This window comes from Pipistrellus kuhlii, unplaced genomic scaffold (genome assembly GCF_014108245.1).
Source record: "Pipistrellus kuhlii isolate mPipKuh1 unplaced genomic scaffold, mPipKuh1.p scaffold_m20_p_2, whole genome shotgun sequence".
Taxonomy (NCBI): Eukaryota; Metazoa; Chordata; class Mammalia; order Chiroptera; family Vespertilionidae; genus Pipistrellus; species Pipistrellus kuhlii.
Window position 1 is genome coordinate 156,837,017 of NW_023425515.1, and position 72,089 is coordinate 156,909,105.

The window sequence follows — 72,089 nt, forward strand, 5'->3', positions numbered from 1 at the left end:
GCTTGGTCTCTCTCCATCTTATCCAGTCTTTTCCTCCTCCCATTCTCCTAGAGGGAATCTTAATATTCTTATAAAAGCAATCTCCCCCAATGAACTCGGACTTTCTTGCCCCTGGACCTTTTTTTAGGCTATACCCTCTTCATTCAATACACCCCTGATTCTGTCATCTTTGCACAACCTTAGCTGATCTTCCCTCCTTTCCCTTCACCGAGTGATACGGGGTAGCTCTTCTCCCTGATGGATCTATATATCCCTATAATAACACTTCTTACATGCCATAGTGTAATTTTGTCTCCTACATTAGACCGGAGATCCTTGAGAACAGATATCCTATCCTATCCTATTTAATTACCTCCTTCCTCAGCATAAAGTTTACTTATCAAATATTTGTTAAATGAGTAAAAGAAATTTAACTCACTCAATGAGAATTAAGATGCCAATTACTACAAATGCTTTCATGAATTAATTTCTGTTTAGTTGAGGATTTACTAATAAAAATAGGGTATTTGACTCATTTACTTCATGGACAAATTTTTAGGACACAGTATGACATAGTGAAAGACAGTGGACTTTGGATCAGAGAGACCCAAGTCTACTAATTTTTTTTTTAATTTTTATTTATTTATTTATTTTTTAATTTTTTAAATTAAGTTATTATCTTTGTACATATACCATTGCCCCCCTCCTCCCATACATGCCCTCCCTCCTCATTATATGATGTCATTAGATTTGAAAGAATTATTCTAATCACTAGCATAAGATTAAATGAGATAATAGACTTGAAAAAAAAAACTACAGTGGTATGTACAAATGTCAGCACTTTTTATAATGGTCCATAAAGAAAAATTAATGAATTAATATGCTAAATGATTGTCACCAACATAGGAGATGACTCCATATATATATTATGAAGATATTATTTCTCAGTTACACTCCCCCTACATACACACACACACACACACACACACACACCACACACACACACACACACACATTTCAGCACTCTATTTTGAGAGAATGAGCTGGGACTCTTCGAACCAAATGCTGCCTTTGCCAGCAGCGCCCTTTTAGGCTCTGCTAATAGGGGGTGCTAGAGAGAGGGATGGCAAGGCTGGCAGAGGAAGAACAAACTTGCTCTTTCCTGTTTGCTTCCTGTTCTTGTCAATGTCACTTTGCCTTGCTTCTTCACCCTAGAAGCAGCAGTTCCTTCCAGGGGGCAGTTTTCCATGCTTGGGGAAATCAGCTTCATTGCATCCCCCAGGGATACCAGCACCAGCTACTGGCACTCTCTCCTGAGAGGTCTGGCTGCAGCACCACAGAGGGCCTCTTCTGAACTCTGAGACCCTAGTACCAACTGAGCAACACCCATGTTTCAGTCTTCCAGGCCTCTTCTCCAATTTCTACATTTTTATAATTCCAACCTCTCCCTTAATCCACTGGCTCTAGAGATGGAAGCAGCTTCCTGCAATTGTTATCTCCCATTACTCCTTTTGCTATATTAATATTTTAACATGAAGTTAGCAATTCTTTATATTTAATTCTCTTTGCTAAAATAACTGGTGTATTTTCTGTCTCCTAATTGTATCCTGAATCCATATACTCACTGACATATTCCATTAGCTTAGGAGGAAAAAAAAATAGAGAACTTGTGTAGGAAAGAGCTAAGGAAACTCTGGTTGCCCTTTATGAAGGCTCCTTGAAAAACTCTAGAGTGTTTCTGTGGTGAGCAACTTCTGAGATGGCCCCACTGACCCCTACATTCTGGTATTTATGATGGAATCAATAGGATGCCACTTCTAAGATTAGGTTATAAAAAAGGCTATGCCTTCCATCTTGTATGCTTTCTCTTAAATTGTTTACTTTGTGGGGAGCTAGTTGTCATGTGGTTAGGCAGCCCCACATGGCAGGGAACCAAGGTCTGCAAACACATGAGTGAGCTTAGAAGCAGTTTGCCCTCCTACCCTCAGTCTAGCCCTCAGATGTTACTACTGCAGCTTCACCTGATCATGTGACTACAAACCCAGAAAAGACCTTTAGCCAGAGGGATCCAGCTAAACCACACCCAGATTCCTGACCTACAGAATTGAAAAGTAAATGTGCATTATTTTGAACCAGTAAGTTTTGGGGCAACTTGTTACATAGCAATAGATGACTAATAAAGTTCCTTTTATTGAGAATCTACGGTAGGACAAAAGAAGTTTTTTTTCTAACTTTTTTTTTTTATCAGGTGAATATGGAAAACTGGACTAAGAATCAGCAATTATACATAATTTCATTCAATTGAATATTCAATTAGTTCCTACTATTTTATTTTCTCTAAACCTTGGTGTGTGTGTGTGTGTGTGTGTGTGTGTGTGTGTGTGTGTGTGAAAGTGTACTAGTGGAGAGGGAACTGGTACAAAGATAATTGAACTACATATTTCTAAAAAACCTTCTGGCTCTAATTTACCCCTGGGTGTATCCAATAAATGGGCTGGATAAGTAAATAAAAAAACTCATGTAAAAAAACTCTCAGTCTCATTTTTTAAGAAGCTTTTGAGGTAATTGAGACCACAAGACATGGATAAAATTTAGTAACCTAGGGAGACCAGAACTAATCAGGATTCTTGTTTGCAAACAGCAAATTTGTCAGGGTAAGTTAAGGTCTTTAACAGCATGCACAAACTATCAGTGCTTTAACCTTATCAAAGTGCATTTCTTGGCATATGGAGGGGGACTCTGCTCTATGTTCTCATTCAAGAACCAGGAGCTCAGGACTTTAGATTGTGAGGGAATGATGCCTAGATGCAGAGTCACCTGGAGATCACTGCCATTGCCGAGCACTAGTCATAGATGCAAAATGTAGCATGTTGTCTTTCACTTTGGAGGAACTATCCAGCATGCCCTAAGTTACTAGATAACTAAAGACTTCACTGACATGGCAGCCCCATGAATCTCTCTAGGGTTGATCTCCCACCCTCTGGAGTACGTGAGTCTGACCAAGGCCTCCAGTGTGCTAGCCACTGTCTGTTCCTCTTATCCAGTCAATAAGACATGACCCAGGAAGGACCAGCACTCTGTTCTCCATTTTGCTCAGGCTATACTACAACAGAGGCCAGATAAGTTAGCACAATCCTCAGAAAATGAATATTATTATCTGTCCCATGTGGATACAAATAATTTCTCATCTTTTTAAGCAGAAATGGGGAAGAATGCATTCAACACAACAACACTGGCATACTATATCCCTGAAGCTCTAGCAATCTGTTCTAGCAGGGTTCCCACATCTGGCATAGCTGCTGCTACCAGGGCTGCTACTGAGTTATGTTTGTAGTGGTCTTCATTCTCTAAAATCTATCGTCTTCCTGCAGGGACTAGACTGGTGAATTATATGGGGCTGCCACTCCTGCCATTTTTTAAGTGTCTAATGGGGAGACTAATCCCCTACTTCCCCCAGGTATGATTGTTTTTGATTTACTGTCTTGGCTGGGGTGGTGAACAGTTTCAGAGTTTGTCTCTTTGTCTTTCCTGCCATGATAGCCCTTGCCCCACAATCCAAGAATCTAATGTGGAATTATTCCAATTGTTAAATATATAAATTCCAATTATACACTCTTGAACTAAGAAAATTACCACTGGGTGGGTCCCTGGGCTCAGTAGGCTTACTACGAGTCAGACTTTAGCCAGGATTTTATTTATTACCTGTTTCCTGTACGCAGCACTGGCTGCACAATTCACAGAGCCCAGCACAAAATGAAAATGCAGAGTCCCTATACAGAAAGCAAGCAGAGAGTGCCATTAATGGTACATATAAAGATCTTTCTTTTTTTCTTTCTGTTGTCTCTCAATTTGTCATGGTGTTTTTGTTCCCTATGTCATGTAAGTAAATAAACCTTTAAAAAATTGAAATTATTAGCGTTCATTTTTACCATGCTAGCTTTAAATACAAATATTAAAGTATTCAACTTTAATGCACAGTCACTCAAATTACACATTTATATTTCAAGGCTTGTCCCTAATGGTGCCTCAAGATGGCCACAAGAAGCAAATATAAGCCCTATTCAGGAAGGTTGGAAGGAGGACACCCCCTCTCAGGTGTCCCCCTGCCCCAGGCCTAGAACCAGCAGATAGAGCACTCCTAGGCATGAAGAGATATATTTGCAGAGTAAGTGCAAGCTGGCCTTGCAAAGCAGGAAGCACATTTTCTCGCTCTGGGGTTCCCTTTCTCACAACCACTGTGTTAATGTGCCTTATCCTGACCAGGAGGCAGTGTGAGAGGAAGTTGAGCTAGGCACCCTAACTTCCCAGTGCCTGCCATCCCAGCCTATGAAAGACAGGCAACCTCCAAGGATCTTTCAACCTCTGTCCTAGGACATGCTTGGAACTCAGGCCAAATGTGAGTAAGAAGCCTGACTCTGGCAAGACACAGCCTCTGGCCCATCACTCACCAGCACGAGACAGTAACACGTGCTCCCATGCCTTATCCAAGATGCTATATGATGCTTGGGTCTGATCCTCCCTCTGCCAAGGCCCAGGTCATTCCCAGGGTGGAGGTCAGGAGTGATTGCAGGACACACAGAGGGAGGTTGGGTGGCTCTAGCAGGGGTCTTCAAACTACGGCCCGCGGGCCACATGCGGCCCGCAGAGGAGTCTGAGCTGGCCCGCCAGGTTTTTTGGGCAGTGAGCGCAGCCGAGGTGTTACAGTAGGAATTAGTAGTTCATATAGTCCGGCCCTCCAGCTCTCTGAGGGACCGTGATCTGGCCCCCACTTTAAAAAGTTTGAGGACGCCTGCTCTAGAGGGTGAACAAGCAGGGAAGCAAGTGGTAAAGAACTTGTGGGAGTTGGAGGTCATGCTGACGTTCACTGTCTCATTGTTCGTCACTTATAAAAGAAATTTAAAGATAAAATTATTAAGAGTTAAAAGATAACAGATGTCTCTGAAGTGTAACCTCTGGATTAAATATCCTGACTATATGTTCACTATATACCCTTGCAGTGTATTTTCCTGCTTAGAGCAATGTAACATCTCAGGGTATGGACAAAATAAACCAACAGATTTACAGAGCTCACTGAATAGATACCAAAGCATGTTAAAACAAATGGGAGATGATAATGATACTCAGATATGACAAAAATAATGAAGGTGAAGCAAAAATGACTAAAATCTTGGAAATATTGACCAACCCTTAGATTCCTACCATGGATGGTAGATATTATTATTATTATTATATATCACTATATTAAAACCTGAGAGAGTTATATTTTGGAAAAAATATTTAATTTTATGAAACAACCAGATTTCCTCCTTTCTCTTTGCCTTCATATGAACAGAAGCAAGCAGAAGATAGAGCTGAGAATGTTGGTGTCAGAAAGAGGTCTGGACCTGTATGTGCTCAACATATTCAATGTGTGCATGGATGGGTCGCTGGATCAGCTGAGCACTGGAAGGGAAGGCTACACCCATGACTGTGTGTAAGTGTGTCTGGTGGAGAGCTGGGGAAACACCAATCCATTCAGGTAGGTTTCTCCATGATCATTATCTGTGTGTCAACATAACAATGAATATTTACACAGGGCTTTGCAACTTAGAAAGCTTTTTCTCACAATGCTTTGTCTCACTTAATCCTCAGAGCCCTATAAAGCATGTAGTATTTTTGTCTCCATTTTTCAGATGAAGAAATATATGACTCAGAGATTAAGTGAGCTTTCTAAGCTGTACATAGTCATTCATCATGGAGCCCAAATTGGCACCCTGTTCTCCTGTTTCCCAGAGTCCCTACGTGCCACCACTAGTTCATGCGGAGGAGTCAGACGGGACTAGGACACGCTCCCAAAGAGCATTTGTCTACAAGGACTCCTTGAGAACAGTTGGCACTGCTAAGAACTCTAAGAAGACAGAGAAAATGTACACAGTATGACCTTTACCCTGGAAGAGTTTACACTCTTAAATGTTTTTGGAACAATTTTAGAGTTATAGAAAAGTTGCCAAGATGGCACAAAGATTTCTATATTCTAGTACTTTTCACCCAGTTTCCCCTGGTGTGGATATCTTACATCACCATGGTATGTTTGTCAACCCTAAGACATTAACTTTGGTACATAACTATGAACTAGACTGCAGGTGTTATTTGGATTTCCTCAGTTTGCCCACCGATGTCATTGCCTCTGTTCCAGGACCCAATCTACATGACCACATTGTGGTCACTTATCCTGGCTTCTTAATCACCCCCAACCTCTGACAGTTTCTCTGTCTTTCTTTGTCTTTCATAACCTTGATCTTGACACTGATTGGATATTTTGTGGAACGTCCTTCAGTTTGTGTTGATCTGATGTTTCTCTTGTGGTCAGACAGAAGCTATGGCTTTTGCAGAAGAATACAGAGATGGTTTGCCAGAACAATGCGTGCATCTTTTCAACAGGACTTGTCACTGGTAATGTTAACCTTAAGCACTTGGTTAAGGTGGTGTCTTACAGGTGTCTCAACTGGGAAGCTGCTCTTTTTCCTTTCTGTAGTCTAGTCATTAGAAGTGAGTGAGTCACTAAGTCTTATCCACTCTCAAGGGCAGGAAATTAAGTTTTGCCTCTGGAGAAAGGAGTATCAAGGAATTCGGGACATATGTTAAAATCACCGCAGTAATTAGTACATATGCAGGGGGAAGACAATTTGAGGCTACGCAAGTATTTTGTTTATCCTTAATTTCAGCATTCATCTGTGGATCTTGCCTGAGGCAATTATTACTAAGCGCTCTAATGCTGATTTTCTATCTCCTTCCTGCCTTTTTATATTTATTATTGGAAATGTTCTGTCAGGCAAATGGACTCATCTCCATCCCCTTATTTATTTATTATCCAATCAATCATTTATTTATGTCAATATGGACTCATAGGTATTTATTATAATCCAATGCAAGTGTTATTTATTTTGTTGTAATTGTCATTTATTGTGTTGCTCAAACTGTTCTAACCTTGGCCATTGCTGTTGGTTTTTATGCTCTTTTATTTATTTATTTATTTTAATATATTTTATTGATTTTTTACAGAGAGGAAGGGAGAGAGACAGAGAGCCAGAAACGTCGATGACAGAGAAACATCGACCAGCCACCTCCTGTACACCCCCTACCGGGGATGTGCCTGCAACCAATGTACATGCTCTTGACTGGAATTGAAACTGGACCTTTCAGTCTGCAGACCGATGCTCTACCACTGAGCCAAACCGGTTTCGGCAATGCTCTTTTATTTTGTCATCCCTCGTTCTTTTCTTTTCTTTTCTTTTCTTTTTTTTTCTTTTCTTTTCTTTTCTTTTCTTTTCTTTTCTTTTCTTTCTTTCTTTCTTTCTTTCTTTCTTTCTTTCTTTTTTTTTAACTCTTGCGGGTTTTTTCCTTGTGTTTTTTTATTGTTTTTTTTTTTAATGTTTTTGTTTTGTTTTGTTTTGTTTTTCTTCTCCTGAAGCTATATGTGATACTCCAGGCTCATCTTGTATTTCTCCAAGGAATCCTGGTTTCTTTTATTGGAAAATGGTGTTTAGAATCAGAGACCTGAGCACTGAAGTTGTATTATAGTTATTGGAGTGTCTTTGCTTCTAGGCCTTCTCTGTGAAGAGTGTCTACTCACCTACACATACATCTTCTCTACCTATGTGTATCTTCATCGAAGTAAATGGGAGCTTTTGCTGATGTCTCCAACTCCAACCCAGATTCATAGGCATCATTCTAGCATCCTGCTTATGCTTCCTGGTTATTTTTTTTTTCCAACAGTGAGCAGAACCTGATTCTACAACCTGTGGGTGATGAACTGTCTCTGAGTGAGAGAAATACAAAACAGAATAGGAAACCAGAGAACCCATCTGTGGGACTACAGGCAACTCTTATGTAAGACAGATTTACCCAAATTGAAGAATCTTTGAGGGATGTTAAATGTGTATAGGGGAAAATATCCATATTTAATTAAAAACTTTTTTATTTATATCATCCTGTGTGCCCTGCTTCTCCATTATCTCCCATACCAGAACAGCTCCCATAAACAGCAGGGTCTTCTTTATATGCCCTGATTAGCATCCCATCTGGTCAACCCTATCATTTTACAGGTGAGAGTACATGAAGGTCAGAGATGTGAAAATCTCACCAAAGTCAAACAACATGTCAGCAGCAGAGCCAGAGAAGGGCTCAGGTCTCCCAACTCGCAGGCCAGTGCTTTTTACAAGCAGCAGAACCTGAGAGGAGAGGGGGACATCCACTGAGGATGTGGAGTGCAGACCTCCTGGCTGCCAGGACAAGGTCTCCAGCTGCCATGAGAGAGATGGACACTCTATACTTCTGTGGGAGGCACTAAGTTGATTACCATTATCTCCTTAAACATAGTAACTCTGCAAAGCAGGTATTACTATGTCCATTTGGCAGATTAGCAAAACAAAAATGCAGAAGCTCATAAAACGGCCCAAGGCCACAGGCAGGTCTGGGGTCCAAGCCTGTCTCTGGGCTCCTGACTCCCAGTCCAGCTGCCTCCATCCTCCCTCAAGGAGGAGGGGTGTGTCTCCATCCTTGCTGGGGGATAAACAATGGCCTGAAAAGGGCTAATTATGACAGTATCCAGAGATGCCTTTCAAAGTTGCCACAGAGGTAGGAAGCTGTGCAAGCCTGCACCACATGCTGTGCCCTCAATCTTTCTCCCCCAGACACACTCACTCACACATTCACACACAAACACTCACACTCACACACACACACACACTCACACTCACACACACACACACACACACACACACACACCCACTACCCTCCTTTCCTATTGTGACTCTACCCCTCTGGTTGGCTCTGTATCCTTAGCAGGCCATTGAAGAAAATCAATCTTTAAAAAATTTTTTTAAATCTTCAATTAGAGTAGACATACAATATTATATTAATTTCAGGTGCACAACATAGTGATTCGACCTTTATATTTCTTAGGAAGTGATCACCCAAATAGCCTAGCACCCGCCTGACATCATACCTGGGTATTACAGTGTTATTGACTATATTCCCTGTGTGGTACTTTATATCCCCGGGACTACTTTTCTAACTGGCAATCTATACTTCTCAATCCCTTTCAACTTTTTTATCCATCTCCCATCTGGTGACCATTAACTCATTCTCGGCATCAATGAGTTTGTTTCTGTTTGGTCTGTTCACTTCCTTTGTGTTTTCGATTCCACATAGAAGTGAAGTGACATGGTACTGGAGGCACTGCAGCATCATGAGCAGAGCACGGGCTTCGGAGTCACAAAGGTCTAAGCTCTGATTCCAGAATTGTCCTTCCTGCCGCCGCCAAGGGAGCTGTGTGCCTGGGACACATTACTCAGCCTCATGAATGGGTAGTAATACCTGACTTGTGTTAGTGGAGTCAATAGAAACTATACCTTGAATTTCTCTGCTTCTTTATTTCCTCCTCTCCTTCTCTGAAACCAAACCATTGGTATTTTAGCTGGAATTATGCAGGAAATTCCTAACTGGCCTTCTTGTCCCCTTTCTTGTTCCTTTTCAGAATTGCCATGTTATACCCAGGAATAATCTTTTACAAATGTGTCTGATCAACTCAGGGCTCCTGCAACTCCCCCAATATTATCATCAACAAATAAACCCCAACGTTTTGTTACTGTTGCTGTTGCACTTAGAACAAAATCCACATCCTTCTCATGTAAGGGCCCACCTGCCACCCCCTCCCCCCCAATACATACACCCCTACTCTGCAGCCCCCTCCCTCTGTCATTGCCTCCTAAGCAGAGCATCTGCTCTGCCTGGGGCCCTTCTCACTGCTGTTCAGCTGCCTGAGACTCCCCTGCCCCTCATTCCCCCCCTGGCTGACACCTACTCATTCTTTAGGTCTCAACTTACCTTCCTAAGAGAGGCCTTCCCTGGATGCTCTGTTAAGTCCTACCCACCTCTTTCATGTTTCATACCACCCTTTTCCCTAGGAGCCCTATTTACAATCCAGCATTTGATTGTATGATTCCTTGTTTAATATTTTTCTCCTCCCACCGGTGGAGAGCAAAGGATCTGTGTTTCTTTTACTTCTTTTTGTCTATCTCTGGGGTCACAGTGCCCGGGACATAATAGGTGCTCAAGAAGTACACTGTGTGTGAAGAAATGAAGGAGGAAGGGTCACATGTACAGCACAGGCAGGTCACATGGGAGACCATGAGCAGGTCTCTGCAGCTGTGTTCCCTGTTCCCCTCCTGGTGAAGGCAGCCAGAGCACAGTGCTCAGGAGTCTCCTTCCCCCACCCAATACCCCCTCTAAGAGGCCCCACCCTGACCCTGTGAAGTTGGCTGAGTGCAATGCCCCCGGGCTCTGGAAACCATTAGGCAGGGCCCACCGCAAACCCTGCCACCCCGGAGAGCAGGAGTGGCCTTAGGGAGTGGACCAGGCTGCTGGGAGCAGGCACCTGGGTGCTCCTCAGACTAAAACCCTCCCTGTCCCTTCTTCTCCCATGCAGAACGCAGTTCTGCCCTGGCCAATGCCAATTGAGCTGCTGCTTGTTTTAAGTGCTGCTAGGCAACGGGCCTGTTTTTGCTTATTTACCTCCCCTGGGGCATTGCACAACACTTTGTAATAAGCCCTGCTCTCTCTGTGCACATCTGGTTTGGATTTAGCCTGTCAGAGTCCCCTCTGCAAGGAAAGCTGGTGCTTTCCCAGCAGTCACCATGGAGGACCCCCGCGGCTCCTTCTGCCCAGGGCCCCTCAGTGTGGGACCAGCTGATGCCACTTAGCCACCCAGCCCCGATCTCCTCTCCACCCTGAGCCTCCCACTCCTTTTTCAGCAGTGCACACACCAGAGCCTGAAGGTGGGGGAACTCTGAGAAGGAAAAGGCTGGTGAGGGCTCAGGAATATTAGAGTGAGAAGGGTGTTTAGAGAGAGTAAAGTTTGAGCCCCAAACCCCAACCCAAGGAGACACGGAGACAGGGAGAAAGTCCAGGTTCCTTGACATCGCTCTTCCTCCTCCTGGAGCCTTTCCACCAAGAAGACCAGGGGTGAAGTGGGCTACGTGTTTTGAAATAAATAGTAGTTTATGTCTCTCCCAATCATACTTAAAAATTTCTGGTGGAGTTTCTATAAAAGATCAATAGAGAATCAGAGATTTGGTAGATGACATTGTAGAGAGAGAGAGAATGAAAGTTTCTGATTTCTTTCCCCACCTGCTGAGAATGTACTGGCCAAAGCAGGGCAGGGGCAGGGGCAGGTGAAGGACATAGGTTGGGACAAATACAGAGGGCCTCTCTTTGCTCTCCATCCCTCTCCTTCTCCCCCCAGCCCCCACCCCCACCCGTGTTTTGTTCTGACACCACATTCAGAGTAAAACCCAAGGTTCTGACAATGGCTTACAAGGCTCTCTGACCTCATCATCCCCTCCCCACCCTTGCACATTCAGCCTCAGTGATTTGTGCCAAGAAAGAGGAAGAAGGCTTCCTTGGTATGAAAGCCACCAGCAGCTGGGTAGAGCGTGGCGAACAGAGCGGGACTGGGTTCCACGCCCACTCTCTGTAGGCTAAGCTCCACTGGGCAGGGAACAAAATGCTCCAACTGCACAAAACACACATTTTTCTCTATAGCACACATCTAGCCCTGTCATATGGTGATGACATTGCTTGCTTACCATCAGTCTTTTTCTGCTAAATCTAAGTTTCTTGAGGGCAGTCTTTGTGCCATTCATTGTTACATTTTTCAAAAATATATTTTTATTGATTTCAGAGAGAAAGGGAACAGGAGAGAAAGATAGAAAATTCAATGATGAGAGAGAACCATTGATCAGCTACTTCCTGCAGATCAAGGGTGGAGCCTGCTCTCTGGGCATGTGCCCTGACCAGAAATCGAACCATGACCTCCTGAGCCACTGTGGCAGGGCCATTGTTATGTTTTTGTACTTAAAATAACTTTGCACAGGTTGAGCTCAATAAGAATTTGTTAAGTGAATGAATGAATGAACAAATGCTTCTCCTTCCAGCTTGATTACATGGTGGCATATCCTTATATTTACCTCTCACCTACAACATAAAGCACTGATCTATCCTTTCAAATGTGAGTCTATGGTGAGTATTCTGTCCAGCGTTCAGTGATCCTGTCCTCTCAAACTGCTGGTGCTGGTGCTGTCCCTCTACTTAGATTCTAGGTCCTAGAGAGTTCCTCCCCACCCAGCTCTGCATCTCCCTGTGGGGTCTGACATGATAACTTTAGTGCTGGGTTGGATCTCTGGTGGTGTCTGTATCCCTCTCTGTGGTTTGCCGTAATGGTGATGATTACTTTTCAGGCTGCTCCCAATCGATTAATCAATAAGGGATAAGAGGGCCAGCTGTGTAGCAACTGAGCAGCAATCAATGATATCAGGCCTCTAAGGTCTTCTATGGATTCTCTTCAGGTTGACTTTGTTGGTTATGGACCTCTTATTGTACAAGAGTGCAGAGTAACACACAACACAGAGTTCTTCGTTTGTTTTTTCTCCTCAAGCCTTCGTCTTTTCCCAATGGTGAATGGTAATACCATCTATTCAGTTACTTAAGACAAAAATCCATGACTTAATTGTTGATTCAAATCAGGACTATCTTTCCCCATACCCAAGCCATTGGCAAGTCCAATCAGTTCTATCCCTGTGGCATATCTGACACCATCCTCTTCTCTTCACCTCCATTGCTCCACCCTGGTCCAGATCCCTGGAGTTCTTAGCTGCACTACTTATAATACAATGTAAATGACTTGCAAGTAGAATGCACTTTTGCATCATATTATAAGTAGTACAGACTACTCTCCTGAGGGCTTTACATTCTAGTCAGCATGTGAAATGTACTCACCAAGGTTTACTCAACTGCGGGAAGTGGGCAGACTACAGATGACTTGATATCTCCCAAGGAGATAGGCTTTGGTCTGCATGCTTGCAGTGCTGAGGGGGATAGAACAATGGGAATAGCAGGGACATTTAGAAATACAAAGCTGTGGCCTTGAACATGTCATGGATCAGCTCTGAGTCTTTATCTCCACATCGGTAAAATGAGGTCAGATTTCATGATCCTGAAGTAATTTTTACTTCCAGATACTCTGATCCTATCCATCTTTCCATATTGTTGATCATAAGAAGCTGTGCTAGATGGTGAAGACAGCAATGACCCAACTCAAATTGATGAATTATTTTTTTAACCTCATGTAACATTCCCAGGTTACATGATTTATACTCAACCTACATATCCAAAAAGGATTTGTATAGTTTGAGTTTCAGATCTACTTTTCCAAACAAGTTCTTACTTGCTTCATTTATTCAGGGAGAAGAATAACTGTTCCCATCTAGACTGCTGCATCAGAATGGACCCTTATGACTGCAAATCACAGAAACCTAACCTAATTCAACTATAACAATGTGAGAAATGTTCTGGCAGTTCATGAGATTCAAGGAGGCTGAATAACCAAGGTGCTGGGGAGACAGCAAGAAAGCAGGGCCACAGGTGATGCTGGAATCAGAAACTCAAATCCCACTGGTATTTATCTCCCCCCCCACCCCCCCGCCCCAGATTTTCTCTGCTTCTATCAGTGGCTGGTTGCATGCCTCTCTCTCTGCCATCTAGCTCTTCCCACACAGCCCCAGCAGAGTGTGTATCACATTCTGCCTTAGCTTACCTATTTGTTTGTTCCCTTGCTTGCTTTTTGTCTCTTCCAGTACAATTAAGTTCATTGGGAAAAAAAGGATCTTATTCATTTGTTAGTTTCTAAGCCCCTTGCACAGTGCCTGAAAAATAGAAGATTCACAATAAACACCAACTGAATAAATGAACGACAGGAAATATAGCCATCAATTACTTCAGAGTTTAATACCCAATAACTTCAGTTACCGGAGAAAGACTAGCAAAGTTCTCTAGGACTCCACTAAAAAATTTTTTTATTCAGGGAAGGGACTTGTTGGTCCAGCTAGTCCATATGCTTACCCTTGGATCAAACAACAGGAGTCACTGATCATAATGATGTCTCAGCACCCATGTGGATTGGGGGAGGAGAAGCTTTTAGAAAAAGACTATGGGAAGAAATCCTACAGATGCTGACACCTTCACAGAGTCGCTGTGGAGATCCAACAAGACACTGAGGAGCAGGGTGCTTTGACAAGTTATTATGAAGTTGCCATTTCTGTACATCAAAGTTGGTCAAATATTGGCAATTTTGTATGTTTTAACTTACTATAAAAGTGTTAAAAGCATTACCTGAATGTGAGATATAATTAATTTGATTATACATCAGCAAAATTCAATAAAATACCATGTTTTTAAGATGAAAAGTAAAGTCTATTCCCTTTTAAAATGAGAGTAGCTAAAAGGATTTACTATGCTAACTTTATAAGGAACAGTGCCAAGGGCTCTACATGGATGATCTCATTATTTCTTCCCACACTACTATGAGGTAGATACTGTAATGATCCCCATTCTACAGAGAAAGAAACTGAGGTTCAGTGAGGTTAGAGTATATGCTTCAAATGACACAGTTCAAAAAGTGGCAGAACCAGGATTAGAACCTAGGTTTCTGCGATTTAAGGTTATTTGTTACTCCATTGGGGAAGAGGTTGAAGGTTCAGCTTGTCCATGAGAGCTAACCCACTGCTACTAGGAGGAATGACTCTTTCTGTTGTCCATGAATCCACAGACTTAGGTACATTCTACTTCCAAGTCATCTGCATCGTATTATAAGTAGTAAAGACTACTCGACTGAGGGCTTTACATTCTAGCCAACATATGAAATGTACTCACCAAGGTTTATTGAACTGTGTAAGTGGGCAGGCAAAAGGTGATTTGATATCTCTTAGGGTGATAGGCTTTGGTCTGCATGTTTGCAGTGATGAGGAGGATAGAACAATGGAAACAACAGGGACAATGACAAATACAGAGTGAGCATGTGCCAAGAGCCTGTTGTCTAGGAAATACATGTCCACTTTATGGTATATAGCTTTTATATTACCTTGCGAGGTAAGTGCTGGTGGTATCTCCAGGTCTTACTGCTTGAGAGCAGCAGAATATATTGTTTCCAGAGATTTAACCATCTCCTCTGTGATATCAGATCTGGGCCATGAAAATGTGTTTGCTCCAAGTAGGGTCACACAGAGCTTTGAACCTACACACTGTTCTCAGCCAGAATTTCACAGAATTCCATCCTGGGCAGACCCCCAATTTCTCTCACTGCAAACCCCACCCACACTCCAGAGCCCTACAACTCTGTCAAACAAATGTTTAACTTGATTTGGTACGTGAATTTGAGTCTGAGCCATGGAATTTCAGAGTTGTGCCTGCAAGTCTGGAATTTAAATATTAGCCTTCCTGACCTGGAGAGCTTTGATCTCCCAAGTTTACACTCACAAGTATTGATAACATAGCTCAAATCACAAGCAAGAGCACCAGGTCTGCAGCCCGTGGCTGCCAAGTGTATGCATGAGTACATAGATCTCTGCTGAGATCAAAATGGGCTTAGGTTACGCAAGTGCTTATCTGATGGTGGGGGAGCCCTGCACTCGGGACAGAGAGACAGAGTGCACGTTCAGGCAGCCAGTCCTGCTTGCTTCATCCCACAGGACAGAAAGCAAGAGTGAACTGTAGCTGAACTCGTGCAGAGCCAGGCCCTTGCGTTATGGCACCATCCTCCTTACTTTCTTAGAATCTGCCTTTGTGTCAGGGTATCATGGCTGCCACAGTCAGCTACCATTTTCCAAACATTGGTCTTGAACCAGGTACCTTAGGTGTTTGTATAATATTAATATTATTTATAATATGGACTACTTAAACATGCTAGGCACTGTTGTATGAGTTTTACATTTATAGCATTTCATCCACAAGACATTCATATAAAGCTGGGACTACTATTACCTTCACTTTTCAGATCAGGAAGCTGGGGCAGATTTAATGAGTGAGAAACACACTGCAAGTGGATGGCAGAGCTACGATTTGAAGAGAGGAAGCACCTCTTTCTGACCTCCCAGGAGAGCTGGGGAGGCAGGTGTGGTAATTTTACAAAAGAAGGGAAAGAAGATTAAATGTCTTGCCCCAAGTCATCCACCTTTTAAGAACAGAACCAAAATGTAAACCCAGGTCAGTTTCTCGGTTTAAAAGAAGTGAGAGGTCTGGAAGCCTCTGTCCAGCTATAATCTCCACGAGTGGAAGGCACTGTCCAGATGCTATACTAATGTAATTGTAAAGAGGTGTGTTTTTTCTATTCCAGCTCCCATCCTATTATTCTGTCACCTACTTTATTGTCGGGAATACAGACAAAAGTACTCTTCAATGATGAAGAAAAAATAACCCTTCAAAATAATCCGTAGAAGCTAATAAATGCCCCCAACATAAGTAAGTGCTTCTGTGATGGGGCCCTGCTTACAGATGTCATCTCCTTCTTCTAAGCTCAATTCAGGCTCTTCTCTTGTCCTCCCAACCTCTTGGCACCTCAAGTTGTTCATTTCCCCAAAAATGTTTGCTTCTGATCCTGCCCATGTCTCCTAAGCCCTTCCTTTTCTCCCATCTCCCCATGGTAGTAAACAGCAGCAAAAAATAAAACACAAATGATCACAGAGATCTACCCATTCCCCTCCAGTGTGCTTCCTGGTGTCAGGCTCATGCACTTCCCCTTTTGGAAATTCATTTCTTCCCTAGGTCACAGCCTCCCACATATTCTCAGAACACAGAGCTCCTTTTCACCCTCCGACCTTTCCTTTCCTTCTCTTTCTCTTGTTGGTCAAAAGCATCCTGCCCCTTTGCAGTCTCACCCAGAGTCCTCTTCACAACCTCCCTCCACAAAAAAAAGAAACCGAATCCAATCTCTCCCCAAGACACAGTGACCTCACTCTGGGCCTCCTCTGCTCCAAGCATGCCCTGAAGGGAGACAAAGGTGTTATGTGGGGGTAGGACCAGGCCCAGTAGTGCCCACAGGTCTTCTCTATCTTCCTCTTACTTGAGGATGTGCCTCTGCCTATTCAGACCCTCAGTCCTGCCTCTCCAGGACTGCTGCAATAGGCTCCCTAGGAGTCCTCTGGCTTCTAGACCCCTTCTCCCTTCCTTCCTCAAATCATTCACCACCTTGTGGTCAAAGACACTGTCTAGAATGCAAACGCACCTGTGTCACTGCCCTGCTTAAAGGGTGGATTCACAGTGCCAGAGGGATATAGTTCCCTATCTAATTCTCCATGATCCAGTCCCTGACTCTCTACCCAATCTCATTTCCAACCACTCGGACTCTCATTCCCAATGCCGATGCTGTACCAAAGTATTTGGAGTATTCCAAGCCCTCTGGACAATGAGAGTGCACAGCCCTTCCCTATTCAGCAAGCCTTTCCCAGCTCTCCTTTCTAGAAAACACCTGAACACTCTTCCCATCTGTGCAGAAGGTCTTTCTTTCCCCTCTGGACCACACTCCACCTTTCCCATTTGCAATTGGGAGCTTCAGGAGGAGACCAGAGGGAGAGCGGGAATTGTCTTTCTCAGATCCCTCCTTGCAAGATCACTGGAGCTGGCCCTATCATCATCCTTCACTGCTCTTCCTGAGGTGTGCAGCTCTGTAATACTCTCCTGGTGGGAGAAGCTCAGCAGCTACTACCTTCTATGTTCTCCCCTGTGATTCTTCTATACATGTACCTTTGCAATAAGCCTCCTCTAAGTATTTCCCGAGAGCTACTCCCTTCTATGTTCTCCCCTGTGATTCTTCTATACATGTACCTTTGCAATAAGCCTCCTCTAAGTATTTCCCGAGAGCCACCTGTAGGCTGTTTAGACCCTGACTGATACACATTCACCTAGCACAAACCTCAGGGGGCCCTTTGCAGGCATCTTCGTGTTAACTCATATGCTGCCTGTTTTCTTTGTTCTGCCCACCAGACTGCTGAATTTCACTCTGTTTTATAGGGATTCAGTGTTCCCACCCACCTTTGGTGAGCAGCTACTGGATGTTGAGCCACAACCTAGGCACTGCAGACTCAGAGGTGACCTTGAAGATCTCTCACTTAAGCACAGGAGATAAGACTTAGGTCCTGTTTGTGGCAGTCAGCTCATGATCAAATTCCTGCTCACTTGACTAGCTGTGTGACTCAGACGAGGTACTCTCTTTGAGTCTCAGTTTCCTCAGCTGTAGAAGGAAAAACAGCTACTAACTGAGAAAGTGATTGTGAGGACTAAGGTAGTGACATCGAACCTGGCACCCCTTCTAGGCACTCAATAAGTATCCATGATTATTGTTATTACAGCAGGTGCTCAGTGTACATTAAATAAATGGATGACTGAATTATCTCATTTCATCTCCATAGAAATCCTCTCTTCTCCCTTCCCCACCATGTATGTTCCAAATAGACAGGAAGGAATTCCTTTTCCCATTCCACAGATGAGGAAAGAGGGAGTGGATGAATGAATAAACAAACAATGTCTCACCCACTTAGCCTGCACTGGGTCTCCACCTCCTCCCAGTGGCCACAGCTAGGCTGTCTGTGTGGAGAGGTGGAGCCCTGAGCCCTGGAGAAGTGATCCCAGCTTTCTCTGCTGCTCCCAGCCCAGAAGGACTGGTGCCAAGAGCTCACAGGGACTCGCTCTAACACCATCTGGGTGCAGGTGTTCCTGGAGTTTGTAAACACTGGGCTGCTGGCTCTGCCCCTGAAATCCGGCTTCCCAGAACCAGGGCCCAGTTCCTGTTCAGCTGCTGCTCTTTCTGTAAGGCCTTTGCAAGCCCCGCTGCCCCTTCTGGTAAATGCAGAGCCGGTGGGGACGTTCCACTTTCACATTTGCTATCACACCCACACTAAGCTTTCTCACTGTGGAGGGGAAATTTCCTTGCTCAGGAGGCCTGACCTCCAGCCTGCTTCTTCACTCCTCCATTTTTCAGGACATACCCAGTTTCCCAAGAAAGCTCAGGTCCCTTCAAGATCTAAACTTGAACCTGTCCCATAAATAAGAGAGAATTATTATCTGCTCAGCCCTTGCTACAGGCCCACACTGTACTCAAGTGTGCATTAGGGCACTCTGGTGCATCCCTCCCCAAGCCCGTGCATGGTGGGCAGCACCCATACTATAGACAAGGGTGCTGAGACTCCAGGCAATGAAATGGCTAGTGTTGGAATGTTCCCATGGGAAATCTACACCTTTGAGCTTTAGAAACAGTTGAGAATCGCCACCGAATGGAACTCCCAAAACAGAATTTGTCTTTGATTCTTCTGTACCAGGTGCATAGCTTTATTGCTTTGCTTCCCGTAATCTGAGTGTTTATTTGTGTTCATATCTCTCCCTACTACTTGACTGACTCTCCTCAAGGACAGAGAAGGTGACTCACTCATGTCCCTCCTGGCCTTCCCTACCCCCAGCACACAATCTCAGGAAGGAGTTGTTGCAGAGTTAAAGCAGGCCAGCATGAAGAATTCATGAGGGAAGATGAGGGATGAGGCCAGAGGAAAAAGCAAGGCCAGATTATGCAGGACTCTGTAGGCCATAGTGAGGAGCCTGGATTCAATTCCAAGGGCAAAAGGAGGCTACCAAAGGCTTTTGAGTAGGGCCCTTATATTATAGAAAGGAAATTCTGTCTGAAGTGTGGAGAATAGATTGAAAAGTGACAGGCAAGAAAGCCCAAGGAGGAGCTGTCTCAGTAGAACAGGCAAGAGACGGGGGAGTCTCTCTAGCTCAGTGCTCCACAGACTTAAATGGGCATAAGAATCACCTGGAAGGCATGTTACAGCTCAGCTTGCTGGCCCCACTCTCTGAATTTCTGATACAATAGGACTGGGGTGGGGCCTGAGAATTTGTATTTCTAGCAAAGTCCCAGATTATGTAGATGCTACCACCCCCTGAAGTCCACTGTCTTTAGGAAAAGAGAGGAGGTAAAGGATGACTAAGACAGCATTATCCTAAAAGAATTTTCATTTCACATGAGCACAATGTGACCAGTACAATTCTAGAGAGGTGGATGCATCTCCATGGTGCCAGCCAAGGGAGAGACATCTCTCTAGTGTGGGGATGGAGGAGAGCTTTGTGGAAGAAGGAACTCTTGAGTTGAGTTACAATAGTTATGTAGGAGTCAACCAGATGAGGGAGGGAGTTCAGTGGAAAGAAAAGGAAGAAGCTATTTAAAGCAGAAGGCACAGCTTTAATGGGTGACGGGTTTGAAGGAGAGGTGTCTTACTTAGGTTTTATTTTAGAAGAATCTTTTTATGGCTTTAAACAATGCTTTTAAGTAAGGGTCACAGAGTACAGAGAGGCTAACCTGGGTTCAATAGTCTGGGTGAGAGGTAATAAGTGGCATGGGTTAGCAGCCATTGTCACACCAATACACAAGTGTTAGATTGGTAAATGTCAAGATCAGATGTGCTTTTTAGCAAGGCTACTCTGCTCAGCTGAAAAAGCAATGGTCGAGAGCTGAGCTCAGAGACTGTCTTTGCATGGCTTCAATCTAAGGCTAATGGGTAATGCAAACCAGCTAAACAAGGAGGAACCATCTCCACCCATACCCCACCTACTGGTCATCAGTCAGTTGAGGCCAAGATACCCAAGCATTTCAGGGCTGGAAGCCACGGATGTGAAGGAAGGCATGACTCTCATGAGCTGGGGAAAGGCCATAAGGGCAAAGTGGGCTAGTGAGTTTTTGATACAGAGCAAGATGTCATTTTGTCCAAAGGTTTTGCAATAACCCTAGGAAGCAGACAGAGCTAAGATGATTATCTTCATCATGCAGATGGGAAACTAAAGGCCAGAAAATGTAAGGACTTGTTAAAAGACCTGTAGCAAATACCAGGGCTACAAAACTGAGAATAGAACCCCAAGAACACTGGGCTCATGTAAGCAACTTGCCTTAGGCTGACCCTGATGCAAAATTTGCCATGGTCATTCATACTGGCCTTAAAATCCTATAATTCCTGTAAAAGGCTCCTGACCATTAGCTCAATTCCTCTGTGTTCTTTTTTTATATCTGCCTTTTCATCCCAAGATCTGATCCCCAACCACTGAGAGGCTTGGAACCAGCCATCTGGCCTTTCTACCTTGAGTTTTTTCTTCATTGGTAAAACCAGAGGATTGCTGAAGTATTCCTGAAGTCTTTTTCTTCTCTGCAAAGGCTGCCAAGACCCAAAATTCTGCTCCAGCTTTGAGGTGACAACATGATTCTCACCAGCCCACTCCTTTTATATGTGGTTATTGGGGAATCATCATAAAAAGAATAATGATAATAAGTAACATTTGTTTCTTCTCATGGGCCAAGCATTGATCTAAACACTTTCAAGCCTTAAAACAACTTTATAGAGCAATTACTATTATTGTCCCCATTTCATAGATGAGAAAATGAGAAACACACAGAGGAGTTGTATTACTTAATATAAGGTTAACAAGCTGTGGAACCAGTGTTAAAACACAAGCAATTGCCTCAGGGTTCATGCTCCTGGTCCCCAAGAACAAATAGTGAGGGGTTAAGAGTACAGAGAAGGTATGGGAACTGGCAAGTGAACTCTCGGTGATGGGAGGCTCACTATCCATCAGGAACATGTTCTATCATCATCCTCATTTTGCAAGTTGTGCTGTGTCACACTTCTCCCATCACCTGCAGGGGGACACACTTATAAAAAGTTACCTAGTGACCTGTGAAAGGATTTGCCAGATTAGCAAATAAAAATAGAGAACACCTGATTAAATTTGAATCTTAAGTTCACAATAAATCATTTGTGTGTGTGTGTGTGTGTGTGTGTGTGTGTGTGTGTGTGTGGTGTAAGTATTTCCCATGCAGCATTTGGTACATGCTTATAGCAAGAAAGTTTTCATTGTTTATCTGAAATTCAAATTTAACTGGGCATCCTGAGTTTTAGTTGGCAAACCTACTTCCAGTACAACAAAATAAAGACAAGTGATGGGGATTTCCATTGAGAAGACTGCATGGGCATTACTATTGTTTTGTTCACTGGTCTAGAAGGTTGACATGATGGACTCAATGAAATCGTTTTCAAGGGAAGAGGGATGACCTCTCCTCCTTCATCTCAGTTGTAAAGTCTTTTTGGGGTTTCCAAAGTCACCTGTGAAGGAACCTGGAACAGCCCTCTGACCTGAAGTAGAACTCCCCAAAATGATCTGGAATGGGTCTTGCTCCCTCGCTGCTCATGTCCCCTGGCTTGTTTTCTAATGCCCTTACAATTGAGAAGGTACCTCCCTCTGCCTCTACTCCCCAGGGGATACCCAGAGCCCTTCTAGAACATCAGGGTCTTCAAATACTAATTACTGCTCCTCTCAGCACCTTAGTAACTGCTGTGATAGAGAAACATTAGGAAAAACATGTAGTAGCTTCTCAGTAAATGTAACCCTTTTGCTTCCCCCTTCTCCTTTCACAATCAGGAGTCAAAGTGGGTCATTTTCTTGGATTTTTTCTAACACTGAACATTATGGAGTCCTGGGGGAAGGCAACCAATCCCCAAGTATTGTCTGGCCTTAACACATGTTGAGAATTCCCCAAAATCCCTCCCCTCCAGGAAATTGGTTTTGAAATATAAATATGTGGGCTTTCTCCACATCACAGACATCTGTGCTGAGGCTTGCTTGCTTGCTTATGGCTGGGTTCCAGAAAGACCCCTTGGCTTGACCAAGCTCCCATCGCCAAGCCACAACCTGACCCAGTGCTTCTCCCACCACTCCCCCACCGTGTCCCACCATGCCCTGTGTGGAGTGGTTTCTATCAACAGAGCATGCTTCAGCTCATTGGGAAACTGGCCTCTCACATGCTTTCAATCTGCTTTGTCTTCCTTGATCTCCAAGATGTCCCAGACCAAATCTCATTTAGATGAAATGCATTTGGGTGGGTGTAACCTGCCTGCTTCAGCAGAAAGATTAGAGCAGCCGCCCAGAGCATAGCTGAGACATGCACAAAATGCAGATAAACACCCCGAAGCAAAGAAGAATTTTTAAAAGTGTATTGTATTAAGGTTCTTAAATATATAACTGTATAGGCATCCTGACTAGGTGCCAGGCAAACACCATAGTACTGTACTTCCTCAAGGAGGAGAATTCATTTAAAAAGGATTTAGGATAGAACAAAAGCAAACCCTTCTTGGGAATATAGCTTTCTAGGTTGTTCCTGCTTTACCTTCCTAAGGTACAGTAATTCTCACTGTGGGACTATGAATGGCGGATCCTGGGTTTTATTCTGAATACTTTATTTTAAAAAAAAATTATATATATATCTCCCAACTAATAAATAGGTACTATGCAAATTAACCATCACTCTGTCACAAAGATAGAGGCGCCCATAGCCACAAGATGATGTTGTCCACTTCTCTCAGCCCTGCAGGAGTCCCCCAGTCCTGGAAGAGGGACAGCTGCTGAGAGTGAGCAGTGTGATAAGCCTATCAGAATGCTTGCTTTGTCCCTGCGGTGATAAGGCAAGCGTTTCACCCCAGCTGCGGAGGGCCTCTGGGCAGTGGAGAGCCTCTGGGCAACGGGCGCTGAACGGCCAGTCCCCACAGAGAGCTACTGGCACACGGATATATATTTCAGAGAGGAAGGGAGAGGGAGAGAGAGATAGAAACATTAATGATGAGAGAAAATCATTGATCAGCTGCCTCCTGAATACCCCACACTGGGGATTGAGCCCACAACCCAGGCAAATTCCCTAACTGGGAATCAAACCATGGCCTCCTGGTTCATAGGTTGATGCTCAACTAATGAGCCACACCAGCTGGGACTGAGTACTTTCATAACAGAAGCTGCTAAACTGACTTTATTAGCCATGTATGTCACTGGCTTTGTCACCTGGAGCCAGAATATCCTCATAATCATTATCTTTATCATCCTACTGTCAAGAGTCACTGATAATTTATTTTGTGCCAAGAATGATGCTAAATATTCTATAGGATTTATCTGACTTAATTTCATAATCATCTCTTATGAGAGGTAGAATTTTTTAATTAAGATTTTATTTTCTTAGAGTAGTTTAAAGTTTACAGCAGAATTGTGGGGAAGATACAGAGATGATTCCTATACTCCTGTCCCCACACATGCATAGTCTCACCCATTATCTACATCCCCCACCAGAGTGGTACATTTGTTATAATTGTAAACCCACATTGACACAGCACAATTACTCAAACTCCATTGTTTATCTTTGATGTCTTCTGGGCAGCATTTTATGAGTTTGGACAAATGCATAATGATCCATCATTATATTATATACATGTGTTTGTTTGTTTTTTGCTGTCTTAAAAGTTCTTTGTGCTCCACCTATTCACTTCCCAACCCTTGGCAACCACTGTTTGTTTTTTACTATCTTTATAGTTTTGCCTTTTCCAGATGTCATGTAGTTGGAATCATACAATAAGTAGCCTTTCATATTGGTTTCTTTCACTTAGTATGAATTTAAGGCTCTGCCATGTCTTTGCATGACTTGATAGCTCCTTTTGTTTTTTGTTTTTGTTTGTTTTTGTTTTTGTTTTGTTTGTTTGTTTTTTTAGAGATGAGCACCAGTCCATTATCTAGATGTACCACAGTTTATCCAGTCACCTACTACTAAGGACATCTTAGTTGCATCTTGGCAACTTTGAATAAAACTACTATAAATTTCCATATTCAGGTCTTTGTTTGAAAATAGTTGTCCTCTCATTTGGGTAAATACCAAGGGGTGACATTGCTGGATCAAATGGTAAGAGAATGTCTGGTTTTTTTGTTTTTTTTTCTAATACGTATTTTAATTGATTTCAGAGAGGAAGGGAGAAACATCAATGATGAGAGATTATCATTGATTGGCGGCCTCCTGCACACTCACTACCAGGAACTGAGCCCACAACCCAGGCATGGTTCTTGACCTGGAATCAAATTGTGACCTCCAGGTTCACCGATTGACACTCAACCATTGAGCCACACTGGCTGGGCAAGAGTGTGTTTGGTTTTGTTAGAAACCACAAAACTGTCTTCCAAAGTAGCACTCTCACCAGCAATGAATGAGAGTTCCTGTTAGTCCACATCCTTGTCAACATTTGTTGTTGTTCGTGTTAGGATTTTGGTCATTCTGAGAGGTGTGTACTGATATAGCACTGTGGTTTTAAATTGCTTTTCCCTGATGACATGTAACATGGAACATCTTTTAATAGGCTTATTTGCTATCTGTATACCTTTCTTGGTGAGATGTTTGTCAAGATCTTGGCATATTGTTTAGTGAGGTTGTTTTAAGAGTCTTTGTACACTTTAGATAATAGCCCTTTACCAAATGTACCTTTTGCAAATATTTTCTCCCAACCTGTGGCTATCTTCTAATTCTTTTGGTATTGTCTTGCACAGAGCAGAAGTTGTTAATTTTAATGAATCAAACTTAGTAATTCTTTTGTAGATAGGGTATTTTGTTGAGGAGTTGTACATCTATGTTTAGGAGATATATTGGCTTATAGTTTTCTTGTAATGCTTTTGTCTGTTTTTTGACATAAAGGTAATGCTGGCCTCATGGAAATGAGTTAGTAAGTATCCCCTTTGCTTCTATCTTCTGAAAGAGACTGTAGAGAATTGGTATCATTTCTTTAACATGTTTGGTGGAATTCACCTGTGTACCCATCTGGAAACTTTCTGTTTTGGAAGGTTATTAATTATTGATTCAATTTCTTTAACATAATTGGTCTATTTTCTGGGGACTTTACACAGTTGGATTTTAGATGAGCAAGTATAAAAACAGACTGACCTGTTTGGGGACTGTTGCAGTTACCACAGTAGGAGATAATGGTGGCTGGAACCAAGGAAATAGGTATGTTGCAAAGTGTAAGATGCACTAGAATTCTAGATGCTTTTTGAAAGTGGAGCCCAGTGTATTTGTTAAAGGATCAGGTTTGGGGCATTACAGAGTATACCTCAGTCTTTTTATCTATAAACCAGGGATAATATTTGCATTGCACAGTTGTGGAATATAAATTTTCTCTCTTAGCAGCATGGTGCTGTGGTTGGCAGTGACCACAGGACCGTTAATTGTGGTAGATTATTCAAGGACTGGGTGGGGAGTAGAGATGATAAATTTCAATTACCTGTGGGAATCCTAAAGGGAGCAGTCCCACTGCAAAGGTATAGCACACAATTTAGGAAAAAGGCTCCAGATATAGTTTGGGATGAAAGTTCGGGAGATGTCACTGGATAGATGGCAGATGAACCCACTGGCGCAAGTCAGAAGAGAGTCCTTTCCCATTCCCATAGCATTAGTCATGGGACTGATATATTCCTTAAAGAGAAAAATCATAAAATTATTAAAGGTAGAATGAAAAACATGGTATCCTATGAAATAAGAAAATAATTGTTCCAGAATATTAGGCTAAGGGAAGCTGGGGAAACAGCCCACATGTAGGTAAGAGTTTTCTGGAAGTATAGGATAAAGAGAAACTGAGCAGCTATCTGGTTATTGCTCATCAAGAAAAAGAAGCAGTGCAGGCAACATGGGTGTAAATCAAGAGGCCTGGGTCCTCCTCCAGGCTTTTTCCTTACATGATGTTACCTGCTGCTTGGACATTAACCAAGTAATTGCAATTGGTTTGGGTCAGTGTTTCTGCACCTATGGGCGTGCTGGCTTTGTGCACATGCACAGACCATGATACACACATGGTGAGTTTCATGCAAAATATGTGTGAGTTTTATTTTATTTATTTTAAATATATTTTATTGATTTTTTACAGAGAGGAAGAGAGAGGGACAGAGAGTTAGAAACATCGATGAGAGAGAATCATTGATTAGCTGCCTCCCGCACCCCCCCCCCCCCCACTGGGGATGTGCCCGCAACCAAGGTACATGCCCTTGACCGGAATCGAACCCTGGACCTTTCAATCCACAGGCCAACACTCTATCCACTGAGCCAAACCAGTTTCGGCAATACGTGTGTGTTTTAAAGGCTAGTCCCTTCTTTCACCGGCTTATTTGTAGTTCTCCTTCTACTCCAGTTACCTGGGAATCAGCAGAACTAGGGTCTGTCCTTGTTCTGTCATCACCCCGTGGCATCTGTGAGCCGAGGTGATTGATCTGCATTGCGCACTTGCACAACCATGTGAAGGTCACCAATGCACTGTGATTCCAGAAGAGGGGGAGGGGAGAACAGGATGAGCCAGAGGAGACAGGGTGCCTGGGAAACTTGTCATATAAAGATGGACTAAAAGAAATAGATTTTCCCCCTATGGGAAAGAGGAAACTTGAGTAAGATGTGATGTCTTCATATGTTTCAGAGGCAACTATTTGGATGAGAAATGGACTTGTTCTTCTACACTGACTAATATATGGATGTGTCAAAGATATATACTTTGGCTCAGCGTTATAAAAGGTATTTCAAATTATCTTTGCCATCCAACAGTGAAATGAGCTGCCTTCGGTGAGGATGACGGATGGAACCCTCTTAGCTTGGGTTCAAGTATCAGATCTGAGATTGGACTAGAGGAACAATACCCTCTTGCCTCCTCATCCCCCTTCCCATTATCTCCCCTTTTCCATTTCTGTGGTTCTTTGACTCTATCTCAGAGGAAAAAAACGGCATGGACTTTTACTAAGTGGGAGGCAAACCGTAGGCCCCTTTGTCTGCCAAGATGCAAATTGTCAATTTGACCCAAGATATTCAAAACTCTTCTGAGTGATTAATAGGGGAGGCAAATACCTCTCATTCCTCAGGGCTACCAAGAGCCATGTGGTAACTGACCTCATCTGGGCACCGAATGGTACCCCGGCCCCCCCTGAGGGTTACTTCTCCCTGGTGTAGCCCCAGGTCAAGGCCAATCAATTTTGCTTTGAGGGGAGGAATGTGAGGCACGTCCTCCCAGAACAGATGTTATGTTGTTCTTTCATGACTGCGTTCGCTAAGTAGCTTGTGAGCTGGGCTCTCAGAAGTGCAGCCAGGCTTGGCTGCGGAAGCTAATCAAGAGATAATCAGGCCCCTCTCAGACAAAGGGAGAAAGTCCAGTGGGTAAAACGGAGGCGGGTGAGCTGTCCCAGAGGCTGTAGGAAGGAGTTTCAAAGCCAGAAAGAACCTAACGGGCCAAATGGTTTGACCCCTTGATTCTACAGATGATGAAACTGAAGGTCAGAGAAACAGTGAGTTCCTCGAAGTCACACAGAAAATCAGCCCCATCAGGACTAGGATTAGGGAGAGGCAAGTGAGGCATTTCCATGCTCCTGAGATTAATCCCTTCTTAATTTCTTTTTAATTTTTTTTATTATTTTGTAGTTAAAATGTATTGGGGTGGCATTGGTTAATAATATTATATAGGTTTCAATGTAAAATTCTATGATACATCCTACTTAAGTTTTGTACCCCGGGCCTCTCCCTCACCTCCTTCATCTCGGCCCTGAATCCTGTAGAGAACACCTTCCACACTCAGAGTCCCTTCAGACAGATTCTCTCTCCACAAAGTCACCATATTTCTTGCAGGTGATCCTTCCTCAACTGGGCCCCCACCCACAGGCAGTCAAGAGCAGGCTGGCTGGCAGCTGGAGGTGGTCTAGTGTGAGCAGCTGTCCCATCGGGACCAAAGTGATTTCACTGGACAATCAGATTCTGTCTCTGAAGTTTGAATCAGTAATAAGGGGAGACAGTTCAGGCGTCTTCAAACTACGGCCCGCGGGCCACATGCGGCCTGCAGAGGAGTCTGATCCAGCCCGCCAGGTTTTTTGGGCAGTGAGCGCAGCCGAGGTGTTACAGTAGGAATTAGTAGTTCATATAGTCCGGCCCTCCAGCTCTCTGAGGGACCGTGATCTGGCCCCCACTTTAAGAAGTTTGAGGACCCCTGACACTATGAGATGAAGTCAAGGTCATTCTTACTCCTCAGGTCTGTTGCTTTCACCATCTTCTCATGCCTGTGATGTTTGTGCCTGGGAAGGGAGATAGGGATGAGCAGTCCTAAACCTCTTCCAGTTTCTGCCTGCCACTGATGAGTGACACTTGCGCCACTGTTTACACTCCTTCCCACTGCTTGGGACCACCTGCTTCTCACTTATTCATTTAACAATGATTGAGCAGCTTCTTTTTTACTAGGTACAAAGGTGTGGTCCCCAGACAAGCAGCATATCCATCACCTGGGAACTTGTGAGAAATGCAAATTCCCAGGCCCATCACAAGCATCCTGAATTGGAAACCCTGGGGGTGAGGCCGAGTACCCTGTGCTTCAACAAGGCCACCAGGGGATTCTGATGTGAGCCAACATTGGAGAACTACTGCCATCCGTGACAATGTGACAGCATGAATGTTTTGTTGAATGCTTTGACAAATCTCATGTATTTTTCCTGCAATGTCCTGGGATTCCTCCAAAGGAGTAAAGAATTACTGCACTACCACTTAGGATCCAGCTGAATCCTAGGCCTGGCCAGTAAACAGTCAGTGTGGCAGCTGGACCCATCAGTAGGTTAGAATTCAATCTTGTGATGACTTGTTTTGTTTTGATTTTGCTTGATCTGATGTCAGCTTCAATAGCAACTCTCAAAGGAAGCCTTCCTAACCATTGTGGGCTAGGTTAGAGGCCCTTGTCACATTTCCCCAGAATTGCCCCAAGTTCCTGCTTATCGTCATGGCATTCATCAGTTCACTGAACTCCAAGCCTAGTGAGGGTGGAGCCTGAAGTTTTCCTGATGGTCCTTGCATTCCCAGAATCTAGCAGAGGGACTGTCAGTAAATGTGTGTTTAGTTAATTGAACACCAAGCTCACTCTGCCTGTAGCACCTGGTCTTGCTGGTTCCCTCAGCCTGGATTATTTCTCCACAGCTCCACCTGCCAACTGTAGCTGCTGGGTCACCATGTCCTAACCATCCAACCCAGCCCAGGCCCTGAGTTGGTTTCTATCATCCCTGCTGCTTTACATTCAACAGAGCACTTGTCACTACTTGCCAGTATGTCTGATTATTCTATGTTCTGACTCCCACATGCACCCCCATAGAATGTGAGTTTCAGAGGCTAGGACTGGTCTGTCATGCTCAACGCTATACCCTCAGCAGATGGGAGTCCCTCTACAAAGTGATTTTCAGATGATGCGTGACTTTTCGCTGACTCATTTATTCCAACCCTCACATCATCTCTGTATGATCAATTTAGGGGTGCAGAAAAATAAACCCAAGAAGAGCGATTTGCCCAGGTCACACAGTGAATGGGTAGCAAACTGCAGCTTGAATGCATGCTTCTGGCTTTCAAGTCAGTCCTCTTTCTTTCACATCAGTTGCCTCTTTCCCAGACAGAAGTTTGGTATTTTTCCTGTAAGTAATATTGGGACCCATGGAATATTTGAAGTTTTAAGGAAGTGGCAGGATGGGTTCTATTTTATTATAAGATAGATTCCTCTCCCCTTCCTCTTGCCACATTGACGAGTCTTATTTCAAAGGCATCTGCTTTTCCACCTGTGGGTCACAAAGTCATTGCCTACACCATAAATCCATCATCAATGTTTTCTTGCAGCTGCGTCAGTTGACAGCTCTGAATCACCAGCACCGGGAAGCTGCCAGAAAAGCTAGCCTTGTCAAAGCTTATCAGCTGGAGACAGCCCCCGGTTGCAAGGCTGCACTAATGTACCTGCATGCACCTCAGAAGGCCCCGCTGCTATACCTGGCTGCTGTGGAAAGGGGTACAGGGGAGAGGAAGGGATATCACATCAGGAGGCAGCTGATTTATGTCAGAGGATTAAGTAGGGCCCTGTGTCAAGTTCAAGTTTGACTTGAGCAACCCAGAGCTTCATAAGCTTTAGAGAAAGGTAGTCTTTTTTCTGTAACTTTGGACCAAAAGGAGAATACCAGTGTTCACTTTTGATATTTGGGGTGGGGATTGGGGGTGAGAAGGGGGGCACCTAATACTAACTGTAGTACTTTCATAGAACTATTAAAATCTGATTAAATAGGTAGACATAACTGGATTCTTACAATAAATTGGTTAGACAAATTAGGGTACAGAATTTAAAGCACCATATGAGCCCATTTTTGTTTTAGAAAAATATAGATTGATAGATGCATGGTTGGATATAAAGATCATAGGTAGATATATAGAAGGTAGGTATATGGCTAGATGGACAGACAGATGAGACAGGTAGAAATATAGAAGGAAGACTGGAAAACTTACCAACATGTTAACAGTGGTTGTATCTGGATGAAGGAATTGAGTAATTTTTTAAATTGCTTATCTTCATTTCCTGATCATTTAATTATAAACTTATGTTGTTTCTTGTTAACACCAACATTTTTAATATTTAAAGTCAAGATCTTATCTTTAACCAATGCTTCCTCTTTATTCTTCCTGAGGGGTGTACATATCATCCATCCATCTATATGTATACATCCATCTACCCATCCATCCATCACTCATCCATCCAGACAGCAAAATCTGTTTAGACATTTAAATAATACCCTGTGGTATTTTTATATTAATTTATGACCTTTCATGACTCTGGGTTGTTTTGGGTATGGATTTTGACTTCCTCTCTAGACCTTTCTACATTCCACTATACCTCCCATGTTGGCCTGGTCAATACTCATGATCCAAGACCTTCTTCAGATTGTTGCTTCCACTCCCTCCCTTTCCTCTCTCCTCTCTATACCATCTGTTTTCTCACATTGTTACCTATACCTTACTCTATTTGAAACTTTCCAGCCTGTATTGTTATTATCTATGTCTTGCTTGTCCCTTGATCAGACTTGGTGCTCATTTATCTCACTTTCCTCTGTGCATCAGGGCCTTATATAAGTTCATCTGCTGCTCCTGCAAATATGTTCCCATTAGCCTAAAAGAGAGCCTGGCTAACAACCTGGATGCCATTCACTTAATCAACAGGCTTTACTGAGCATCTACTATATGCCAAGTACAGAGTTTAACAAGGTACAATCTCTCCCTCCAAGGGCTCACAGTCAGGTGGGGGAAGTAAACATGAGTACATGAAAATGAACCATAAACATGACACCAGAGGATATTAGTGTCCTCCAGCTTAGACAGTGAGTCTTCTTGGAGTTCCAGAGACCCCTGCATGCTGTGTGAACAGGGCGAGACTTCCAGGGATGTTAGACTTACAGCAGGGACTTCCAGAAGAGAAAGATTCAGGCAAACAGAATAGGAAGGGGATTTCAAGTGGGGAAATAGTGAGGCAAGGGAGAAGGGGTCTGGGCTCCTGATTTGTCCCTGGGCTACCAGACTGCGGGAGTAGGAAGACATCAGCCTGAATTACATCAGCCCTGCTGGCTGGTCTAGCTGATCACTTAAAAGCTGTGTGGTTTCTGGGGCCTCAGTTTCCTCATGTGAGGACTGGAGGTTATATTACCTGCAGGGAACTTGGGACAGTCAATTGAAACAACTACAGTGTATGTGAAAGCCCTTTGTAAATTGTAAAGCAATGCAGACTTCTAATAATCAAAAATATGGTCAGAAAAATGGAAAGGAAAGGGAAATGCTGAAGTATGTTGGAAATATTTAGGGTATAGCTTAGAGATGGTTTTAAAGATTCTGAATTTGTTTTTCCATTTGGATTTCATGATCCCTAGGATTATTCCTCCTCATTTAATCCATCCCTCCACCCTAGTCTGAGTGAGGTGCTGCACCTCTGTGATCCTAATCCCACTCACTAATAAAACAGCCTTTTACATTCTGTTAACAGATCTGTCTCCCAAACCAGGCTGCAGTTTATTGAAGGCAGACACCTCTCCCTATTCATTTTCTGTACCCGGTGCCTAGCCCAGTGCCTGGCACATAGTGGGAAATCAGTACATGGGCAATCAGTCATCAGTCAGTGATAACTATTGTAATGGCTACTAATCATAGAATACTTATCAGGTGGTGGTCATTTTGCTAAGCATATAACAAGAATTTGCTCATCCCCACAACAGCCGTGGGAAATAGGTTTTATTCACATTTTACAGATAGAAAAATTGAGTTTTAGGAGGCTAAAAAACTTAGCGGGGTTTGCCGAACTCATAAGCAAGGGAGCCAGCATTGACACTGAAGCAGTTACACTTCAGAGCGCTATACCTTTGCCATGAATTCATGTATTCATCCATCCTAACAATAATAATTGTGTGTTTACCACATGCTAGGAAATGGGCCAGGCTGAAGGAATATGTCTGGAAGAAGTGATAAAGAGGTTCTCAGATAATTCAATGCTAGGTGAGAAATGTGAAACAGATGTGAGACCAAAGTACAGAACACCCCTGATGCGTGGACCACTCAACTGTGGGGTGTGAGTGTGGGTGGGGGTGGGTGAAGCCTCCACTAGAGTAGAAAGGGAAGCAAGGCCAGTCCATCCAGCCAGGGGGAAGGGCAAGTGCAAGGACATCAAGGTGGGAAGCAGCAAGTCCAGTTTGGATGTCGCAGTATCTTTCTGACTACACAGTGTGCTCCAAGAGGGTGGAAATCATGTTCTAAACACCCCCATTTTCATCTGGACCTAGGCACCCCAGACTAGTAAGAGTTTGGTGAACGAACGATACTAGTTTCTACAATTAGAGAGAGAGAGAGAGAGAGAGAGAACGAACACAGGACAGATTTCAGGAGGACACTGGCAAGTTGAATGGGAATACACCTCAAATTTGCAAGGGGCAGCCAAGGATGACCAGAAGGAAATGAGTTTCTATGTTTACCAAGAACCTCTCGCTTGGCTCAGAATATTCCCAGATCCTCATCTCAAATCTACTCTCCTGTTAACAAAAGGCAAAAACAAGCCCTGCCTAAGGTACTGTGGCTTTTGCAAGTTGCTAGGATATCAATATATTTACCCACAAGCACAGACCAGACGTTTGGCTCAGGAACAGCCCACTCAGCCCTCACATGAGGCGAGATCATGGGGATTCAATCCACATGAGGTCCTGAGGGGACTTTGAAATCAGCCAGGGAGTTGATAATTGCTTGGAGGTACCACAGCTGAAGTTTTTCTGCGCATTTTGCTAGAGTAAGCTATTTTCGTTGTTAAGTTGATTTGCTTTGGCTTTTTTAGGGGGTTTCAAATTCAGTTGTGATTTGCACCTGCTTTTTTAAACCTAAAAAACATATGAGAGAGAGAGAGAGGAAAGAGTCTCTCTCTTTTTTTTTTAACTCCACAGTCCCTGGGTTCCAACATGGGGATGGTTTGCATCTGGGTGCTTTCAGGGAAAATAGAACATTTGGTTTGGGGGGTCCTTTGGGTGCATGTGCAGAAAATACTGTCTAGCGCAGGTTGAAATCCTGGCCCAAGTGCTAAACACTAGAAGGGAGCTGCCTCTGTAGCGATTTGGGGGCGGGTGGGAGGGACTGCCTTCTGTCAAGCTGCAGGACAAGGACTGACACAAAACCTATTCCAAGGCCAAGCACTCAGCTCCCACATGCCTCAATCACAAATCTATTCGACCACAGCAGGGACAAGCAAAATTCATAAATTATCTGAATTTTAAAATTCTTTGAGATCATCACATTCTCCACAAAAACAAAACAAGGTTTTACCACCTAAACTCAGTTCTCCTGGGAAGAGTTGCAAACTTCTCGTAGCATCACTTAGTATCTGTGAGGCCCCCTTCACGTGGATCCCCGGCTACCAAGACCAGCACTGGATCCTCCCTACCACAGCTGGATGCTCACTCACAAGTGTGCCCTGTGCCACATCCCCATAGAGATAGGGGAGGAGAATCTTCTCTTTGACTGAAGTATTATTTTAATGGGCAACAGTCTTCTAATTGTTGGTAGCAAGGACAGCTTAACATTGACTTTTTTTTTTTCTTACAAAGCGAACATGTTTATTTTCTATGCAAAGGTGATTCAGATAATTTATATAAAGGTGGGAGAAGGGTGGCTGAGCTAGGAGCTTCCAGTGCAGCTGTTGCCCCATTGGCCACCTGCTGGGCCTTTCTTCTTTCCCGGAGGGTCCAGCAGGAAAGCAAAGGGTCACTCTAGCCTTGGCTGTGCCCATCCTTCCCAGAGTGCCCAGTTAGCGGGCCCTTGGGCCTAGCCTTGGCTCCACCACATCCAAGTTTGGGGGTGTTAGAAATGGGGGGAGCAGAAGTAGAAGAAAATTGCCTGTGCTAAAAAACTCATTTTGGGCTGACAACTGCAAAGATGTAATTGTCTCATGGCCCATAATCCTTACAAGCGTCCTCCCACCCCCTTTTTTTAACAGTAATCTTAGTGACATAATTTGCAACTGGAAGACTTATTGGCAAGTTATAGTGCTGACAACTACTTGTTCATAGCATATTATTAAAAGCTTTTTTGCAGTTATAGTAGATAATTGGCAACCCCTGCTTTGAAAAGCATGCAGATCTAAATCATTCCAACTAAATTCAATGGAATAGATTATTTTTCTAGAGCTCCCTTTGCTAAGCATAGTCCCATAAGATGATCATCTATGTGAGGAATTCTGAGGTCTAACTCTGTGATTGATTTTGACCACGAAGCTCCCCAGAATCAAATGGGTAGTTCAAAGATAGAAATCATGAGGGGCCCACAGTCTTCAGATTTGTGTTCCTATGCTACCCCAGTTTTGACATCTATAAAAATTTTATTTTTGAACCTGCCTAAATTTTTTAAAATATATTTTTATTGATTTCAGAGAGGAAGTGAGAGGGAGAGACAGAAACATCAATGATCAGAGAGAATTATTGATCGGCTGCCTCCTGAATGCCCCCCCACTGGGGTTCAAGCCCACAACCTGAGTATGTGCTCTTGACCAGAACTAAACCTGGGACCCTTCAGTCTGCAGACCAACACTCTATCCACTGAGCAAAACCAGCTAGGACTTACCTTATTTTTTGTTTCATATTTATATTTTAACTTTTTAAAATATTAATTATAAATAGATAAATAAATAAATGTATGGCATTTTTCCATATCACCACTGATGCTTCCATCCTCTTTCACCCATCAGAGCCAAAAATGAGCCTTTTTATGTTTTCCCTGGCTGTTACATTTAAGATATAATACTCAAATTCAAAATGGTTTTGGAGAAAGGGCAGGTGGAAGCCATTCTCTGCACCACTGCTCTCCCATGAGTTCACTGGAGATGTGAAATATGCTCATATAAACTCATGTCTGCTGTAGACATGCTTTGTCCATTCATGTGCTGTGGAGGTATCGGTCAATATACAAGCCTAAAGAGCAGGGCAAATCTGAAATCTTCCACAATCCACCTTTTTCTTGGCCACCTACCCCGGGCTTTCTGCCTTCTTTATATGTATTTACTCAATCAATCACTTATTAATTCACTCTGTCATTAGTATCTGTATCTATTTTTAAATCCACATCCATTTCCAACATCCAACATCTATATCCACACCTACGGTACCTTAATATCTACATCCACATCCAGCATCCAGTGTCCACATCTACAACCAATGTCCATATCTACATTCACATCTATTAGCATGTCTACAACCAATATCTATATTCACATCGACATCCACATCCATAAGGGTGAAACTCTAAGAGGAGGTGACTTTAAAACTTAAAGAATGAAAAGAAAGAGAAAACCAAGGGAGAATTTTGGGTGAAGGTGTTCCAGACAGGTGGACTGCAAGTACAAAAGTCAAAGATTGAACAAGCTTGTATATTTAAGGCATTAAAAATAAGCCAGTGTGGCTAAAGCACAGTGAAGGAGAGGGAGAGATTGTATATTGACAGACACCTCCACAGCACATGAATGGACAAAACATGTCTACAGCCTAGAATAGTGTTTAGCATACAGTATGTGCTCAATCATAATCCATCATCTAACATCTACACCTATATCCAACATCCAACATCTATCTCCACATCCAACATCCACATTTATATCTATATCCGTTCTATATTTATATCATCATGCAGGTATTATCACTTGTTTTTAGTTATCATTTGCTTAGTTTGATTCATTTATTTTTAAGGTGGATATCTTTTCTTCTATTTTAGACCATGAGCTCCTTAGACTTGGATTTACTGATTTTTGCATTTTACACTGACACACAGCAGGTTCTCTGAACCGTTGGAGAAAAGATAGCACCATTTAAATACACCCCCTGTGTCTGATATTGTTCTGGACAATTCAGTTAGACCATCTCATTTATTCCGCATCACTTGTCTCTCCCTCTCCTTCACTGTGCTTTAGCCACACTGGCTTATTTTTAATGCCTTAAATATACAAGCTTTGACTTTTGTACTTGCAGTCCACCTGCCTGGAACACCTTCACCCAAAATTCTTCCTTGGTTTTCTCTTTCTTTTCATTCTTTAAGTTTTAAAGTCACCTCCTCTTAGAGTTTCACCCTGATCATCTTAGCCAGGGAACCCAGTCTGATCCCTCCATAAAGTTATTCTATATTCCAGAGTCCTCTTTCATTCCTCTGACACCTACTGAAATTAGCTTGGTTATTTATTTATTTACTTTATATTATGTATTCCCCTATCCCTTCCCCAACTAAACTGTAAGCTTCATGAGAGAAGGGTGTAGCATGTCTTGTTTGTGGTTCTACTTACAGCCTAGAATAGTGTTTGGCATACAGTATGTGCTCAATTATCATCCAAATGAGAAAATATACCAATTTTGGAGACCAAGAAACCAAGGCTCATGGATGTGGGATAGCATGCCTCCCATTGGCAATTTGTAATTGGCAGATCTGAGACCCAAAGCCCTCCTCAAAATACAGCCCTCGGGTGGATACATTGATGGAAATGTGATGCTTCTTCTGCTTTGATCAGATCTTCTGATGTTTCTCTCATTTCCTTGTCTGTTTTGAAATTATAGACAATCAGGCATGAAGGTGTCTAATTCAGAAAGTTTTACCCACCAGTATAATAATAGCAATAATAGCTTCTGTGTATAATATACCAAGAACTTTATATATACTATCTCACTTAATCCCCCTAACAACTCTATAAGAAGGGTAATTTTATCTCCATTTTACACATGAGGAAAACCATCAGGAAGATGAAATATCTTAACTGAAGTCAGTGCTATCAAGACAAGACTGACTGATAAAGGACTAGGAAAACCAAGATGCATCTCTTTGCCACCAAAGCCTATGTTCCTGACAGCTCTGCTAGACTCAGCAGCTTCAAACCACTTAACCCTGACTCCTGACCCCCTGGCTGCAGGAAACCCACAGCAATCCAGTTGCTGCCCAGGTCACTTGATTTTGGTTTCATTTTCTAGTATGGAGTATGGTCACGATGTACATTAAGCTTGCACATTTCCTTGAAACTTTCGAAGCTTCTTGCAGAATGAAAAAGAAGTGATCTTGTGATAAGGTGGTCACCTTGGTAAATGTTCCATAGCTGACCAGAGAGACAGGGGCTTTCTTATCAGGTTGGAGACTTGTTGGCCTGTTAATCCCGGAGCCCTAATGCTTGGGAAAGGTTGTCTCAATCAGGGTTCCAACAAGAGCAAAAGACATGCTCAAATGGGGTTGTTGGGGGGACATTTAATGAAATCACCACCATTTGGGTGCAAAGGAAACCAATAGGAAATAGTACAAAGGAGCCCATGGGGCTGTGATAACAAGGAGCTATTACCATGACCAGTCTTAAAGGGGAAAGAAGAGGGAGCATTCTGGACCAAAAGAGGATAGCTGCAGGGAGAGGGCCTTCTGAGAGGAGGCTGCCTTTGTGAGAGGAAATTAGCCAAGCCCCAGAAGCCATGAAAGAAGGGAACTCCTATCCCAATCTTTCTGTCTTTTTCACTTTCCAGACCTCCCATAGGCTAGACTCAATTGGAAACTAGAGGTCAAGGGAGCTGGTTCACTGATGAGTCCATGCAGTTTATAAGCCAAATGTCTAATTATAGCTGATAAGGCCCCCTTATGCTCTGTCCCTTGCCCAACTCATCTTTTCCCATTCCCCAGCCAAACTAACTTTATTAGATCTCTAAATAGCCCTCAGGTGATGTCCCTTCTGTATGGAACATTTACCCCTGCTTCCTGCTCACCCATCTTAAATCCTATCTATCAGGCCCTTTGACCTTTCTTTCCTCTTCCTTCACATATTTATTGGCACATTAAGTACATGCAGGCACATTGGTGGATGTTGCTGATATTGGTCAGTTTGGTCCCTGACTTTCATGAAGTCCATGAGGAAACGTTCCCTTTATGTCTAAGTCTGGGTTGGGGTTTCTCCTGGGTGTTTTCTCGATAGCCTGGGCTATTTCTATAATAGTGTTTTTACTCTGTATCCTGGCACCCATTTCTGTGTCAGTCTCCTCTGCTATGCCATAGCCTCCATGATGGTGGTACTATATCTGTTTCTGCAGTTATTAGTTTCCTATTGTTGCTGTAACAAATTACCACACACTCAGTAGCTTAATGCAATCCAAAGTAATCATTTTATAGGTTCTAGAGATTGGAAGTCTGACACAGGTCTCACTAGTCTAATGTTGAGGTGTGAGAATTTTCATTTCTTTCTGGAGGCTCTTGGGCAAAAACCATTTTTTTTTTTTTTTTTTGTCTTTTCCAAATAGAGACTGCCTGCATTCCGTGTCTGATGTTCCCTTTCTTCATCTTTGAAGTCCTAATGGCTGGTGGGATCTTTCTCATATTGCATAACAATGACACTGACACTTTTGTCTCCTCTTCCATGTTTTAAGGACCCTTGGAAACCTATTGGGCCCACCTGGATAGTCCAGGCTACTATTCCTATCTTAATGTCAGCTACTTAGCAACCTGAATTCCACCTGCAACCTTAATTCCCCTTGCCTTGTAACATAACATAGTCACAGGTTCTAGGGGTTAAGCCATGGATACCTCTAGGGGGGGCACTATCCTGCCAACCACACTTTGTATCCCTAAATGCTAGTCTCAGAGCAAAAATAGGATATCTGAATATGCAGGTAGGTTTGTATGTATGTGAAATATATACAATGCTTACAGATGTATAAAGCATGTGTCTGTATGTGTGACACATGTGTGTATTCTGGATGTCCACATGGGTGAATGCGTTTGTGAATGGTTCAGGGGTCATGTACTCCCTGATCTCATTAGCTGTGGTCATATGTATGTATGTATGTATGTATGTATGTATATGTTGGACCACCCAAGGGAGGAACTATAAAGATGAACTAGGCAGCCAAGTACTATTTTTCTAACAATTCAAGTAGTAAAACATTCAGTTTATTCCCCTGTGGATGTTTGTGCTTCAGAGACCTGGATTTCTGTGATCTGTGTTGGCATGTGCCAATTACCACATCCCTAGTAAAGGTGGCATCGTGCCTGGCCCAGACAGCCCTTCTAGAAGGGCCTGCATGAATCAGCATACAGCTCAGCGGCATATTCAGTGTTGCCAGATCTGAGCATACCAATTAAATAATAGTTTCCCACTTCCCCTGCACATGTAACAGCCTCTGACATGGAATCCTGTTCAAATTGCCAGGCCATCCCTTACGTAATGTTATAAATCCAAGCGTAGCAGAGCCTGGTAGAGCCCTTAGGGATCATCTGGTTTAAACCCTTCATTTTAGAGAGGGGATAGGGCCAAAAGAACAAGCAAGTCATACAGGTTCATACAGTCATCCTGACAGGGCCAGGATGGGTACCCCTAGTGCAATTAAGATTTTGTGAGGGGACTGCCTGCCCCTCGAGGGCAGGGACTCTGTGTTATGTACTCCTATAGCCTCCATAGGACTTTCTGCTCTCATGACTATAAGAGATAAAACTCTGGGATGTGCTTCTAGACTTAGCTTCTTTACTCCTAAGACTCTTCTCAGAATCTGTCAGATTTCTCACATAGGAAACTGGGCTGGACAATATAAAGTCCTCAAGTGATAGAGTTTGCAGGCCCTGTCTTAACCCTCCTCAGCTTTCCCAAGCAAGTGTGCCTTCTCCATGTGTTTAACCAACATGATTGGAAGACCCTACTGTGTGTAGTCACTATGCTAACTATCAGTTATACTGCAGTGAACAAGCAGACATGGATGCCTGCCCTCAGAGTGATCACAGAACTTCCAGCATATAAGCAAATTCAGTCAATCCCAAAGTTATTTTATTTTTAAGAGAGAGAGAGAGAGAGAGAGAGAGAGAGAGAGAGAGAGAGAGAGAGACTGATTTCAGTCAGAATAGAGATGGGCAGAGAGAAAAGAGATCATGAAAGCAAGGAAAAGATAGAGGAACACCAAGACCCACTGGGAAAATAATCTAGTGAAAAACTAGAGACTTAGAGGCAAAGACAGGACCCAAAAGACTTCCTACTACAAAGACCTCCTCTACATTTGCCCAGGAAAGGGTTTTGCCTTCAGGATGTACAATTCCTATGTGTCTCCCTGCCATGTTCAGGAAAAAGGAGGTCAAGATGAGAGGAGACCCTCCTTGGAATTTTTATTATTCTCCAAGGAGCGTGGAGGAAGGGTTCAAGAGTGTAGAGTACAGCTCCCATGAGCAGCCTCACCCCATGCTGCTCCCAAAAGCAGTCCTGCCAGAGAAGGCCGTGGGAAAGCAGCACTGCTCCTGTAGTCCCACCAAAGCCAGCAGACACACACAGTCCATACAGGGGACACCCCTTGAGCACTAGGCTCTGCTGGCTGCAGGACTATGGTTTTAGGCCATACAGATCTGAAGAGACAGTTTGAGAGACAATCAAGAACTAGCAAGGTTAAATTATAAGGTTTGTCTCCTACACAGGGCTACTTCTTCAAGACTGGGAGAGATGTCTATTTTGCCTAATACATAGAACCAGTCACAGAGAGTCAAGCAAAATGAGGAAAAGTGGAATATATTCCAAATGAAAGAAATAAGTTAAACCCTAGAAAAATACTTTAATGAAATGGATATAAGTAACATAACTGATAAAAAAAAAAAAGTTCAAAGTAGTGGTCATAAAGATGCTCATTGACCTAGGGAGAATAATGCATAAACATAATGAGAACTTTAACAAAGAAATAAAAAGGTAAGAAACTAAAAAAATATAATAACTGAACAAAAAATACGTTAAAGGGTGTTCAATGGCAGAATAAGTGAAGCAGAAGAAACAATTGGTGATCTGGAAAATAAGGCAGTGGGATTCACCCACGTAGAGCATTAAAAGTGAAGGTAACTTAATGGATCTATGGGGCAACATTAAGCAGAATAATATTTGCATTTTAGGGATTCTAGAATGAGAGAAAAAAAAGAGAAAGGGCAGAGAACTTATTTGAAGACATAATGGCAGAAAACTTCTTTAATCTAAGAAATAGGCACCCATAAATTCCAAACAAAATGAACCCAGAGATACACATTGAAACACATTATAATTAAATTGTCAAAAGTTAAAAACATAATCTTAAAAGCAGCAAGAGAAAAACAATTTATTGCATACAAGGGAATCCCCATAAACCTATCCGCAGATTTCTCAGCAGAAACTTTGTAGGCCAAAAGGGAATGGCATAATGTATTCAAAGTGCTGAAAGGAAAAAAAAACTTTCAACCAAGAAAACTCTGTCTGCATGCTTGTCATTCAGAATTGAAGGCAAGATAGTTAAAAATAATAATAATTATTATAACTATAGTAATTAGTTAAAGGATACACAAAATAAAAAGATGTAAAGTGTGACATCAAAAACATAAAACATGACGGGGGGAGTAAATATGCAGATTTTAGAATGCTTTCAAATGTAATATGTTCTAAACTTAAAATAGACTGTTATATATTTAGGCTGTTATATATGAGCCTCATAGTAACCACAAAGCAAAACCTAGCATACCCAAAAGATAATGAGAATCTAAGCAACCTTACAGAAAGTCACCAAACCACAAGGGAGAAAAGCGAGAAGAAAGAAGGAAAAGAGGAACTACAAAAGTACCAGAAAACAATGAACAACACGCAATAAATATATGTCTATTAATAATTACTTTAAATGTAAATGGACTAAATTCTCTAATCAAAACACACAGAGTAACTGAATGGATAAACATGCTACCTACAAGTGACTTACCTCAAATGTAAGAATACACACAGACTAAAAATGAAAAACTGGAAAAAGATGTTTTATGCAAATGGAAGCCAAAAGAAAGCTGGGGTAACAAATACCTATATCAGATAAAATAGACTTTAAAAGAAAGATTATAATAAAAGACAACGATGAGCATTACAAAATAATGAGGTTAATCAACAAGAAGATATAATACTTGCAAATATTTATATATCTAACATATACATGTTCATTTAAAACTAAAATAATGTTGTATGTCAATTATGCTTTAATATGAAAAAAAGAGTGTATGACTCAATATTTTCTAAGCACTTTTCTGAGTTCTCCTCCCCCATGGAGCTCTCACCAGCATCCCTGAAGAGAAACCACTCTTCCTTCACTGGAGAAGAAAAGCAAACCATCTGCCCCACATGTCGCCTCAGCTTATGTTACCTTGTCAAGTATAGCAGGTGATCTATAAATTCCCTTTGCCCACAAGGCTGAGAGCAGAAGCCATTTATTTATTCTCACTTATTCAACCAATATTTATTGAGTGCCTATAGTATGATAGACATTGTACTTAGTGTATGTCTGTATCCCTAGCCTTGACCTAAGACTCCACATAGCAGGTGCTCATAAGAAGGATGCATATCACTATTTTATAATCAAGGGCACTAAGACTCAAAAAGAGTAAAGACCCTGGATAATGGAAAGATTCAGATCTTCTTGGGATTGACCTTTAGCTCTTTCTTTTCCCTATACCCAGCATGGCCCTACTCATCCTGTATGTGTACCCTGACATGGAGCACAGGGCTTTTCCTGATCCTCAGGCTGGAGGGGGAACAAGCAGGCCCCAGGGTCAAAAGTTCTGCTAAAACAAAGATGCTGTTTAAATTCATCTCTGTATCTTCATTACCAAACTCCAATCCCTGGAACATAGTATACTTTCTGAAAAGTGAGTTGATTGAATAAATAAAGCTTAATTGTTTAGGTCTCCCAGATCTAGAGTCTTTCCAGTCTCATTCAATTCTTAGCAGAAAGAACACTGCCCTCAACCTCATAGCCTCTTTGCTGCCCTATTACTGCATAAAACATGCCAACAGGCAAAAGTGAGATCCTATTTGAGGCATGCTGAGAGTTCCTCATGTGCAACAGGAGCTGGGTCAGCAAAACACCAGAGTTGAGGGAGAAAGAACCCTGAACAGGGGGACCCCAGTTCAATACCTTGTCTTGTAAAGGATGTGGAAAATTCAGGCTTGGAACCTGAGTGGGAGAGTCCAAGATGGTAGAAATCATGCAGCAGGATGTTACAGACAGTGCATGGAACCTGCAGTTAGATGAGATCCAAGATTACTTTCCCTTCATTATGAAAGGAAGACTCTGAAGGGGACGCAGCAGCCTCTGCCCCATGCCATTCAGAGTTTCAGTCTCTCCTAGACATGGATCAGGGCTTTATTAATTGCCATTCACACTGTGCTGAAAGCCATGTTTCCATCCTCATCACCATAAGCCCATCCCCAGGTGGGGGAGTCTACCTAGAAGTGGACTCAGTAACATCTCTATCTTAGTCAGCTCGGGCTGCCATAACAAAATGCCATAGACTAGGTGGCTTAAACAACAGGAACCTATTTCTCACAATTCTGATGACTAGAAGTCTAAGATCAAGGTGCTGGCTGATTGGATGCCCCAGTGAGGACTCTCTTCCAGGCTTGTAGACAGCTGCCTTTTCTCTATGTCTTCACATGTTGGTAAAAAAGAGAACAAGCAAACTTTCTTGTGTCTCCTTTTATAAGCACACTATTCCTTTCATGACAACCCTATCTCCATGACCTTAAACTTAATAACCATCCAATGGCCCCATCTCCAATACAATCACATTGAGGGCTAGGGCTTTAGCATATAAACTTGTGTGAGGAGAACACAATTCAGTCTGTAACATCTCTCCCATACCCACCCTTAGACCCTCTCATAGGCCAGACTCTGCTAAATAGAAAGGATATTAAGGTAAGAAGAATTCAGATCTTATACTCCAGACCTCCTAGTCCTGGTAGAGTTGGGGGATGGGGAGTGGGGAGGTTGGGTAAGAATAGGCCAAGGCAAAAATGCAGTCTAAAGATGTGTACAAGCTGCTTAGAATCAGAGAGAGAAAGAGAGAGAGCAGCAGATACTGCTTAGGGGGATTTGGGAAGGTTCATAAAGGAGCTCGTTTTTTATTTGGGCCTTCAAGTTTAGGCAGATTTTTTGCCAGCTAGAGAAGTGACAGAAGGGCACTCCAAGTCAAGGAGCAGCATGAAGCATGGAAGAGCATGGTGTGTATTAGGGAGAACCAGTCATCCCTGGGACAAGTGGGTGTATGTGGGCATTGAGCAGCAGAACAAGCATGAGAGAAGGCTGAGGCTGGCTCAGGGAGAGCACTGAATGCCATGTTCCAGGGCCTGTGTGGACCTTCAGGCAAGAGGGACCTAAGTGTTATCTAAGCAGGGACTTCATGAATGATCCTATGGTTTAAATACTCTTAAACCCAGGAGGTGATCCTCTGACAGAAGTGGGGGAGTGAGATTTTTGGGCAGACTGCTTTAGTCCATTTGGGCTGCTGTAACCAAACACCACAGATGGGGTAGTGTATGAACAACAAATTTACTTCTCATGTTTCTAGAGGTTGGAAATCCAAGATCAAGGTGGCAACATGATTGGGCTCTGATGAAAGCCCTCTGGCATAGAATCTGTGGACTTTTTGCGGTGTCCTCATGTGGTGGAAGGTGTTACAGAGCTCTCCAGAGCCCTTTCTGTAAAGGCACTAATCCTATTCATAAGGGTTCTCCCTGACCTAGCCAACTCCCAAAGGCCCTACTTCCTGATACCATCACATGGGGTGTGAGGACTTCAACATATGATGCTGAGGGGACAGACATTGGCACTATACCGAGAGCAACACTCAGCAGTGGTCTCAGCATGAGGCTATAAAAGTGTGGATAAGGAAAGTTATTGTGGGAAAGGAGAGGAGGGACCAATTCAGGAGACATGGGGCAAGTAGAGTGGACAGGACTCAAGGCCTGATCCAAGAAGAGAGGAAGAACTTTGGATGACTCCAGGCTTTCTGCAAGGGGCCTTAGTGGATGACGGTATGAGAGTGCAACTGAGGAAAAGATCATAAATTCCATTTCAGACAGTTGGATTTGAGGTTCCTGTCATGTGCAATAGCTGACTGGACCGGCTATGAGATTTTGGACACTGAGACAGTAATGCCCAATTTTACCCCAAACCAATAACTGCTATCGTTAGACAAAAATCCTTCATTCTTCAAACTGAATATGCAAGCATCAAGATTAAATTCAAGCCTTCTGCTTAGAACAAGCTGTTACCTATCCCATGATCCAAGCTTTTGCTGGGATATATTCGCCTTTGGTTTTCTATCTATATAACAGATCCTTATTTCCTTACAATGCACCAAATTTCTCTCTGTGCTTGGAGGCAGAAAGATCTCAGCTTAATATGAAAATTCAGCCTTCAAGGCAGCCCTTTCTCCACGGAGTCTTGCACACATAAGAATTCTTGTTGCCAAAGGCTCCTTGTACAAGATTAGCAGAATTTCCTTGTTTTACCAAGTTCCGCAGTTCCCCTGCAGCCATCCAAAGGAGCACCTCAGGGTTTTCAATGTTCCTTCCGACATGTTACACAATAAGCAAAGGCAACCGGGCCCCCAGTCACCGGGGCTTCCATGTGCCTAGGAGAAAATGTTTATGGGCACAATTCTGCCTGAAGCCAACCCACCATCAGCATATTTATAAACCTCCAGGAAAGAAGAAGAAACAAAAGCTGTCGAAATGTGAAAATAATTAGAGAAGAGACTTTCCCAGGGAACAAACATGGCCCACACTGTACGGAGGGCAGAACAAACAAACTTTGGGGAGGTTATGGAGCTGTAAAACCCTTGTTTACTTCTGAAGAAAGAAATAAAGTTGGAGGAAAGCCACTGGGTCTGCACATTAATAAATCAAGTTCCAGGGGGTGGGGACAGAGGGCTGGACTATAAATCCAGAGGCCCAAACAAAGCCGCATTCCAGCAGTCCTCGGTGGCGTGTGACCTGTGTGGTTAGATTTCTGAGCAGACCTGGCTCCTGCCAGAGGCACTGTCTTCGGAGTCAACATACCCTGTGTGCCCCACAGGGTGATCCCCCACCCCAAAAGCATGTGGTCTAGGTTAAGGTTTTTGAAATAAAGTCTTAGGGTATTTGATGTTTAAAAAGAAAGGGAAAAAGTAATCAAAACACTCTAGTTCCCTCTTCTTCGCAAACTGAACTTTCCACAGCAGTTTCAGCCTCGACGGAAACCACAAGGCTCAGCAAGGCAGGGCCAGGGCCGGCCCAGGGAGGCCAGCAGGAAATTCCCATAGTGACTGGCTCCTGGGAAGGGGGGCTCCCGGTCACTTCCCAGCCAGGCTTGAGGTAAATTTGCCTGAGAAATGTCACAACTGAACAGCCTCCTGGCGAAGGGATTTTTCTCCAGGCTAACACCTTGGGTTCTGGGAGAAAGAGGACCTAACTGGGCACTCAAGACTTTTACAAGTGATGCAAATGCCAGGTACTCGGGCCTGCAGTTTTCACATGTGGTTAACAGCCTGACAACACTTGTTTTCTCAGAAACCTCGGACATTTCCCCCTCTATTTTAAAATGGAAATTAAATCAAGGGGATTGAATTCATTGAATAGTAAGTGCCTGCTATATGCCAGCTCTGCTAAGCCCTTTAAATGCACTGCCCTACATAATCCTCATCAGGATTCTATGAGAAAAATACCTCTATCACTTCATATTATAGATGAGAAAACAGCAGGTCAAAGAGTTCACTTTTGGCCCCAAATTACACAGCCACTGGTGTGAATAGGATGTGAACCAATTACATCTAGAAAATTTGTACTTTAGAAAATTAACTTTCATTTGTAATGCTAACAACAAGACACCCATTAAAAACACAACATGGTGTCAAAACAAGCCAGAGGAAAATCATCTGGGCAAAAAATGAAAAAGGATTCCAAGTCAAATTTATAGAAAATATTCCTTTATTAACTTTTGGTCAAGAATATGTTTGTATATTTTCAGAAAACACCTCCAAGACCATGTGGATTCCTGCAACAGAGAGGAATTGACAGGACTGCTCTAGCCATGAAGATAGAAGAGAAACATTCCAGAGATGGAAGACGCTGACAACGCCTTGCCATACTAGCAGACAGCAACTGTGCATTGCTGAAGGATGCTCAGGACCAAACCAGAGATGGTCCGACTTGCATCACCACCATTTGTCCACCATCCAGAACTGAAATATAATTGCTGAAATGTACACATAAGGAACTGTTTGACATTGAAATAGGGACTCAAAAGAACTGTTGGCCCAGAAAGAAACTCACTATAGACTGATTCATTTGCCTCTAAGGATAATCATTAAGGTTTATTTCATTTTTGGTTCTTATAAGTGTATATTTGTATCACATGATCTCACGCATCTAGGGGAAATGATAAACAACATAAACTGATGAACAAAAACAGACCCAGAGACAGGGAAGCATTGATCAGACTGTCAAACCTCAGTGGGAAGGTAGGGAAGGGTTGGGGAAAGGGGTAGAGATCAACCAAAGGACTTGTATGCATGCATATAAGCCTAACCAGTGGTCACGGACAACAGGGGGGGTGGGAGCATACATGGGGAGGGGTTTGAGATGGGAATGGGGGGATGAGGACAATTATGTGATACCATAATCAATAAAGAAATTAAAAAAAAAGAAGCAACCAATTATTGAGCACCTACTATACCCTGGCCAGGCATTTTGCATATATGATTCCAACCGCTCTACAAACATGGCCTTTGAGAGAAGTGTTGTCTGTACCTGACAGAGGAAGTAACTAAATGAGAGAGAAGGTGTGGAGCATCCCTAAGGGATCCTCATCAGTAAGTGGCACAAGTATCTCAGGATGTCAGCTCAGAGCCCAGCTCTGTGATAGAATCTCAGGGTTTTAGTGGTCTCTGCATAATATCACCTATTGGCAGAATATTCTTTTTAAACTTAAAATGACCAAATGTATAATTTGTGCCAAGTTCTGTGCCATGTTTATTGGCTTTTGGTATAAACAAGAACCTAAGGCCTAAATTGAAGTATGGGAACAAACACAAAATTAATGGAAATATGCCTTTGGCTCCCTGGGACATGAGTAAAAGGGCCCCTACTCAACTTCATCTGCAGTATGATGTATATGAAAAGTTACCTGGAAATGCCAAGAATTGTCCATTAAATGCCAATTATAAAAAGCAACCAGAATTTGGAAGAGAAAGAGGTCATAAAAGTAGGCAAGGTCATAAGAGCCTTTCTGGAATAGCTATACACTACAATGAGTTTTGAACATTAGTTAAGAGGAGAAAGCTACCATATTTGAGCATCTTCTATAAACTAAAATTTCCATACCAGCCATCTCATTTACTCCCATTAGATGTTTACAAATGAAAAAAAACTGAGGCTTGCTAAGAGAGTTTATGTCTCTTGCTCAGCTGGTGGACAGCAGAGCTGAGATCCACTTGTGGAATGTGCCTGGAGCCTGTGCATATTCCACACTGACACCCTTGGCCTGCAACCAGGCCTCAAGGGCAAGTAATGGCCACATGATCTTGGTGACCAGTGAACTTAGGGGGAAGAATGGAAACCACAGAACATTAGTCTGAACCAGCAGAAAATCCACATAGGTGGCCCACATGATGTATCTGTCCCATAGATATATATTTTCTAAAGGGCTTAAGGTTCAAAAAATCTGAAGCCCATCCTTTAAGCTTTATGTTAAAATATAGCATCAGCATAGTGAAGGGGCTACATTTTCATTCCCACCTGGCAAAAAACATCTAGCATTAGGACAGGAGCTCTTCACTGGCTTTAAGGAATTCATAACCAGTCTTGTAGGGCTATCTGAGTTTGAGGATCTTTGTAAAACAATATCCCCCACCATTCACGAACACTTCGAGAAACAGAATTAGATACTGTCTACCTTTGGTGTAAATTACAATTTCTAAGTAATGCCAGGACACTGACTTAAAACCAATCAAAACTTAATTGAGTTTCAAACAAGACCTCCCCATTGGCCCCATCATCCACTGCTTCTCCAACATCTGGGAATAACTTTGTCTGAGATTAATGATAACTCTTGTTGGATGCATTCTGCTTCAGTCACAAAACATCCTCATATTCCTCAATTATTATTATCCTCAGAAAAGTGCTATGGGTTAATGGTTGCCATTCCTGTATGCAGATAAGAGAATTCTTTACAATGTCAGTGGAACCTACAGGGAAGAGCAGTGTGGGTTCAAGACTTTGTGAGGTCTCAACCCAGGACTTCCCTCCTGGACATGAACCTGGACCTGGAGGGGCTCATCAGACAAGATAACTGGTATGGACCCATCTACTCTGAAGTTCTATGAAAGAAGAGCAGGATTTTACAACTCTAAACACATGCACTATTCTTTGCAATGGCTTAAAATTGCCCCAAATGAAGACAAATGGTGATCCACTGTTCTTCAGCACCAGTTCCATCTCCAGACTCAGAACACCTTCTGGGTCTCTTCACTGTCATTCAGAATCTCAGAAGGAATGAACTTCTAACTGTGAAAAATAAAACCAGTCTTCCAATAAGAGCAAGGCTCCAAGAGGTTCAACAACTTGCCTGAGGACAGACAGCAAATCAAGAGTAGGAGGCACCAACCACACAGGACAGCAAGAATCTATGGAGAGGCATTGCAGGCACTATTCTTTGAAATGGTTTTCCTCTTGGGGTTCAAGTTAAGGCAAATTCAGATCTGTCTTAGAGATTGGACTCTTTCATGTCAGATTCAAGATACCCCTTGTCTTTTGGGAGTAGGGAACTATCTAGGGCCTCTGCTTTAAAACTATACAGAAGAACTGACGGTATCACAGGAAAGACTGTGGATTAATCTGAATATATGGAGGAGCTTGTCTGGGTCTGAGATATAAGTTTTGTGTTGGCTTCTGTGGCTGGTGGTGGACTGGGCATCTGACCAGCTGGTACCATCCATAAGACTCTGCCACATGCCTGTGTATGAAGCTCTGCCCAGTGCATCCTGAGTGCTGCCTTCAGTTCAAGTTCACCCCCACCTGACCCAGAGGCCTGGAAAATTTCCTCTGTCTTGTTCTACTTTGGGTTCCTTTTTGAAAAATGGAAAGACAGTGCTAATGTCTTTAAAGATAATGGAAACTTCTAAAGCACAAGACTACTAGCTTTGCAATGAGCCTGAGTTTAAATCTCAGCTTGGTTCCTTACCAGCCATGTGATTTGGGGTATAGTGTTGAATCTTCTTCATTTGTCAAATTCCGATAATAAGAATGTCTCTGAAGGGTTGCTGTTAATCCTATATAATAATAGGGTAATATGCAAATTGATCCCAATGGCGGAATGACCAGAACGACAGCTTGACCAGTCACTATGAGGTGCACTGACCACCTCTTGGTTCCTTTCCCCGGCTGACAGGTGACAATGGGGGTGGAGCTGGATGCGGGCAGCCAGGGAAGATGGCCCTGATCACAGGCCACTCCATGCACAAATTTTGTGCGCCGGGTCTCTAGTATGAAATAAAATCATGAGGATACAGACCCAGTCACTTAGCATAAAGGTGGCCATTTTTGTTAAAATGGCAACAGTTTTGTGAAACAGAGAGCTACTGAAAGTTAAGGTGGGGGCATTACCATTGCTGTGTTAGTGTCACTATTCTGCACAGCGGGCCTGGACAAGGGGCGCAGGGGTGGGAGAAGGCATGAGTCCTGTGAGGGCAGCTCCAGAAATGCTCAGTTCCATGGGCCCGACATTTTTGGCTAGTTGTAGAATCTGTCTCACTGCCTTCTTCAGCTCCAAAGACACCAACAAGAAAAAAATAAAAAAATTTCAAAAAGCCAACCACAGCAGTATAAAACCTCCCATTGGTTTCGCCTTTCCTTCCCCATGTATTGTTTTTGGGAAGGGCTGTTTCAGCCACAGCACTGCCAAGAAAACAGGGTGGTTTCCCTGACCACTGGCCACGGGTGCACGCCTTTGCCTCAGCGTCAGTGCAAGTGATTTTAAAAAATAATAAAAATCCTTCTCTATAAATAAACCCTTAGGCTGTGGGTCTTAGAGGGATGAATTCCCGCTTCTGAACTCACCACAGGCAAGGTCTCCCCTGCAGAGGAACTGCACATGGTGGAGCCAGAGAGATTCCATTGAGTTTCCCATCTACAGAGGAATGGTTCCGGGCTGAAACTTCTAAAGAACCCCCCACTTCTCAACAGACACCCCTCCCTCCACTTCCTCAGAGACTGTTAGTACAGCCTTTTATGAGTTTCCAAACAGCTATAAGGATTTACTCAGTGACAAGAAGCAGTGAAAAGAGGGTGAGTTTTGGAGTCCAGAGACCTGGGGTTGAGTTTTGACTCTGTTCTTGATCAGCTGTCTGACAAGAGGCTTACATGATATTGGGCAAGGTAGTTGTCATCTTTGTGCCTGCCTCAGTTTCCTCATCTAGAAAATGGACATATGAGCTGAGGTGAAAATTAAATAAAAAATGCATTAAAGTCTCAAGCACACAGTAGGTATTCAGTAAATAATCATTGTTATCAAGTTCTTGGCATGATTCATTATCAGTAAGAAAAAGAAGGCTCCCTCTACTAAGATTCCAAAGAGGATTTATTGAAGAAATAATGAATAAGAAGGGAGGAGGAAGGGGGGGGGGGGTACAGGAGGGGGTGGAGTCAATAAGAAACATTTAGGGACCCAGAGACCTGCAATAATAGGGAGATGTAACCACCCCTAGACTTGAAGGGGCAAGGCGACGGGATGGCCAGGTGCTGCTGGAGTCCAGTAGGAGGTGGAGCCCTGGGAGAGGGGCCACTGGCTGGAGCTCTAGTTTTAGAGGAACATGGCCATTGACAGAGCAGGCCCAGAAGCAGGGAGGGAGCTGGAAACTGTCCCTTTCTCTCCACCTCCCACCCTCAGTCCCTTGCTGATGCCTGTCAGTAGCCATGTCCAGCTAGGAGGCAGGGGCCAGGGAGCCCCTTGAGGAGACTAGGAATCAGCCTTCCAGGGCACAGTGCAAACCAAAGGGTAAATCTCAGTGGGAAGAGGGTGCAAGTGGTGAGTCATCAGGCTGGTCAGAGAGGGATTCCTTGTCATTTGCATATTGGTTAGTATTAGTCAGCCCAAACCATAACAGATCTCCGCCAAAAACCCTAGAGTGGTGATTATAGTCATGTCACTTCAGACCTAAAAGCCCTATGATGGTTCCCAGGGTTTAAAGAATTGGGCCCTTACTTCCCACCCTTTTCCCACCCACGTCCCAAGCCCTGTCTTCTGGCTCATCTCCTGCCTCTCCCCTACTTGCGCTTTCTGGGATGCCTAAATCCTTATGCTTCTCTGCTATGTGCTCACAAGCTCATTTGAAACGTCTGATAGCGGACGTTTCAAATGAGCTTGTGAGCACATAGGGTGAAAGTGTTCACCCATTCCATCCCTGTCTTCTCTCCTTGGCCAACTCTTGTTATCCTCCAACACCCAGTCATGTCCTGCCTCCTCTAGGTAATGTACCCTTCCTCCCCTAAGGTCTCACAGAGAGGCAGCAGAATATGAGTAAGGCTCAGAGCAGACTGCCAGCTTGCTGTTTCTAGCTGCAACATTTTCTTGCTGCATACATTGTGCTCTTGCCACTTAACCTCAACATCTGTTAAATGGGTGATGACTGTACCCACTTCATAGGGTTTTCCTAAGGAATAAATGAGTCAATGTAGGCAAAACACTTAGAATAGCTCCTGGCATATACAATAGTAAGCACTTAATACATATTAGCTATTTTATTTTTAATTATAGGTATATCATAAGAGTTAACACACATAGTATAATTCAAAATTTATTTGTCTGATCCCCACATTGATTCTTTAAGCAACTCAATGATAGGGTCTTTGTATTCCAATACCTGTAATAGTGCTTGGCACATAGTAGGCACTCAATAAAAGATCAATGAGTGAATGAATGAACAAATGAATACACTGAAGTGTTTAGAATCATGTGCTGCACACCATAGGTCTTTTCTCACAGATATGAACAATTGAAGAAGTCAAATTCAGAAAATTCAAACCTTCCAGAGCAAAGCTGGGTTACCCAGCAAGGCAACTCCCCTGACTGCCCAGTTAGGGTGGGTCCCTGCTCTGAGCAACCAGCCACTTCTAATTGTGTGATAAAAGAAATAGCTTCTCTACCCTTCACACTTCCTCCTCCCAAGTTAGAAACCAAGAGCCTCGCTCTGCATTTGTGTCAGGGCCCTGGTCTCAGGGGAAGACACACACTTCCCCAACCCTCCCCCTCAGGCAAAATCACCATCTTTGGGATATTCAAGTGTAGAGGAGTCTGAGCTGAGAAGCTGTGAGTTCCCAGAATGCCTGCGTGTTCCTCTGGTCACTCAGTCCGGGAGCAGGTGTGGGCTGTGGAGGACACAGAGGCTCTGCCCCAAGCCCGCAGCCGCTCTGACTCTCTCTAGGCTTCCAGGACCCTTCCTGCCTTCTTCCATTGACTCATTCACGTGCCCTCCATGGCTTCCCATCCGATTCAGTTAAAACAAAATGCAAGGTCCTACGTGACCGGCTTCCTGGCCGTCCCTAGCCCTCACCACCTCCATTTTCCCCATCACCCGCCCACTGAGGACAGCAGGGCTCATAACTCTTTTACCACTCAAAGCACACTGCTATTTTCCTACTAAAAAGGCTCTTGCTTCAGATATCCTTGTGACTATCTTTCTCCTTACTCATGTATTAGTTCCTTCATTTCTCAGACAGTTTTAAACTTTAAAATTTTTATTTTAAATTATGGTTCAAAAATGTGCAAAATTTACCATCTTATCCATTTTATGGGTACAGTTCAGTGGTACCAAGTTCATTTACTTACCTAGCTGTCCAACCATTATCACTATCCATCTACATAATCCTTTGCATCTTATAAAATGGAAACTCTACCCATTAAACACAAACTCCCCATCCCTGCCCCACCCCCCAACCCCTAGCAACCACCATTCTACTCTTCTATTTCTATAAATCTGACTACACTGGAAACCTCATATCAGTGGATTATAGAATAGTTGTCCTTTTGTGACTCACTTCTTTTGCTTAGCAATGTAATGTCCTCAAGATACATCCATGTTGTAGCATTGTCATAATTTCCTTCCTTCTTAAGGCTAATATTTCATGCACACATATTATACAACCACATTTTGTTTATCCATTCATCTTTTGATGGATACTCAAGTTACTTCCACCTTTTAACTATTGTGAATGATGCTGCTATAAATGTGGGTATACAAATATCTGTTCAAGCCCCCCCCCCGCTTTTATTTGTGGAGAGGTTCATACCCAGAAGAGGAATTTCTGGATCACAGGGTAATTTTATATTTAATTTCTTGATGTCTTCCATACTGTGTATACGGCTTAGCAATACACAAAGCTTCCAAATTCTCCACCTCCTCACCAACACTTGCTTTCTGTTTTGGACTTTTAAAAAAAGATAGCTATCCTAATGAATGTAATGTGGTATCTCATTGTGATTTCCAACAGGCAAGTTTTGAGCACCTACCTTGACCCAGAACTGAGCTGCGTGACTGTCAGCACATACAGAGTCCACTGCCTAAACTCCAGCAAAGGAGCAGGCGACAAAACAAACCTGAAATGAACCTTTCCTGGAACTGAACACTTTCAGGCATTATCTCCTTGAATCCTCAGAATCTCCTTAAGATGAATATCATTATCTCACTGCAATGAAAAAGCCAAGGTTCACTAAAGTTCATGACTTGCCTCCTGGTTATAGAGCTAATACCTGTGACAACTGAACACGTACATCTTTGAGACTCAAAAGCCTATGCTCTTTTCTCTGGGGCAGTTTTCCTCAGATATTTTTATTTAACTGAGCAGAAAGTCATAAAAACAACTTTAAGGCAGTGACTGACTAGGGCCGGATTTTTATTTGGCAAAAAAAAAGGAAAGCAATTAATTTACCATCTACTGTCACTATTCTTGTATAGGAAAAAAATTAATCACATGCCCTTTGGAAAAACACACACATGATAAAGTTTATTCAACTGAATAAACTTGGCTTTGTGAAAACCTCACTCTACTGTCAAACTTTTTTTCATTTCCCTGCCCCAGTAAGGAAGAGCATGGCTCACTCTGGGACCAGTCCTCAGCTTCTGAATGTCAAGTGCTCTAGCCTGGCAAGCCCTCAGCTGGGTACTATGGAGGATGCCAGGCCAAGTGTGGGCTGGCCTTGGGGGGAACTTAGACATGCACAGAACAGAGGGAATTAGGTGCCACCGGGTTGCCCAGCCTACTCGGCAAGCGATAAAGAGGTACGGGAGTGTTACCAAGCACTGCCATTTCTGCTGCCTTTATGACCTCTCTTAAACGTTTCTCCTCACTTTCACTACTAATTCAGGTCTCATTTTCCAAAGGAAATTAAAAACCTTCATACATGAGCCACCATAAATAAAGGAAAAAAATGAGCCATGAGTAGTGAAAGCAGTTTCTAAATACACAAAATAAAACTGTGTGTTGAGAATACATAAACATTCAGAAAGAAAAAAGAAAAGGCTTAGAAAATAATAATGCACTGTCTCCCTGTCCCCAGCCTCACCTGAGTCTGAGTCTCCACATACAAGCCTAGAAATTCCTCTAATGAGGAGATGGCATCAATCCACCACCCTGTTCTCTGTACTTTCAAATTAGAAAACTTGTATTGATTTAGCTCAGTAGTCAGAAAACTATAGTCCACAGGACAAATCCAGTTGCTTTTTTGGTAAATAACAACGATCGGAAGGCAGCCATGCTAATGTAGCCCATAGTTCCTATCTTTCCCTTGGCAGGAAAAGATGGCCAATGCATTTCTTGATATAGCTTCGAGTTCTCAGACTCTGTCTCCATTACATTACTAATCTTCTCTCCAGTGAATTTTTCAGCTATGAAATTCCATTTCTTTGTTTAATAGCTTCAATTTTTTAAATTTTTTTTTTTTTTTTTTTTTTTTTTTTTTTTTTTTTTTTTTTTTACTGAAAACTCCTATATTTCCATTTGTTCAAATAATGTTTATTCTTGTGAAAAAGAAAACGGGGGTGGGGGGTGGTGGGGGGGAGGCTTGCAACCTAGTTCAGTATCTGTTTAAAACTGTAGTCTTACTTCCCCACTCTGACGGATGGGCGGAGCTGCAGAACCCTCAGGGGCCCACCATAGGAGGAGATATATAGGCCAGAGCTTCCCCACAAGTTCAGGTCAGGTTTTTGATCCGAAATTCCCCTGGACTAGTAGATCTGAGAAATAAAGGTTAAACTTTCCTCCCTCAGAGTGCTGGCTGATCATTCTCCCATGCATTCTGCCACAACACTTATTCCATAAAACATGGTATAATAACTGGTTTTAAGGTTTTATCTGAATAGTTCAACATCTGGGTCGGCTTGGTATTGCTCTTTTAATGGTCTTTTCTTTTTAGAATTGTTGAGTTCCTGGTTCTTTGTTCTTTGTAAATTTATTAATTTTAAATTATATGTTGGACACTTTGAATATTATGTTATGAGACTGCATCCTGTTAAGAATCTCTGAAGAATCTTGATTTTTTTAAAAATTAAAGCAAGCAATCTTCATACATAGGTTTAGACCACAAGCTCCAACATAGCTTCTATGGGCTATGGTTCCATTGCCAGTTTAGTCTTCAAGGCCTTTGCTGTGTTATTAAGGTCTGCCCCAAATATGCACCCCCAGGGATCAGTCTGGTCCCTGAAAAGTGATCTACACTGAAGTTTAGATCAGTGCAGCTTTGGATCAATTCCTCACATGTAGAGCCCGAGAAAGAGCTCACAATGACATACACAAATTTAGGGGACACCTTTCCTGAGCTCCTTCTACTCCATCATTTCCTCTACCCAGGCTCCCTTTTCCCTGGTGTGCTGGATAGAAAGCCATGGTTTTAGCTTCTTCATGCTGTCACACATTTTTCACAACTGAGTTCACTTTCAGAATGAAGGAGTGAGAAACAAACAAACAAAAATAATAAGAGAAATACCCAGCCCTTATAGTCTTTAGACTATTGGGAGCCCCTTTCCCAGTTCTTCAAATTAGAAAGAAGAATCCTTTCTGAGAGTTTTAGGTCCCTAAGGAGCTGCCACTGCAGGAGTGTGGTTCATGACAAGGACTTACCTTGGGGCCCACCTAAGCAAGTAATAAGAGTAAAATAAAATCAGATTCCTCCCTTCCTTCCCCTGCCACGTTTTGTCCTGCAGGGCCCATTCTCCCTAGTCCTCTAACCAGAAAGAGAAACTTTACTTTGGAGTTTTTGTTTTCCATGCTTAGAACAGTTCCAGGCTCAGGCTGCCCTAGAGTCTAAGTTAGAATATACAGAAGGGAAAAAACTCCCAAGAAACTTAACATCTGTATGATTAATTTTATGTGTCAACTTAACTGAGCCACAGGGTGCCCAGACATTTGGTCAAATATTATTCTGTGTGTATCTGTGAGGGTGTTTCTGGATGAGATTAGCATTTGAATCTGTAGACTGAATCTTAGATTGCTCTCTCTAGTGTGGGTGGGCCTCATCCAATCAGTTGAAGGTATGAATAGAACAAAAGGCTGATTCTCCTGTGAAAGGAAATTCCTCCTAGAACAATAGTTGTGGGGTTTGTTTGTTTGTTTGTTTTGTGTGTGTGTGTGTGTGTGTTTTCTGTCTCTGAACTCAAACTGAAGCATTGGCTCTTGCTAGGCCTGGAGCTTGCCAACTTTGGGCTGTAACTGTGCCATCGGCTCTCCTGGTTCTCTAGCTCTGACTATACATCTTAGGACTTGTAAGCCTCCATAATTGCATGAGCCAATTCCTTACAATAAATCTATTTATTTAGGTGCATCCTATTGATTCTGTTTCTCTGGAGAATCCTAATACAATTGTTCTTTGAGCTTTTATTTCTCTCTAAACTCAACCTGTGATTTACTTTTCAGAAGTCTCAAATAGTTATTTTATGTATACCCTCCAGGGTTTTTTGCTGTAATTAGTGAAAGAGACAGCTTGGAGTATGCTCATTCCATTTAGCTAAAACCAAAAATGTCTAACTTTATTTTTAACTGCTGTATTGTATTCCACTGGGTGAATATACTACAATCTCTTTATTCGTTCTCTATTAATAAGTATTACAGTTCTTTCCTTATATTATCTATTAACATGTGCAGAGTTTCTCCAGAATATATACTTACATGTAAAATTGCTAAGGTGTAAGGTATATCCATCATCAAATTTATTAGATAGCACCAAAACACATGCAGAAGTTATACTAACAATTTAGATTTGTACTAGCAATATGTAAGTTTTCTCACTGTTTCATAGACTCATGAACTTTTGGTATTGTTGGATATTTAAATTTTTGCTAGTTTAATATGTATGGAATGATACTTCTGTATTTTAATTTACTTCTGGTTACTAGTGAGCTTGAGCTACTTTTTGAAGTCTTGATCCTTTCATATTTCCTCTCTTATGATTTCTTTGTTCATATTGGTTCTCTATTTTTCTTTTGGGTTTTTAATGTCTTTGTCTTGTTGATATTCTTATTTAATTCTTATATTTGGCTGACTGTGTTTAATATAGATGAAGCAAATGCTTTCTCCCATTGTCTCTCTTGTCTTTCTCACTTTGTTTGTAGTGACTTTTGGTGGATAGACTTTTCATGTTTTGATGCCAGAAAGATTATTGTCGGTGCCTCCTTCTCCCTTACTCTCTATATTAAAATAATTTCTGAGACCTGTTGGTTTTTCTCTCCTGTCTCTGCAATATATTCATGTTTGCAGCCTCTGGGTCAGGCTCTTCTCCAGTCCCATCTCCTGGACAACTGCATCATTTCCCATTCCCACTCTCAACTAGATACAATGTGGACTTTAAAGAACATGAGTTAGACCATGCTGTTCTCCTGGGTTAAACACTTGGAGTGGTTTCCCTTCACCTATCAGATTAAGTGTAAGCTATTCTGGACGCCAAACAGACAATAACAACAAACCCACCAGGCCCCGGCCATTGCTGGCTCTTGTACTATTCTGCTCACATCTGTGCTCCAGACACACCACACTGCTCCTTCCACAACTCTTTCCTCACCAGGTATACCAGGCATCTTCACACTGACTTTCTGATACCTTAACATTTAATATAATCATGACAACTCCCTCTCTCCCTTGCCTCAACGTAATATTATCAAGGCTTTGAGGTGGGATAGGGGAGGCTCCAGCCTGGAAATGAGCTACTGTGGACCAGATACTTCCACCTATGGTATAGTCTCATTTCCTTCTTACAACTCCAGTGACCTCATTTACAGATGAGGAGGTTGATGTTCAGAGGTGCTAAGTGACCTGCTAAAGACGCACAGCTAGAAAGTGGCAAAATCAGAGGCTGAACCCAAGTGTCTGAGGCTCTGAATTATTGACCCACAGCCCTTCCTGGTTCACAGGGACTATGTGTGACTCCTGGATTGCTATTCACTGACTTTATGATCTTGGGCAAGTCACTTCCCCTCTGTGAGCCTCAGTTTCCTCATCTGTAAAAGAAGGAGAATGTATTTGATGGTCTGTAGGCTCCCTTTTTCCTGGAGACATGCTATTCTGTGCAGTGCCCACTTGATCCTACATATCGGGTCTAGTAATATTTAATGTCGTTTTTAAACATTCATTTAAAATCTTGCTTGGCATTGACTTGTATTGACATAACCTTCAAACACGTGGTATCTACAGAACGTGTGAAGTGCAATTAACAAGTTTTGCTTGAAAAAGTTTGTGTTTGGTTTGGTTTTTGTTGCAAAACTGGGGCTAAGAAGATGGCGGATGAAGAGCATATTCGGCACTGCATGCTTTACGAGTTCCAATTGGGAAGAAAAGCAAGTGAGGCTGCAAAAAACATCTGTAGTGCTCTTGGTCAAGATGCAGTTAGCGCCAGAAAATGCCAGCGTTGGTTTGAGAAATTTCGCGAGGGAAATTTTTCGTTAGATGACAAGAGTGGTCGAGGCCATGTGTCCAATTTTGATCAAGAAGCTCTTCAAGCTCTTTTGGTGCAAAATCCTCAAATTACCCAACAAGAGCTTGCAACAACTTTAAATTGTTCACAAAAAGCAATTTCCAATCAATTGCGTGCACTTGGCAAAGTCCAAAAGTTTGGAAAATGGGTTCCTCATGAGTTGACCGACAACAACAGTAATCAAAGAGTCACAATTTGCAGTTTGCTCCTCTCTCGTCAAAACCATTTGCCGTTTTTAGAGCAAATTGTTACCGGAGATGAAAAATGGGTGCTGTATGTTAATTTGAAAAGGCGGCCTCAATGGTTGGACAAAAATGAGGCTCCGCAGCCCAGGCCAAAACCTGACTTGCATGCGAAAAAAGTGATGTTGTGTGTTTGGTGGAATTTTAAAGGAATTCTTCATTATGAACTTTTACCATCTAATCAAACCATTACAAGTGCAGTGTATAGTGCCCAATTGGAAAGGTTAGCCCAAGCTTTAAGAGAAAAAGAACCCACGCTGATTAATCGGAAGGGTGTAATTCTTCACCACAATAATGCACGACCGCATACTGCAAGAATCACTGCTGAAAAACTGCGCCAGTTGGAATGGGAAGTTCTCCCTCAACCTGCATATTCTCCTGATATTGCCCCTTCTGATTACCATTTGTTTAGTTCTTTGCAAAACTTTCTTCTTGGAAAAAAATTTAATAATGAAGAATGCCTCAAAAATGCATTGACCGAATTTTTTGCATCAAAATCACAAGAATTTTATAACAGAGGGATTAAAATGCTTCCTGAGCGTTGGGCACAAGTAGTAGAAAACAACGGCAACTATATTGTTGATTAAATTTTGTTGTATTGTTTAAATAAATTCGATTTTAAAAAAAGTATTAGAAAACGACATTAATTATTACTAGACCTAATATTTCTTCAGTCCAGGGCTTCATACTGATTATAGTTCACTCTCCAATAATGATCCAAGTCAGCAGAGTACTGACGAACCTCTCCTACACTGCAGTTTTTACACCAGTCTCTGAACTAGCACAGTAACCCCTGCTACAAATCTGCATGTCTAGTTTCATACCTGGCTTACTGCATCTCTTCCTGAAGCCAAAAATCCATTAGGAAAACAGAGATGGTGAATCCAGACTCAACACACTCATGAAACTGCACTAAATTCTTCTGTCTTCCTGAGTGACCATGTGCAACCCCCGCCCCACTTGGATCTCGATGATTTCACTTGTAAAGCAATGGGGGTTGGTTATTAGTAGACAGAGGACTAGATCTAACCTTCACCTGTGGCGAGAACTTTGTAATAGAAGAATGGACCATCAGACAAAGGCCCATTTTCCTAAGGAGAACCTGACCTCAGCTAATTCATGCATCTCATACTATAGAATAAAAGCCTGATATGCAAATCGACTGAACAGCAGAACAACTGGTGGAATGATTGGTTGCTATGAAGCATACTGACCACCAGGGGACAGATGCTCAATGCAGGAGCTGCCCCCAGCTCACAGGCCCCAGGCCAGTCAAGGTGGGTGCCAGTGGGAGGATAGGAGGCCCTGATCACCCTGCCAGTTGTCCCGCAGATCAGCCCTGATGGCCATGCAGAAATTTCATGCACTGGGCCTGTAGTTTAGAATAATCAGCTAATATCTGGACTACAAGGTCAGAATAGAGGGAATGTTCCCCAAAGAGCAGGGATTGAAACATGAGGAGAGGAAGAAAGGAAGGGAATAAAGCAAAGTTCTCTCCAACCTGGTGAAGACATTGAGGATTGCAGAAGATTTCCCATAGGCTTCAGAGTAAGGCGGTCATGGATCCACCACTGTAGCTCTCACTAGCTGCCCAGCCTTAAGCATGTCACTTAACCTCTTGGGGTCTGTTTCTTAATTTTTTTTAAATGGGCTAACCATTTTTTACTCACTATTACTTGTGAAGCTTAAAGGAGATGGCATGTGAAAATTGCTGTAGGTATTCCAAATTACTCATTTTTTATTCTTGTGTGTTTTCTACTGAAAGAGAACCAGGGCTGCCAAGAAAAGACAAAGAAACTTAAGGCCAGATGTTTTCATGCAAACACATCGATGTAAAACATGCTCCACATGCATTCCGAAGAACAGTAACTCAAAACTGGAAGTGACTCTAGCAATTATCAATTACGGGATAATTATGCCAGATTTAATACTTTACATCCCTCACTATCCACCACTGCTTGAGTGCTGGCACTGATTGAGAGTTCACTGCTTTTCAGAAAAACTAATTCATAGAGAGAGGTGGATTGAGGCAAATTATTGAAATTTCAAATGTTGGACCCAATGGCCCTCCCAAAATTAAGTCTTCTCTGTCTCTTGCTTTACCAATATCACCAAACTATTTGCAGTTATCAGTCCATTCAAGGTCCATTGAAACTTTACTGCTATTTCCTTTATTAGGATACTCCCCATCTCTTGCCCTCCTCTTTACTGGAGGAGATATCTATTCATCCTTTAAGGATTTTTTTTTTTTTTAACTATTGATTTTTAGAGATAGGGGGAAGGAGATGGAGAGAAAGAAACATCGATGTGAGAGCGGAACATTGATTGGTTGCTTCCTGCATATCCCCTCACTGGAGAATGAGCCTACAACCTGGGCATGTGCCTTGACTGGGAATTGAACCAGCAATGTTTCAGGGCATGGAAGACGCCCACCAACTAGCCAGGGCCCTATTCATCCTTTAAGGTGCAGCTCAAACATCACCACCTCCAAGAAGTCCTCAGTGAATGCCAACCCCAAGCTGGGTTAGGGGCTTCTCTGCACCCAGTTCCTTTTACTGATACCTTACTAAATAAAATAATTGAAAATAATCGATTTATATATTTACCTCTCCACCAAACTGTGGTTCTCCAAACCCTTACCTTATACACCTTTAGATCCCAGCTCCTCCCACAGGACATGGCTCAAGAAGCTGCCCGAGAAGCTGAGCCACCAAAGGGACAGAGAGAGGCCCCTGCAGAGCTGTTACATGGGAACAGCTGCCAAGGGTATGTGTGTGTGGCAACAATTAGATCCTGGACCTGGTCTCCTGAATAAGAGGAAATGGAGAAGAAAGGTTTGCATTTCAAAAATGCTCTGGGGCTGTTTTGATTTTCTGTCTGCCTGCCCCCAGCAGACAGACACACTTTCCTCTCCCACAAACTACATTCAACAAATTGGTGGGAGGCTGCACACATGTCTCAACCAAACTACTACAAGAAGAAAATGGGAACTCTTGAGTTTTTGTTGTTGTTGTTTAACAAAGCAATGGGTTGTAATGCCATTGAGTTGTAATCAAGAGGAAAAGGAAGGATGGACATCTGTCAATGCATGTACTTGACATTGTGCTAGGTGTTTTCCAAAGGTTAATTTGTAATAAATCTGTGAGGTTAGGGACTGTTTTACATTTGGAGAAACTAGAGGTTAAATAATGATCTAGAGTTTAAATAACTTGCCATTAGTTTTATGTCTAGAAGGGGATCAATCCAGGTAATCCCCCAATGTATGCTTTTTACAATCCCATAACCAATGAGGTACAGGTCATACATTACCTAACAAATATCCATTTGCTCCTTTGTTTTTATATATAGAACATGTATTTTCTGCTACCCATCAGGGATGACCATCAGGAATAAAGACATTTTCCAGCCTCCCTCACAGAGGGAGAGTCATGAGGCCAAGGTCTACCCAAGGGTCAAAAGTCCAGAGGGGCAGTTGCGACTTCAGGGAAGGCTCCTGAAGAGAGACAGTGCCCTTTGTCCCCTGGTTTCTCTGGCTGCTAAACTAGGACATGAGAGATTCCAGAAAGCATGTTGGGACCTTGAGAATGGGAGCCACATGTTTGAATGGGCATCCCATATAGCTGTGGAATGAGAGCCAACCCTGGACTCACAGACATCTTTGATGACTGACTGAGGAGATCTTTGTGTGTATAAATCTCTCTCTCTCTGAAGCTGAAATAGTACATCTGATATCTTGGCTCAATGGCAAATTCACTGTGGGGCTTTAAGCAAGTTATTTCAACACTTTGGGCCTTAGTTTTCTCATGTGGAAAATAAGAAGATTGGATTAGAAGGGCATTCTCAAAGGTTCTTTCTAACAAGGGTACCAAATACACAGCATAATACTAGTAGCCAGGACTGCTGGGGCTGAAAAGACCACGGACTTAAAGAGACTTTTTCCCCACTGAGGATTTTCAAAGTAGTTAGAACCATTCATTCATTCATTCATTCATTCATTCATTCATTCAGTGTGTATTGCTGCTGTGGTGTATTGCCCAAATGCCCCTGAATACCATGTTCCCAATTGTCAGGAGTACTGGCTTCTAACAGGTCACAGCTGACTCCTCTCCCAGAATGAGCATTATTTGAAGGGTGCTGCCTCAAACGAAGTCAGGTGAGCATTCCAGGGTAGCCCATACCTATCTGTGGATTGATGAGGAAGGTACAAGAGTGTGACTCCCCTGCCTCCATCTGTGGCAACTTAAGAGGGCAATGCCAGCTACTGAGCCCCAGGGAATTCCATCCCAGCTCAGCTTCTCCTTCCACTCAATCCATGAAGATCAAGGCCTTTGTGGGTGATGTCTCAAAAGCAATCACTGATATAGTTTCTGCCTCTGGGCCTGTTTCTCAGGGTACCCCACCTAAAGCCTTTGGGAGGAGGAGTGGCTTCACATAGGGATTTTGGCTCTGGGCCACCCATCAACCAGCAATGAGGATCCCATCGCTGGGGTGGGGGCAGTCCTGACAGCACTTGGCTCACTGAAGTCCTGAAACTGGGGAGACTTCTGCTCTTGGCAAGTGGGGATGGAATTAGAGTCAAAGAAAAAGTACTGGCAGGTGCAATATATCAAATGTTCGAGATATTTGAAGGAAAAGCAGTAGTTACTAAGACTATGGAATGAGGTGGCTCTACTGAATGCTATCAATGTCCTGAAGCAAGTAAGTAAAAGGCTGGAAGTGATTAATTTCTAATTTAAGACAAAGTGTGAAAGTTAGCAGGCCTCCTTGGCAGCATGTCAGGAGGCTCATCCCTGGCAGCTGGAGCTCAGAGCTGAGGGCCAGGCCCAGGACTCCATCAGAAGGGGAGCAGGGTGTCAGTGAGAGTTTAATTTTCCACCCTGGTGTGACTCAGGTCAGGGCCCTGGGCGAGGAGATGTGGGGTGGGGACATCTGGGTGAATGCCCTCAAGAACCTAGACACTCCAGCTGTGCCTGGGCCTTCTGGGTTGCAGAACTGGCCTCATCTTCCCAGTGATGCATGAACTCCTTGCTTGAGGCTCAGAAGACTTCACCTGGCAAGCCAGCATATATCTGCTTTAGGACTTCCTCTCCAGACCACCAGAAGCTGGGATCAGACCACACCAGAAATAATACAACAGCCACCAGGGATGTGCTGGGCCTCCAGGAGAGAGGATGAACCCTGAAGGAGCTTCTGGGTCCAGACAATATACTCTGGAAGGTGCCAGAAACATAGGTATGGGACTGCATCCAGGAGCAACAAGGCAGTGGGATAACAGAGTTTATTGATGTAGGAGCAGTCGCCTTGGACACAGGATTTAACACATGGCCAGGATAGTGTTGTCTGAAGGAGTACAAAAACCGTTCCCTCCCATGACCCTTATGAAAGTCCACCCTGGGAGATAGTCCCCTTAGGCTCCAAGGTTGACTGTGGGGATCTCACAGAAGATCATGAGACATGCCCACATTAAGCGAAGTAGAAACACCAGGATAAAGAAGAGAGGAAGAGATAAAAAGGCTCTGAGAAGTGAGCATGCTCAGGCGATTGGCCACAGAAAGCCAGAGGACTGATCTAAGACATTCAGTAACTATCCCCAGTAACCACTATGGGACAGGCATTGTGGTAACTTCTTGGCATATTAAGACAAATAAGACATTGTGTTCCCTTTAGGGTATCTATAATCTTTGATTATGAAGTAAGGAGACAGAATTTTTTTAAACAAAATCACTCAGAACAGATGCACCCAAATAGATATGGATCTTGTAAAAAAAAAAAAAAATCCTGCTAGGAAACTCTATTTCCCACTAATGTGTGGGAAATTCTGGGAAGTGGAGTCACATTGATCTGGGCTTAAGTCTATTCTTGATATAACTTTCAATTTTAAACTTGTGTGACCTTGCTGAAACCGGTTTGGCTCAGTGGTAGAGGGTCGGTCTGCGGACTGAAAGGTCCCGGGTTCGATTCCGGTCAAGGGCATGTACGTTGGCTGCGGGCACATCCCTGGTAGGTAATGGGCAGGAGGTGGCTGGTCGATGTTTCTCTCTCATTGACGTTTCTGGCTCTCTGTCTCTCTCCCTTCCTCTCTGTAAAAAAATCAATAAAATATATTTTTAAACTTGTGTGACCTTGGAGAAATGTTTTGACTTCTCTGGGTCCTAATTTTCTTATCTGTAAAATTCAGATGGTGGTATCTGCTCTGGTGGGGTATTCCATTTCAATTAAAGTGAGATTGCATAAACAAAATGCCTCATCCTTAAATGTGATGTAAACACACAACTCCCTTTTGTCAAGTCCCATTTAAAAGCCAAATTAAATAATTAGTCCTGTTTTTCTGTCCCTTCTTCCATTTTTGTCTTTCACTCATTTACCTATCAAGCATGGATGAAGGTCTATGCTTTTGGGTACCTATGGCCACATGGTACAGGGGCAAAAACAGGGTTCTAGAGTATTGGGTTCAAGCTCCAGGGCCAGCACCTGCTCCACATGTGATCTTGAGCAAGTCACTAAACCCTTCCAAGCCTGTTTTATCTCTGTTCAATTGATGATCCAACCCTATAGGGTGCCTTCTCTGTTCCAAGCTCCAGAGCTGTAATGGTTCATGATGATGGCCTCAGGAGCTTATAGCAGGGGAAGCGACAGGCCCTTCCTGAGCCCCCTGTGAACATGAAAAGGCTCTCGGTACTGAGCTCAAACTGATCTTGGAATACACAGGTTAACACACTTCCCCGAACACTTCCTAGTGAAGTGGAGGGAATCTGCAGAAATAACAGAAAAGCAAATGCTTATAAGCTGTTACTATAACTGAGTGGCAGCTGTGGCTGCTGACATGTTATGTAAAGTTGCTTAAGAATTCTCATTGTGCTCCCTGATTACTTCTACCTTTGCGCCTTAGCTCACACCACCTCAAGCATCTCTGATTATCTCAATCCAACCATCATTCAAGGTCAAGGCTCATATGCCCCTTTTCCAGGAATCCTGCCCAGAGCATCACAGGCCAATATGAATTTGGGGGTTCATGATTTAGCTCATAACAGGTGCTAAAGTCCCTCCACTGTTATGAGTACATGTGTGCTAGTTTCTGATCCTGCCCACATCTCTGCAATAGTATCTTCATAAATGCAATTTAATTTGAACCCTTTATAAGTGCACTGTCTGTTTTCTAGCAGGCCTCTCACAGGTATGATAATCTATAGCCATTATAAAGTTCCTTGAGAAGGATAAAGTGTAGCGCTAAACTCTATGAGGAATTCAAAGCCAAGTCATGGGCCCTTTGCACCTTGTGCCTCATTCTCCACACCTGCCAAGTGGGGATATTAAGAATAGTGCCCTCACGTGATCCTTATGAAAACACCCTGTGATAAAGGGCCTGGAAGGAGCATGGAGTGTGGAGGTGCACTGAGTCCAAAGGTGGACCCACTTTTCCAGGAGCAGAGAACAGCTCTACGACTCTGCACTCCCAGGACAGAAGTCTGAAGATCAAAGCTGGAAAAAGGGGAGGATGTCCTAGAGGACAAGACCCAGCTCCTAGCAACAAAGATGGATGGGGTAGGGCATCTTTAGTGGTACCTTGGCAAGAACGCCTCTTTTCAGGGTAAGTACTAGACAGGAGAGAGAGCCTCTTCCACCTTCTTGGTAATAATGACCAACCTCATGGGCTTGCTGAGTATCTATGGAAAATAGTTCAGGCGGAGATCCTGGATACATCTATTTATGATGATGTTGACATGGAGAGGACCAGTATATTCATGCAGAGGCCATGTTTCCTGTTTCTATAAACATCTTCAATGTGAGAAAAGGCTTCAATGGGTCCATGGGCATAATTTAGAGCTCACTCTGTGCCAACATAAATCAAGCACACATACCATTCCAATGAAACAATGCAGATCATTGATCTAGGGTGGTGAGGACCTGCATGGATTCCAAGACACCTCATTCTTGTACCCTTGTGATTTGGCTAGCTTTCATCTTTGGGAGGGTCCATCCGGCCATGTGGTAAAGTGGAAAGTGCACGGGCTTTGGCATTAGACAGTCTGGGTTCATAGCCAGTGTGGGGCCATGTTATTCAATGCTTTAAGCTTTACTCTGGGCTAACAGAGCTGCCTCAGTGAAATGATATTAAATGAGAACAGAGCCTTGGTGTTACTTTGATGATAAAGTCAACTCTTTTTCTCTAAACTCCCATGGTTTTTGTTGTTGTTCTATTGTTTTGTTTCTAAGGTCTTACAGTTTCAAATTGGTCTCCAAATTGGCAGAAGTCCAGCCAGTCACAAGGCATGACCTAGAAAGGCACTTTGAAGCACTTGCCGTGTGCCTAGAGATGATGAATGTGGCCTCAACACCCAACTGGGGGTTCTTCCCAGCAAAGTCTTGAATACCACAGAGCCCTTTCATTTGTACTATCTCCTTTGGATGCTAATTCACATTACTATCTTTGTATGAGGACAGGTGGTTTTATCAACATCTTCAGTAATAATTTTAGAAGAATAAAAAGAAAATAACTTGGCATCAAGAAAAGTCAAGTTGCAATCCACTGTGCCTCTTGGGGATAAAATTAGTTCATTGGGGACTGGGATTCATGGCAGTTTGTTTCTAAGAGAGTGTTGTCTCAGTCACCCTCAGGCAATCTGTGAGGATTGAGCTTGTGTGCATCTTCCATGGACCAATTTCTTTTTGCCAGCCTGTTCCATGGCTAAGCATCTTAGAAGCAGCAGAAAATATATGCTTTGGGAATGTTATGTTTAGTGAATTCAGAAGATCTGACTTTGACCTCTAACTCTGTTACTTGCTCATCATGAGACCTTGTGCATGCATTTTCCTGCTCTTGGCCTCAGTTTCTTCATTAATACAAATGAATAGCATCCCAACCCCAACTAACTCACAGGAGTATAGGGAAAGCCCCAATGAGAAGATGAATGTATGGTAGTTTATAAATTGTGACTTTCAGGCATCTCAATTTAACGGGGCCAAAAAGAATGCTGATTTTTGCTTCCCAAACCTCAGCCTAACCCATTGTAGTCAAAGGCACCAGAATATACCTCCCCTTCGATTTCCTCACCCACCACATGTCACTCATCAGCAAGCACTGTTGACTACTTCCTCAGATTTAGAGGAATCATTTAAAATTTTTTAATATATTTGTTTTAATATATTTCCAGCCTTTTATTTTGAAAATTAATGGACCCTTCACCCAGATTTTTCAAATGTTAACATATTACTGAGTTTCTCTCTCTCTCTCTCTCTCTCTCTCTCTCTCTCTCTCTCTCTCTCTCTCTCTCTCTCTCTCAAATGAAATACCAGCTCTGACCATTCAGTCTCTTAATTCTATCATTTTAATTTCAATTCTCAGCAGCATTGAGCTCCAGCCAATAGTTTACTTGGCTATTTATTTACCAGGAACTTCCTAGCCTCCCCTATTAGGATGTAAGTTTTGTCAGAGAACATGCCTTGCCTTGTTCACTGTTGAATCCTCAGAATCTAGCACAGGACTGTGGTCTCCATGGTCAAGGTGCTGGTATTCATGAGTGCCTACACTGGCTGCAGTATTCGTTCTTCTCCCACATTATGGAAATACCTGCGTATATTGTCCTAGGAGGAGATTCCTTAAAGCATGGCTAAAGTTTGGGTGTACATCCTGTGAGGAAGAGAAATAAAACTATACAAGTGCTTGTGCGTACACACATACACATGAAGGGAGAGCTCACCATGTTAGTAGTTTACTTATGGGCTCCAAGGTCAGACTGCCTGATTCATGGTCAGGTTCCACCACTTACTGCTATGTGGCCTTGGACAAATCAGTGCTCTGTGTCTCAGTCTCCTTGTGTAAAATGAAGATTAAAAAAAAACCCTCATAGGCATGATTAAGTGCATTAATATATTTGAAATGTTAGAGCCATGCCAGGCACATAGTAATATTTAATAAGTGTCAGTATAACATATTACATAATAGACAGCAGATAGTGCATATGCTTTATAAGCTTTTTTTGGGGGGGAGGGGGCCAAATATCCTGAATATTCCACATTAACAACTATTCCTCTATGACATGATTTTTGCTTTCCAAACCTCAGCCTAATCCATTGCAGTCAAACTGTATGCTAATATTCCTCATCATATAGATGCTCTATAAGTTTTCCAACTTACCTCCATTGTTAGATATTTAAATTGCTTCCAATTTCTCTCTATTAAAAACAACATTATGTTGAACATTCTTGCATAAATATCTATACATACATCAGCAACTATTTCTTATTGTATTCCTAGAAGTGTGATTGTTGGGTCAAAGGCTATGCCTATTTTCTGACCTGAGCTATAGATTCCAAGTTCCTGAGACAGCTGGTTGCAACAGAGGCATTTCCTTAGGGATTCAAGTCCAGAGGTCAGGGTGGCCCCTAATTCCAGTAATTTCCCCACTGCCCTCCCTCCCAGAGCCAGCCAGCCAGCGGTTCATGTCCAGCTGAGGCCAGCACAGGCTCCAGTAATCCTGTTTACTCTGTTCTGGGCAGGAAAACAATCTGGTTGTCCTCTCTTCAGGGGATATCAGAGACCTTTGCTTTGAACTTCATCTAAGAGAATAAAAACAACCCCATTCAACACTGCTGTTATTTCCCTGCTGGACTTCCTTCTGTCCTCAGACTGTGACACTGTGTTTATAAAAGCATCTGTACTTCTGGACTCCTTTCAATCACGGCTTTCCCACCCCATAACCCAACAGAAAATCATCTGTTCCTTGTGGTCTAGCTTAAATGCCACTTCTTCCAGGAAGCCCTCTCCCCTTCAATCCATGCATTCTGATGTAAGCAGGGGGGGGGGGGGAGACTGGGGGGGGAGAATATATATATATATATATATATATATATATATATATATGTGTGTGTGTGTGTGTGTGTGTGTGTGTGTGTATATGTATGTGTGTATATATATATATATATATATATATATATATATATATATATATAGAAAGAGAGAGAGAGAGAGAGAGAGAGAGAGAGAGGCTTGATCACACAAGAGAGGCCACGCTTGTCTTTCAGAAGGTCTGAGCAACCCTCCCC